Raw genomic sequence first — 72089 nt, 5'->3', positions numbered from 1 at the left:
GAGTTAGGGTGTAAAACAAATCTTCAATATCTCTCTCTCTCTCTCCATCCTCAATAGATATGGAACCAAACCACGAACGCGAATCCACAGTTCCACTTCCAAAGCCAGAACCATCACAACCCACTTCAGAGCTCTCCAAGAACGCGAAGAAGAAGCTAGCTCGGCAAGAACGATGGGAAGCGAAAAAGGCAGATAAGAAAGCGGCGGCGAAGGAGCAAAAGAAGAAGGAAACTGAACGGAAACGGAAGGAATGGGAAGAAAGTATAGCGGGGATAACAGAGGAAGAGAGAGTGAAGGTGATTGAAGCGAGAATGAGTTTACGGAAAGAGAGAATGGAGAAAAGGTTGGAAGAGAAAAATGAAAAGAAAGAGAGGCTTGTTAAAGCCAAAGAATTAGGGCAGAATGTTGTTGTTGATGTTGAATTCTCTCATCTTATGACTCCTCAAGAAATTCGTAGTCTCGTTCAACAGGTGAATTAATCAATTCTTTGGATTGTTTATGGTAAATTATTTTGATTTGAAATGTAGATTACTTTACTAATAGGAGAAATAAGTGATTAATGGTCGGTTTGGATGGACTTATTTGAGTTTATCTCGTTACATAAATATTTGTAAGACTGTTTAGGAGAATTAATGAAGTGACATGTTCATAAGCTATTTTTTGAGGTTATTTTAATTAGTTTGCAGTTTTCAGCTTATTTTCATGAGTTCTTTTAGATGGTTTATGAGAACAAGTTATAGTTTATATGAAAAAAATTTACATTTATTTTATCTTTTGTTATGGAAATAGATTATACATAAGTGTTTATCATGATAAATGCTTATGCTATAAGCTGTAAATTAAGTTGTTTATAAGAACAAGGTCTAAGTTGAGAATGTTGGGTGTGCATTTGAAACTGAGAGCTATGTTGTCAATAGCACACTATAGCGGTGTAGTGTGGCAGCACGGCCTCCACCACTACACCATAGTCCCGCGAAGTGCCATTGAGAGTAGCAGCAATAGTGGCCACTATAAGCGTTTGAAGAGCAGTACTATCATGGCGCAGTCCCGCTACTATAGTGGTTTGGTGGCCGCTATTGCAATTTTCAGGGAAAATTGTCAAAAACCCTAATTTTGAATCTCATTTTTTAACTCTGTAGGGTTTTTTAGTCTTGACGATAACAGACATCCCATTATCCGCTATAGAATTATTTGAGTTCGATGCTACACGCTGCTATCTGAGATTGATAACGTAGACTAAGAGTATAATGATATTAGATATGTATTTGATAACAGAGTCATACAAAGCACAAAGCAGAGGACTTGGTTAACATTTTGCAATTCTAGAGATTATTTTAGAATATTGATAATGTGAACTCCTCCTATGTTGACATGATTTTACAATCTCAGCCAATTGGGATGTTTCTCGTATATTTTTGGTATAAACTGGCAGGGACAAACTCTCTCTCAAGAGTTTGAATATTGTTGTATTAATCGAGAAAACTGATTAAACTGAAAGATATTTGTGTCATTTGATCAAATGCTAGTAGTGAGTTTTGAATGTGTATTGGTAGACGATGGAATGGAACAATATATGTTTAGATAAGACGGCTGATTAAACTGAGAGATTTGTGTCATCTCATCAAGTGCTAATGTGTTATAATTATATTTCTTATTGTGTATTGGTAAATGATGGAATGGAATAATGATGTATGTGTAGATAATGTATTGCTATGCGGTGAATGGAAGATGTGATACCCCTGCACATCTTTGGCTAACTGGCTGCGAAGGAGAGATGGATAATCAATTGAAAAAGATACCAGGATTTGATAAGTGGATCATTGAGAAGGAAAACAAGTCTTATATTGAAGTATTGGCAGATCGTAAGGATGATTTGGTGTATCTAACGGCTGATTCGGAGGATGTTCTTGAAGAGCTTGATTTGAAAAAGATATATATAATTGGTGGATTAGTTGATAGGAATAGGTTCAAGGGGATAACTATGGAGAAAGCACAAGAGCAAGGAATTCGAACAGCTAAACTCCCTATTGGTAATTTCTTGAAGATGTCTAGTTCTCAGGTACTGTTCATGTGAACACATTTAACCCTTTTGTTTTTACTTTAGGCTGTGTTCATTTTAACCTTTGGCTGCTAAAAGTTTGTATTTTGTATCGATGGATTGTGAATTAGTACTTTGTATTGATTGTATATTGGATCATCTGCTGCAGTGGAAATGCTTCCACTGCAGCTGGAAACACAAGTATGTGAAGAGAGAGGATTGGGAGAAAATAGGGAGATTGAGAGAGAATTCTCAAAAGAGAGAGAGAAAAAATGGAGGGGGTCAGAGAGTGATCCTACTATAGAGGATCCTGATTCGTTGGTATGTTCTTTTACATTGCAGAGTCGCAATTGATAATAATAGCAGAGTGAATCACCATTTAGCTGAAATTATTGGGGTTAGACAATTTAATGTATGAAACCTATGAGAAATTACAAAATGATATATGAAATTATAATTTGGTTTATCACATTAGTCTTTTTTGGTCAATCAGTTTAGCTGTACAAAATGTGTCGAAGTGACTAATGTGGTCGAGCATTTTTAATTTCTTGCATCATTTTAGAATTTTGTTGATTTCAAATACCAAACTGACCGACCATTTTGTTGATTTCAAATACCAAACTGACCAACCCTTAATAGATGTAGGACTGAATTGGTGATTCAGTTGTTGACACTGTCTGAAAATAACCAATGTGATTGTGGATTTTCAATTTTATGCATCATTTTGAAATTTTGTGAATTTCAAGTATCAATTGCCCTAGACTAAGTTGGTAATTTACTTGACAACACTGTAAAAAATGGCAATTTCCATTTCTGTGTCTAAGATATTTTATTTCTCATCTGAGCTTTCAGGTTCTTACTGTGAATCAAGTTGTAGAAATACTACTCAAGTTCCTGGAGACAAGGGATTGGAAAACTTCTTTCTTTGCTGTTATCCCTCAGAGGAAAAGATCACAAGCTGATTCAGAAGGAAATGCAGATAATACTGTAGATGAGGACATAGATGAAGATGAAGAGGAAGAGTCTGAACAAAAAGATGATTTACTGACAAGTAAAAAGCAATGTGTTGAGGAGATCCCTTCCAACAAACTTGTTGATGAAGTGTAGAGCGTAGAACTGGAAAGTCAATACATGACACAAGTTTCAAATCATTGCTGTGCGTTCAATTTTCATACCGACATAGAGAATTAGCACAACATTTATGTAAGTTTTATGTTTTTTGGCCAACTTGTGACCGGATTTTCTACGAGGTGTGACCTCCCTTATGATGGAGTTACCCTCTTGGAACGTTGTTCTTTGGCTTTTGGATGATTTACAGTTATGTTATTTGACAATGGTGAACGAAAAATATCCCTTGGTGTGCGCAAGCAAACATGGTACCTATGATATTTAACATTTTGCAGCACAGAAGTGTTTGGCCAGTATGTACCTATTGTTGTGGCAAAGCCACCCATGCATAGTTGTAGTTAAGTTGGTTAAGCACTACTGAGCCTTATAGAGAGGACCATTGTTCGACGATTCCTACCGTTATTTGGTTCTTGTAAAACATATTCTTTGAGAGGGATGAAGAACTTTAAGTTGCAACCTGAATGCTCAAGCGGAAATTAGTTTCACAGCCGACTCAAGCGATAGATATAAACTTGTGGAATATTCTGTAGGAATCTTTTTAGCATGATTTTTGGTCCTTTAATTTTTTTTTTAGATTCAGTTTGATTCCTCAACTCTAAAATAGTTCAATTTAGTCTGTTAACTTATGTATGTTTTATTTGAAGAAGTGTAACTTATGTTGATGTATGTCGGTCGTTTCTATTCGAATTGTTAACCCACATCATCACTTATATCGAACTTGTATCTGATGCGACATATTTCCCCAAAATCAATTCTTTTTCTTCCCAAAAATTTTGAGTTTAAACAAAGTTTTCTGCATCAAATCAATAATGTCAAACTTCTGCATCAAATCAATAATGTCAAACGATAGCAATGTCAAGCCATCGTATCAGCGTCGTTTTCCGGCCCTTCATTTCATTGGTTTCAAATACATTTCTTTGGGGGACAAAAACTCTCATGCATTAGAGAATATAGGTTTAGAGTTTCAAAATGGAATATAAATGGGGCTAAGAATGGTGGCCAAATTTGTCTTTTATTTGGTGTGTATGTTGTACTATTTATAAAGAATGTTGCCCTTCCCCAACACATTTTGCTCGCGCCCTGCAGCCATGCCAAATATACCCCTACGCACCTTAAGTAACGTTGCGCGCCTTAACTCACGCAGCATGAGTTAAGTCATGCAGAGTTACTGTTTTCGTACAAAACCCATCAGTCCAAACTCCAAGCACCATTTTCTTTCCCTCCACCTTCAAAAACTCAAAAAGTGCGAATTTTTGGGTCAAAATCCTCATCCCAAATCATTGCAAATCGTCAGGAAGCAAGTTTCTACGCTCATCAAGCACCAAATATCATGTATTATATCATCAAAACATCTCATTTTGCTGGTTTTTGTGCTTGGTTCGTCTGGTTTTCGTAGGCAGTAGGGCTAGGTGCGCAAGTTAACTTGCGCAAGTGATGAAGGATGTGTGACTTAAGTCACACACCACTGTGCAGTACTGTTATATTGAATTTTTTGCGTCACTTTTGTTCTTGGTTAGCTTGTTCCACAAGTAATTTATTTATTCTTCCTTTGTAATTTTTTTTTTATTCAATAGATATATAGTGAGATGGTTGACAATGTCGCGGGTGATGACGTTGAATCGAAATCGGGCAAAAATGAAGCTTCCGGGGAAGTTTCCGGCAAGGGTTCCAGCGATGTCAAACCAACCGTTAGTTTGAAACCTAAACCGTTTAAAGTCCAAATTCCAATTCAAGCTCGCATTGGTCAAATTGAAGAACCTAAACCGGTACCTATCAGTGTTGTTTGTGAAGCTCGCGACACTGCCTCATTTTTTACAACAAATGCAAGATGGAGAGAGCGAGAAGAGTTACTTGCTTGGGTTCGTCGAGAAGGAGTAACAACCGAATTTGGTGTTTGTATAGATAAATCCGTTTTAAAAAGGTTGTATTTGACGATGCAATGTGAAAGGAGTGGATATACAAGCCACCTAAGACGAGGAAGAAACTGAACCTTGAAGGGATTGGCTCAAGGAAATGTAATTGTCCGTTTAGGTTGAAATGTTTTTTGATAAGGATACAAATGATTGGTGGCTTGCAATGCTTTGTGGAATGCACAACCATGACTTGGAGGAAAAGTTACAAGGACACCTTATTGCGGGTAGACTTAGTGCGGAGGAGAAGAAAAAAGATATCGAAATAGCAAAGAGCTTGACTGTGCCTCAGAATATTCTCACCAATTTGAAGCAAAATAACAAAGAAAGTGTGACAACTATCAAGCAAGTGTACAATGTGCGAACAAGATGGAGGAGCGTTATAACAAAATCTTGAATGGTTTATACCCTCCAAAATATACAATTGGTGTTGCGCCGGTAGATAAGTGGATGACCACTCCGGATATGGGTCACATTATTGCTTCTTGCTACAAAAGAGCCGTTGTTCTATTCACTTTGCCCGAAATGGGTGGTTCATGTGAGACATATTTCCCAATCTGAAGTGCTCCTCCACTTAATCCATATTCCAACAACATGTGTCTTTGCTTGATTCCCGGCCATTATCTTCATGTTATTTTGAAGGAAGATTGTCCGTTACCACCGAGTTGTAAGGAGTGGATGAACAACAAGATTGGTGAGGCGGAGAATTGGCATTTTGCGTTTTTAGATAGACAAGACGCTTACAATGAACTCATGTCCAAGGAGCCAAAGCCGCCAAAGAAACCAACAAATGAGCACAATCCAATTGTTTGTGATAATACTCCCACTCCGCAAAAAAAAAAAAAAAAAGAACAAGAATTTCAAGTGATGGAAGACATGGAAGAAGACGAAAATTTAAGAATGTCATTAGACCTCTTAGTTAGGTTATTAAAGGTTAGGACACTTATAGGTCGGTCGGTGTTCGTCTTATTTTTTTGTGGTATTACACCCCGACGTATTTTTTGGTGGCCGGTTATGTAATTTGGATATTTGTGGCCAATATGTAACTAATATTATATATATTAAATAAAATGAGTTATTTTTTTGGTGGCCGGTTATGTCACACCAATTATTGCTCGCATTTATTTGTCACTAATGATTCAACTATTTATTTTATCTCATTTCTCTCATATTTGTTTTTCATTATATTTTTTTTGAAGTGAAACATGTCTGAAGATGCACAATATCCGGTTAAACTTGAAGTTCGTTATGTAGATGTGAAAAAGAGGGCTTGGTTCACTATAAACCCCACCGACAAGTTGGACGAGTTGAAGGCAAAACTTGACGCCTTCTTTATCCAAATTATCATAGAACACGTGATGTCATAGTAAATGTGTCAGGCGTGGACTTGGGGCAGGATAAGGAAGAAGACTTCTGGAAGACTGTGTATTATCAACAACTTCTCAAAGATGATAGCGACGTTGATTACATGTTTAGGTTAATGGTTGAGAATAACACTTTGTATCTTTTTGTCCGATCCGTTGAAGTGTAATATTAATTTAAGTGTAATAGTGTAATGTTTTCCGAATTTGTGTATGTATTGTTGAATTTTAATGAATTTGTGCTTATGTAATTTAACGATGAATTTGGGTAAAATTGACTGTTTATGTTAGATTATATCATTTTAGAAATTTATGGACAAATTTGTGTAATTTGGATCGTTTACGTGTATTAAGTGTGTTTAAGTGATTACGGGTCATTACTGATGAATTTGTGTAATTCGGACCGTTTGGATCGTTATGTGTGATTATGTGATTGTGAGAAAAACAATGTTTTTGTGTAATTTTGATCGATTGTGTCGTATTATCTGACAATCTTGTTAAACTAGCGTAATTCGGTTCAATTACGAGCGTTTAGGGTTACGGGTCTTTTACGACACAATTTGCATTCAATGCATATCAGTAGATAGAGCGCGAGTTAACTCGCGCATGTGTTAACACTATGTGTGAGTTAACTAACACGGTATGTTTGCGTTAGTTAACTAACGCAAGTGTATATTTGGAAGGGCTGCAGGGCGTGAGCGAAATGTGCAGGATGAAGAGCAGAATTCTTTTATAAATGGGGCTAAAAATAGTGGCCAAATTTGTCTTTCAAAATGGAATAATAAAGTTACTTTTAATATTATATCCTTCACTATTCATTACTTGATCTTTTTTCAAAATTTATCTTTCTCATAGTACGGACAATTCTATAAAATAACAAAAAATTGGTCTTTCCAAAAGAAAATTAATTACTTTTATTAGTAATTTGTGTGAAATGAACAAAATAACTTATAATTTTAGACAAAGTGAGTATATTCATTTTTTTTTTTTTTTGACAAGTATATTCATTTATTATTTTTAAAAGGTGTTATTTTAGCGGTGAAAGTTTTACATTGTAACCTCAAATGATATAGTTTAAATTTCATCTAAGAGTCGTAAAAATGTCAATTAATACACCATCATTAAGAACAGTTTTTCCTTCTATAATTTTAATGACAATAAAGGTATCAAAAAAAATATTATACCAACTTTCATTTTGAAACTGATGCGCTACATTTTAGTTTCTTAAGAAAATATATTATATTTAAATGTTTTAATTCATTATTCCTGTAAAAAAACTGTTTTAATTATTATTACTATGTTTTATTTATTGTCTATTATTCGTGGAACAAATACATTGAACTGAGCTTAATTGCGTGGATGCTGGCTGACTCACTTTCTTTGTAATCATCTTTTTCACATTTTTTACCATTTTAATTAACATGATATTGTTTGACCGGTGAATTAATGAATTAACATGATATTATGATACAACAATTATACACAGCACATAGTATTGTTTACTCAAAAAATAAAAAGCCCATAGTATTTTATATTTGTAAAATTGTTTTTTATTTTGAACCATTAGACTTAGACATTTTTTTAGGGGGATCAGACATTCTTTTTGTGATTTTCATTAAATTAGTATTAATGCAAAGTTTTATAAATAATATAATTATCCACAAGTTTTAAATGTAAACTTTGAAAACTTTTCTACCAACTAAAGAAATGATTTCGTAAAAAAAGAACATTAAAAATATGATAAAAATGATTTACTAATTCGTACCTGAATTTATTGTTTGAGTAAATGTATTCGTACTACAATTGTACCTACCTGAAAGTAAGAAAGAAAAAAAGCACTTTAGATAGTAATTTTCTAAACAAGGGTAGTATTTGTATAGGTGGATATGATAATTGTAATTTGTAGTACTAGCTGTTTTACTTAAAGGTTCATTTTTTTGGTTACATTTACTTATAGGTTCATTGATGGTACAATGTATTTGCAATAAATTTTGATGAACGTAAAAAGGAGTGGTTACTACTTTCATAAATATTCCTTAAATTTTAAAAATGAATATGTATTCTTTGAATGATTATCACAAAAAATGTAACTGCAATTCTATATCTTCTCTATAAAATCCACTGGAATAACCACATTTGTGAATGAGTTACATTGTTTCAATCTTATGAGATTTTGTATCATATTGTAAGATAAAATGAACAAGTATAGCCGATTCAATGATAATAGAGCTTTGGCAACATTTCTTATGGTGTTACTTTTGGTATCATCTGTTGCAATGTTACCATACATTTTGACTCCAGAACCTCCCATTTTCTTATTACTATGGTTATGTAGTATTCCTATTTTTGTGTTCTTGTATTCTGTTTTTCTTGCAATTTATGTTTGGTGAAATCAATGCAGTACAAGGTTTACTCTTTCAATGTTGGTGATTAAGATTTTCATGGATGGAATCAGCAAATAATAGAGGGATTGTAATGTTTTAATTTTATTTACTTTATTTTTTATTTTTAACTTTCTTGTGACATTGTTGGCCTAGAAGATTAGGTAGGTCTCCAAGTGAAAATAAAGATATCATGTAGTAGTCATTGTCTTTGTGAGAGATCTTATGTTTGTTAATTAGTTTATGTAATTTGAGAAAGAAGTTTATCATTTCCTCATTGTTACGTAATTTGTTCTTGGTTCAAGTTCGTTTTTTTTTTTTTTTTACAATTTTTTTAGTTGTTTAGAAATAAAAATACATGAACAAACTTATATATTTACAATTGAATGTCTGGTGGCGCTCTATAGAATTTCAATACTTTGGCTGATATATTGCTATGAAAATTGAAGGGTGAATGTGGTTACTCCAAACGATGCAAAATATTTTGAAGAGGATACAGAAACATTTCGTTCGGAGCTCAAAACCACTGAGATATGATATGTATTAGATGAATGGTTTTTTTGCTTCCTTCCACAAATGCAAAAACTCTTCGGAAGATAAATTTTGAACGATATTATTTTTATTTTTAAAAGTTTCGGAAGATAGTTCCTGAAAAAAGAGCAAATAGGAGGTCAAAAGAGCAAACATCTATGTTTTAAGTTTAACTAATGTTGTATTCAATATGGTTCAAGAAGGGATTGAGATCCCCTGAAAAGTCCATAGTTGATCATCGATTTGAGATTGGTCAATTTACATTATTTTTTCATTAAACTTCTACTAAATGATCTTCGTACAACTAAAATCAAACACAAGACCAACCCAACATATTCAAAGGCATACATAAAACTTTGTATTGATAGGAACAATTTTTAACTTTTAAAAAGTTGAATATATCACTTTTTCACACTTCCCAATAAAAACAAAACAAATTTTGTTGATTGCAAGGTTTGGACCTTGGTTAAAGAAGCCTTTGAGACCCTTAATTTGACCAATTGAATTAGACAAATGTTAGAGATAAATTATATCTTACCGTTGACAGTCACTTGGGTATGGATAGCTAGGGGTGTCCACGGGTTGGATGAACTATTCAACACGTCAACTCAACCAACATATTACCCGACCCAGTTCAAGTATGAGTCTAACTCGGACCAACTCATTCATACCCGAAGTAGTTTGGATCGGGCAACTGGTTTATTTTTCAAACCGGTGAACCAACGAACCCAACCCGTTTTTTTTTTTAATCGGCAAATATTATTAAACGCCATCTCCGCAAGACACAAGGTATGAATGAAACAAGATACAAATGAAATCCAACCCGCTAATTGTAATTTTTTTTTTCATTTGGTATGATACATTTTAAGTGTTAATCTTAAAGTTTTCAAGTAAATTCAAATGTTAACATTTTAAATATACTTTTCTTCAAACTTTTTTTTTTTTTAAATATACTAAAATTTAGTGTAAATAATGTCATTTAAAAAGGTATGTTAATGACCCTTTGACTCAAACCAAACCAACCTGCTCATTGTTGAGTTGGATAGGTTCGGGTTTGACATAAAAAATGCAGGTTTTGCGCCCAATCCAAATCCATTAAACTTAATCAGGTCAAGTAACAGGTTTGATCAGAACCAACTCAACCCAACCCAAGAACACCCATATTGATAGCCTCCTTAGGTGGCTGGCTCACGGACACATGTGTAATACTCATTAATTTTTATAACAATAAATTGATTTAAGTTGTAAGAGATTAGTCACGAGTTTGATCTTTGATTTTTGCAAATAAAGAAAATTTAGTCGAAAGAGGAAAACACACCTTATATATTTTACCTGTTCTGGTTGGAGAATGTTCACCACTAAATAAAGTGGAAACTTTGTACATGTATCTCGTGATAATAATAAAAAAAGGTGTAGACTTTTTTTGCCCAGTGGGCCAACCCTGAATAAGAAAATAATAAAATTGCTCTATAGTTCATTTTAATTGCTCCTAGGCCCGTCAAAATCCCAAATACGTCATTTAGATCGTAATTCTCAAACATCTTTAGGCCTAACTCCCGATCCCTTCAATTTGGGAGATATGACCCGATCCACATAGGTTACATACACAAACAAAACCTATGAGTTTAATTTGTGTTTCAAACACTTTCCTTACTCCAATAATTGAAAGTCAAGCAACTAGGTTCAAAGACTTTGCATTTGTTGTGCCATTTATTCCTAAACCACACAAGTAACTTTTAAATTTTTCAAACACTACACATTTCTTCTCATTTTATAGATTAGGATTTTTGTAGTTGATATATTAAATTGTGAATTTGAATGTAGTTTATCTATTTTTGTATTTGATCAATTTGAAGGTGAATTTTAATGCGAATGTAGTTTAGTGTAACTATTAGTGTAATATGGTATTGAAATGTTAAATTGGAAATTATATGTTAATTTTTTGCTCTATTTGTTTGATGAAATGCTTCAATGAATGATCAATTTTTTTATTGATTTTATTTTATTTTATGTTAGCTATTGTAGATATGGATGTTGATGTTTTTAGAATGAGATTCGATAGGGAGGACTTGCACAACTAGGTATGTAGAGATCATGCGACAAATAATCCTCTCGAAAAGGTTCAACGTAGAAGGGGTATGGATGACACTAAAGTCTCAAATTTTCATATTGCACAGGTTTCAGAGCAGTATGTTGAGTTGCCAGAGCTTCCATCACTACCACAGTACCAATCACCGCCACCAACACCAACAAAGGACAATGATACGAGATTTGGTGGTGGTCCTTATGATATGTCACTACTGTCGAATTCCTGTAAGCACGTTGCAGATCATATATGGGTTAGAGATGTAGGCATATTTGTATATTTGTATTTATGCTTCAATTTCATTTTTTTTTTCTTTCATGGACGTGTAAACCACTCATGTGCATCGATAAACCGTCACAACATTTGGGATGGTTTTGGGATATAGTATATGCTTATGATTTTTCTCCACATATTCATACTCCATTTAGTCAGGTCAATCCATCCCTATGTACGACATTGATAGAGCGATAACATATAGGGTGAGATTACCATCACACTGGATGCCAGTCATTATCAGACATGATCATGTGATGACATATGTTGGTTCTTTGGATGGATAATGTGCGGCAACAAGATGTGTCATCGACACTTGATAGAGTGTGCACATATGCAATTTAGAAGTGTTCAAAACATCCCTATACATTCTTCCCCTGCTATACGAGAGGTAAACGTCTTTCAGATGGACCAAACATTACAAGATTACTTGTTTCATAAACATGCAAGGTCTAATAATGAAGACAAGCTGGCGTACCAATCATGGTGATATTTCCCGATTCTTCAAGGTCTCTCATGCGATGTTATTTCCATCTAATCATCCGGGGTATGCAATGTTACATGTTTTTCTTAGATGTAAGGTAACCTATAATGCCTTAAAAGGTGAAATTCCTTATCTATTACTTCATTTTAAATTGCCTCATTTTTATGATACTAGAGTGTTTGGTTCTCTATATTTGTATCAACTTTGTAATTTGGTATATCTAAGTTTGGAAAGGTGAAGTTAAACTATAAAGAACTTGTCTTAAATAAAACAAACGAAAGAAGAATAAGGAGAGAGAGGATATGTTTATAATGGCTCACCATTCAAAGCTTTGTCAAATGATTTTTTCTCATCATTTTCTTCATAATTTCTTGTACTTCTCCTATAAATGGAAATAAAATAGCGCCATAGAAATAGAATATTAAAATCTCCCATGTTTGAACCATTGCCTGTCCTCAAGCAATTTCTTTAGATAGGCAAAATTAGGAACAACCAGAAATCAAAAATCAAAGAACAGAACACTCGATACAATCGTGAGGCAAAGACAAAACCAAGGGATCACCAACTTCAATTCCAAGTTATAGGTTTAATATCCTCTATTTCAAATAAGTCTCATTAATAGGGCTCTCATATCACAATATCTCTCATTTATGTAGGGTGATTGAAATCATCAAAGACCATGTACTATCATAAGCTTAACTATAAACTAGCACGAATCATATCAAAGGTTGTAATATTACCATGAGTAAATATTGCAATGTGAGATGATAATAGACAAAGAAATGTTTTTCCAAAGGGTTGAAAATTAAAATTTTCTTTCCTTTTCCTTTTCAACCAATTCAGATAATTCAAATTTGTAAGTTTAATCAATGAGAAAATGTGATTAGATAGTATGCTAACTTATAAAACCTAGCAATTCATTTTCCTAACCGTGATTTGAAATCCCTTTATCCACAACATGAACAAGATTAATGGACCATAATCAAAGATGTAAACACAGTTTATCCAAGCAAGTAGAAACTTTTATTGATTCAAATAAAGAAAGATTAAAAAGTAGGAAAAGAAGTAAAAAGATGAAGTGAACCCTTCCATCCTTGAAGGATAAGAATCAGAACTCCAAGGCTTCTCACGTACAGAACCAGGAAAGTCAAAGAAATTGCTGCAACGATTAACAAGAGGAGGAAAAACAAACACTTCCAAGCAATTCATATCAGAAGAAATGCAGGAGCAACCAAGGAAGGAAGAAGCTCTCAAAAAAGAAAGAGACAATAAAGTAACCAGAAGTCACAATTAAGGGGATCGGAAGGAAAAAATGAAGAGTAAGCTCACCCTAAAAAATCCAACGAGCCACAATCGACGACATTTGGATCAATGGTTACAATCTTCCTCGAAATACACAATGATGTCTTTCAACCTCCTTATAATCATTTAAAGCTCTAGAAAATCTGGTCAAATCTAACGAGCGCAATCATCGTCTAGACCACAAAATCATGATACTCTCTTGACGTCGACAACCAACATAAGGGTGTCGTGGATAACTGAACACTTCAAAGTTCTCCCCTCGAGCAACGGGTCAATGACTTAGGAGCTACTGTTCTGTACTGAACTAAAGTTGAATCATCAAGACCCGAAGTCCATTATTCCATCTTAAACACAATAAGGCACCCATATACAATTGCACAATATATGCACCGAGGAAAGAGTCGTGATGAACCAAACAATATTCTCATAGCACATATGAGCCCTTTACATGATCTAACGGTCTCTCAGGCATCTAGACATAAGGGTAGAACCAAAATACTCGCTCCAAGGTCTATAAATAGAGCATTCCACATCGAAATAAGGTACACACTATCATTATGTGAAATATCCTCATATCACATTGAAACTTCACTGAGTTAAGAATGGGAGTGTCTTAATTGCATCCCCATATTAGTGAAGGATAACCATCAACTACCGTGAACCACCACTAAACTTGCTTTGCATATCCTCTGACCGACACTTATGTACTCGGGCAAGAACATATACCATGAGTACACACTCTCATTATGTGAAATATTCTCATATCACATTGAAACTTCACTGAGTAAAGAATGGGAGTGTCTTAATTGCATCCCCATATTAGCGAAGGATGACCATCAACTACCGTGAACCACCACTAAACCTGCTTTGCATATCCTCTGATCGACACTTACGTACTCGGGCAAGAACATATACCATGAAACTAATTTCCTTTCATGTAAACCAAACTTTCTTCTCGTTTTCTAACCGTAATTGCTTAAAACCCTAAATTCTATGAGAATAAACTATTTGTGAATAGTCCTCCCTTGATTCTCACTCAACCTTCATCTTAAATCGTTCCTTATCGAAATGCAATTTCATAGACAACAAACCCACCCACTGTAGTAGTAGTATTTCCCTTTGTAGACTTAATCACCATTCTTTACCCAATTTCTTATTTTTTTCTCTTTTGTTCATTCTCTTTTCCCCTTTTTAAATTTTTGATCTAGACTATTGAGAAGATTTGTTGTTCCAACTGAAGCAAGTTCATTTTCTTTTTTGATGCTCTTGTTTCCACCACACCCTCTGCTACATGTTATATTATATTGAATTCACGATTGAACATGATAGAACCAACCACTCATAATTCTTTATCCCTGATTTCCAATATATACTTGGATTGGATCAAAAATTTGTAAACAACATCTCTTAACTACCACTCATAATTTGTAAACAACATCTCTTATATATTGGCATCAAATTCTTGTTCGACCGACTTCTTGTAAAGAAAGTCTTTTTGATAATGTGGTAGTTAAGCAACATGTTCCGCTGATGTTGTGCCAACAACAATGCAAGTGTATGTGGGAAAAAATATACAAAAGCAACATGTTCCTCACTCCTCAGGCTCAGAGGGATCAGAGGGCCACACTGCAAGCTTTGACACAAAAAAGAGTGAGAGAATGAGGTAATGTGGAGGAAGAAGAGGAACATCAAATTAGCTAAGAGAAGTAGCAAGGAAAGTTGTTGTTGCAACATATGCATGTGTCTAATGACCATCAATCAGACAACATTATCTTCTTAGACGTAGTTGAAGGAGTCGACAAGAAGGGACACATATATGGTTTGGGACCAGAGGCAGGAAAATACAAGCCTTCTACATCCATACCATTTGATAACATCTCACCATCTGAATATGAGCATATGATGACTGTAATTTCTAAAATGTCAGTTGAAAACATGACACTCAAGGAGCAGTTGAAGACTCATGAGGAGTTGATTCGTTCATCAAAGGTGGAGTCACGTCTGCTTCGAGAGCGGTCACATGAGGATTCATGTTTGCTTCGAGAGCAGTTCCAGAAATTTAGGAGTCTTTTTCACAAGGCCATTCAAATCTACCTCCATATCGACCTCATCCTTCAAGTTAGGATCCACCTCCGTGTCCACCTACTTGATTATTTATTATATTATTTTGAGAAATTGATTATAATTTTTAGTTTCAATTATAATGTTATAATACTATATTAGTGATAATTTTAATATATTTTGATGCAAAAGATAAGTAGGGTGATTCTTATGAATGCAACAAAAAAAGTTTTTTCATCAAATATTATTGTGATTTCTACGTAATTTGTTTTCATAAATGTTTTGATATTTGTGATTCATCTTGTCTAATATTACAAAAGTATTGAGAAATTTCCTAAACTTATTTTAATGCAAAAAAAAAGCTATTTGCGACGAAATATGAAAAATCACAATTTTGGTGCCTTAAGTTAGCGTCGGGATTCATGGCGACGCTACACAAATTTCCAGAAATTTAGCGACATGTGTATTTTCTTAGAAATTTGTATTCCCTCAGATATTTGTGACGGATATTTATTGCATTGATAGTTTGTGACGGAAATTAGGGTTTAAATATTCATATTGCGCGTAGCATCGACCTTTTGATACTTGCGACGATCTAATCTCCTTCACAAGTTGTGACGGATAACATTATCCTTGCTAATTATCTTTGACGCCTACTATTGCGACGGTTTTGTAGGTGTCGCTAAATCTGTCAGAAAATCATATGCAACATATATTTGAATTTTGTGACAGAATCCTATCGTCGCTAAAACCAAATTTTCTAACTTTAATATTTTATGTATTAGAAAATTAAGTTATTTTTACCTATTATACCAATAGTTTTATTTTTAGGAAAATATTGAGTTTGGTCAAAAGTCTTTTTTTTTTTTTTAACAGAAAAGCCTTTAGTAGTTTTGTTAGGGTGATATTTAAATTGTTATGGTGAGCTAATTAATTAAATTGGTAGGAACTATGCATAATATATAATATATGTAAGGTCAAGAGTTCAAATATCGGCACCAGTTTGATATTTACATTGTAATATTGTGACTTATATTGATCTTATTATTATGATTTTTATTCTGTATAATTTTATAAGACATATTTTTATTACACATTTAATAATACTAAAAATTACAGAAATGAATTTGCTATCAAACAAAATTATTTACTATTTCTGTAAACAAAAATTATTTAAAAAACATAAGACAGTCGCGACTTATTTGTGCAACTTTGTGTGACAATTGATAACAAGAATAGTATTTTTTTCTTCGGTAAGCAAGAATAGTATTTTTTTATGAAGAAAATAACACTAATAATATTATTTTTTGAAGAATAACAGAGATAATATCGTTTTGTAAGTTTCTTTTCTAGACGAATATTGTTTTGTAAGTTGAATATCTTCTTAAATAAAAACTTATAATAATTAAATTGATTTTTTTAGAGTTATTGTAATTAAATAGATAACTACTAGGTGAGTGTAGATAAATGATTTAATTAAGTATATAAAATAAATGTATAAGACTGTAATTAAATATTGCTTTCATCGTCATAAGTCCTAACTCAACTATGAAAAATGCCAAAAGTGCTAAGTCGCACGACGTAATCTGGGTTCGAATCTTGACGCATTCACTTTTATGTGTATGAATTTTCAATGTCCATTGTCATTTCTTTTTTCGAAAAAAAATATTGCGTATACCTAAAAATATTATCCTATAGTCTGACAAAGGCTAGGAGAGTCAGTGATGGAGATTCGATTATTTCTTGGGTCTACCAACTAAGAATGTGAGATTGAAGGATCTCATAACATGATTAAAATTTCAATTTTTGATTGAATAAAGGAGACTCAAAACCCATGCTCTGCGTTTATAGGTCCACTAATCAAGAGGGGTGATGAGAAGGAAGCACGTTTGTGGGAGAGTTGGACACTAATGACCTTGTCATGGATCATGTCGTAAAGGAGGAAGCTAAGAGCCGGACATGGGGTGCTACGATCCCCTCAACGAGAGAAACTAACACACTATCTACGGAAGTAGTCCAGTAGAGGCTAGAAACTATAGGCCATGTCGTTTGGTCGGTTATAATTTTTACCTATAAATACTATGTTTGTAAATTGTAAAAGGATGCTTTTAACTCTATTTTTTATCTCTTTATCGACATGCTTTTATCTTATATTTTATGTGTTTTGTGGTCTAATATCTCAGAAAATCAAACCAACCTTATCTACCACTCTACTTAATTCTCAATTGTTGACATATTATGTGTACATATTATCGATATTTAATTTATTCATCTATATATAATATCGACTTGTTTTTCTTTAAGGACATCTTATACTTGATTGAGAGTCATATTTTTAATATATTGCATTTATCTTCTTAAAAAAAGTGTATTGATGAGTCTAGAAGTTCTAGCTCAACTGACAAATATCAAAATTGTAAGGTCAGATGTCATAATTTAGGTTTGAACCTGGAATCTCACAGTTGTGTGAGTTTAATTTCAGTGGTTTGACAAAAAAAAAAGTGTATTGATCACTTTTATAGGAGTCTAATTCATTTTTTTTGAGAGGAGTAGTCAAACTCTAATTGTTTTCTCATTATTAAATATAAATATATGTAATAATAAGATAATTTGCCGCTTAAAAAAAGATAATTGTTTTTTTGACTCAATACGATAAATTATAATGGTCAAAAGTAGATTTTAATGAATTCAAAAGTAGATATACATTTAGATTTTTTCAACAAGATAAACATTAGATTTTTATTTATTTCAATTAAACTCAATAGTTCCCATAATCAATATGCAAAATATTGACGCAAAATAAAAAAAAAGAAAGATAAATGACTGCACAAAAGCAATGAATAAGAATATAATATTATTAGGGATGTTCAAATTCAAATCCCTCAAACATAAAACTCCAAACCGATTAAAAAAATAGAAATATTACATGAATCCATCTTTTATTGGACGCATTTAGATGCCGTTTTATGAAAATAGTTTGGATCAGATCAAGTTTTGATTAACTTTTTCAAAATTGAACCAACAACATAAATGAATTTTAATACTTAATTTTTAGGGTTAAATGTTTTTGGTCCCTTTAAACATTCCGACTTATCTTATTAGTCTATGTACCAACAACATTCTAACTTTTAAATCAACTCATGTGTATCATTTAAAATTTTGAATATTTTTTTGCAGTCATTTATAATAAATTATAAAATTCTCTTTTCCAAAAGTTTAATTTTTTTTTTAACAAAGGAAGGATTAAATTTGAATTTTTAAGCTTCTAGTGCTTAAAAATTTCATATTTAATTCATATTTTGTTACAAAATTCTAGTATTTTTTTTGGGAATAAATTTATTCTAATGTTTAGAATAATTATTTTGGGAGAGATTCTTGTAATTTTAGCATTTTTCTCAATACAATAATAAAATGAAACAACTTTCCTATTCAAGATATCAAATATATTATTAAAATACCATTTAAATATTTTTTACTCGTTTTGACATTAATTCCATCGTCAAACCCTAATTTTTTTCATTTATTGAAACACTATTTGTATCCTTTTAAAAATAAGTCCTTATACATTTAATATTGTTTAAAATGCTTCACGCTATGGAAGGTTGTGACTGTTCCGGTTATACCCCTTGATGCTTTTTACCAAACGATGCCATTTCCCAACCCACACCATTTTCACCCCTTCAAACTATATAAATAGGGTATGCCACTATAGCATAATTTACCAATCATTTCATCGTAGTATTACATATTACATATATATTAATCTTGGATTAATTTGCATCTTTTGTGTGGGAAAAATGAAGCAACCAGAAGTATGGGGTATAGGATCTCTTGTGGCGTTCTTGATCATTGTAGCAATACTTGTTTTTGGTCCATTTTTCATGGGACCTGTTTCACCCCCTGGATATCTGTTGTTGTTGGTGTTTCCTGTTGTTATTGCAGCACTTATCATTTTTCTCATAATATGCTCTAAATGATGACTACACAATATCCATGCATGCTTCTTCAACGTCGATGGTGGCCACAAATAATAATACTATGGTACATGATATAATTTCATGTACTTCTTTGTTTTGTTGATTATTAATATTATAATAAGGCATTCGATGTAATAGTTTGTATGTGTGTGTAAGTCTTTGTGTTTTTCTATTATGTTGTTGTGATCAAACATGTGTGTGGTTTTATATTGTGAAGATTATTCTTCATGAAATTAAGCACACACTATGTAAAGCCATTGTTATAAAGTGGTTTTAGTTTAATAAAATATCGTTTCTTCAATTCATTTGTTCGTTCGTTTTCTCTTTATCAATATTATTATTATTATTATTATTATTATTATTATTATTATTATTAGTGAAAAGTATTATTCGTTTATCGATATTGTAGAGTAATATCACCGTTCTCTTGTTCACCACAAAATCATGAATTCGATAGATTTATCTAAGAAAAATGGATTCGATGAAAGAACCTTTTATCCAAATAATTCAGTTTCAGTTTAGGCTTAATTATGCACTCTTCATATCTTTCATTCTGAAGTTATTTTCCAAGTCGATCGAATCAATCATCCATAAAATTATAAAGCAAAATATTCATATTTTTTATAAGCAAAGAAATTTCACTAAACAGAATACAAGGAGTACTCAAACCTAATACAAATCGTCAAGTCATATACAATGATAACATTAAGATGGATTTGTCCACAGCCGGTTAAGTAAGATCATTTTTTCTTTCTTCTCTACATATAACCCAAGACCAAGCCATGAATCTATCATGGCATTTTGATTATTGCAGCAATGCTTGTTTTTGGTTCATTTTTCTTAGGTCGTGTTTCACCCCATATAATTCTGCTGCTTTTGGTTTTTCCCGTTCTTCTGGTAGGGCTTATCATTTTTCTTGACTATATTCTCATGCATGTTTCTTCAACATCGATCATGATCAAAAAAATATTAAAAAGTTTTGCTTTGTGAAAACAATCATCAATCATACACACTTTGCTTTAAAAGTGGTCAAGATGAAAATCAAAACTATCTAACTATCTAACAATCATCAATCATACACGGTTGAAAAACTCTTTACACTCACTGTGTAAATGAGTTGAGTTAAATTATGTTTTAGTGTTAAAAGTTGAAAATATGGTAATCTTTTGATCAAATTCAAAGGAATTCGTAAAATGTGGGAATGGGAGATTGAAGAAAGATAACATTTGAGAATTTTGATTTTAAGCGAAAATTTATTTTGATTTTTGGGTTTTAAGTAGCAATGAGTCTCTAAAAAAAAGTAACAATGAGAACAAATCTATTTGATTCAACTTGTAAATATATTTTGATTCTTTTTGTCAATTTTTATTTTTGGTGAACATTTTTGTTAGAATTTAATTGAGATTTGTAAAATGAAAATATTATAAGAGTGATATAACACACCATCAGTAAATTAGTGGCATAGTGACATCTAATGGAAGCTCTTTTTTTTATTTATTTTTATTTTTATGTCATACTAGTACATTTGAAATACAATTAAAAAATATAGAAAAATAATGATGTTCAATAAAATATTTATCTGGAAAATTTGTAACACATTTGACCATATGGGAGCTTTTTTTTTTTTCTTTCTTTCTCTTTCTTATATATTATTACATTTGAAATAGAATTGCATAATATAGAAAAATAATGATGTTCATTAAATTATTTATATGGAAGATTAATAACATATTTGACCATGAAAGAATGAAAAGATTTTTAATAACACAATTTTCAAGGATTAAAAATTGCTTTATTCTTATTATTATAAATGCGGGATTAAATATTTCACAATTAATCCTCCCATATAATTAATTGTATTTGAATGGAGGCTATTATTCTCCTTTGGATGGTTTGTCATTCATTTGTTTTCTTTTCAATTTGGGAGGATTAATTATTATTGTGGATCTCACAATGTTTTTCTTCCATTCTTCAGGAATTAAAAATTGCTTTATTCTTATTAGAGACTAAATTGGATCTCACAAGGTTTTTCAACAACTAAAATTAATGGTTCTTCACTCTTTTTTATCATATATTATACCATTAGTTTTAAAATGCAGCCATAGAGAAGACGAATTGTTATAGACAAAAAAATAAAGTTACCAAAGTGGAAGGATGTGACCAAATAATAAATTTTTGCTAGATCAGTGTAAAACTGATTTACATTGATAGTGTACGATTAATGTGGTCTGATTTATTTTTCTGAGAGACTATATTTTGAGGTTTATTTTTTTAAGGACTAATATGGGTTCCTTGATTTTTAAGAGAGATAAAATAAGGCTGAGCTCAAAACTGAAATATCTTACACACATTCAATTTAACAAAATAGAAAAATATTTACTTTCAAATGTGATTCATACTAGGGGTGTTCAAAACCGAACCAACCCAATAGAAAAACCGCAAACCGAACCAATCCAAACCGAAACCGCAAAAAACCGCACTTGGTTCGGATGAGTTCGGATGACTTTTAGACTGAACCGCGCGGTTCGGTTCGGTTTGCGGTTTGCATCTCAGCAACCGAACCAAACCAAACCAAACCGCAAAAATACTCAATGTTATTAAACTAAGTAAGTACTGTACTAGCCCAATACCAAAGTGAACCCAAGCCCAAGCCCAAGTTGTTCTTTTTTGGTTCTTAAATATTATTTTGGTACTGTAATGTTATTTTAGATAAATAACTTTTATTGGTATTGTAATGCTATTTTGGAACTTCAAGTTCTTTTTTTGAATAATTAAAATTGTTTGGTACTAGTTGGCAATATTAGAGTTAATGTAAATTTTTTATTTATCTCGCGATTAACCGCATCAACTGAACCAATCCAAACCGCATTGGTTTGGTTTGGATGACTTTTTAAAAATCAACCGAACCAAACCAAACCGCATGTTTTTTTCTCTCGCGGTTTGGATGATTATTATGCTTGAAACCGAACCAAACCGCACCGCGAACACCCCTAATTCATACCGTCAAATAGAAAAATATATGCCAATAAAAATCTAGTCTAGTATTTTTAAGTTACAAAATGTACTTCTGTGGAAATATCATAAATTTTCATTGGTTATCTGTTAAATGTGTATCCCTGTTAAATTCTTTTTCAAAAGGAATTATTTGCAATAAAGTGAAATATAGCATTTGGAATTGCACTTCTTTTTTGAGTCATACCAAGTTAACTCGTATTATTATCAAACAAATTCTCAGCATATATACAATCAAAGGATAATGGAAATAACTACAAGCAGCATAAGCGAAATAAGTTTTGCCAAGACATAAACACTATCATTAGCTTGTCGTATAGTAAACACTCCTTAGATTGTTGTGCATTGTGAATATACATAGAAGAATATTATACAAGCTAAGCCCCAGGTGCTTCACACTTTGCAATTGCATCTTGAAGAGTCATGTGACGCCAACCATTCTAGCCACAACAAAATGACCAAAGTCATCTCTCACACATATTCCAATATACCAGAGCAAGCTTAATGTAGAATTGTGGCACCATGTACATTAGAATGAACATTTAGAATTTGTGTTATACTTTGTCATAATCGTGTATGAATGAGTTCTCTGATTTGAAAAATTTATGGGGACTATGCCACTGGAAACGATAAGTGATGGGAATCTAAAGATCTTATGGACCGTTCATATGGGTAAAAACAAGTCACTTGTTAGTTACGTTAGCACTAAAATTATTATGTCTCTTTTCTATGGTGTATGATAATAATGGATATAAGAAGTGCTAATTAATATAAAATTGAAGGATATGTTTTAAAGACTTTTAATGATTACCATAAGCTCTTATGAGTGGCATATGATTGTAGCATACACTAGATGAAATCATATATATAAGTGTCAAGCGGCCCCACTTGAAACTCATATATTCCATCTAATGCATGCGACAACCATACACCTCCATAAGAGGTTATGATAAGAGTAAATATAAGTTGACACCCTTTTGTTTGTACCACTCTTGTACCATCCTATGTGGTATGGGTATCTTGGTAATTTTACCTCAAAACTACAACCACTCTTTAATCCACTGCTTCTCTCTCATAACCACAATCTGTATCCTCTTCTCTCTCGCAACCTCTTCTTCTCAGACCACCTTCACTCTTTAATCGCCGCTGTTCTCAGACCATCACATCGCCGACTCCGTGCAGTTGTAACCCATCACCGAATCACAACCCCTTCTTCTCCATCTCCACCTTTCCTCCATCTCTACTGGCGACTGGCCTTTTTTTTCTTACAGATCTATGTCTCCGGCGGCCACGAGGTGGTCGGAGAAGAGAAAGAAGGAGAGAGTGTGTACAGAAGGGAGATATTTCAGAGTTTTTGAATGACATGGATTATTCTTGCCTTACTCTCCCTAATTGGTTAAAATCATTTCAACAATCAAAATTCCATCTTTAATTCCAAATGAAATTAGTTTGTGTGTTGAAATTGGATGGGAATACTACAAGATACAACAAGAAAAAATTCTGCAATATCAAAGGAATATTCAAATTCATTGAAAACCATAAGAGGAGCTTTTGGGTCCAATTAGCAAGACCAATGGAGGTGTGAGTGATTCATAAATTCTGCTTCCAAAAATATTGTCAAGGGGAAAAGACTTGATTTGCTTCTCAATGATTTTAGACATTTATTCATGTTAATTTGTTTGAAGACCAAGATTATTTGTGGTTATGGTGCCTATGGACCTGTTGAAGAAGAAGATAGAGGATTGAGAAAGAGAGTCCCCGAAAATTGAAGGAAAAAAATGAATAATACAAACTTTTCTCTCTCCTCTAATTTTCTCTTCCCTCTTGTGTCTCAACCTTTAGATGAATCTAAGAGTTTAGAATTGTACAAGACAAACAACATTGTTTTAAAAGGCATGAGGGGATCATTTCCTAAGAGTGGTACAAAGGTGGTATGCCACCTAAGCATGTCCACCTATCATCACTCTATGATAATAATTAAAAGCCTTGAAAGATTATCCTCATTTTTATATTAATTAACACTTCTCATATCCATTAACATACATCATAGAAAAAAGACAATATAATCATTGTTAACATAACTTAACAAGCGATTTATTTTTACTTATATGAACCTTTTTCATAAGATCTCTGGGTTCCCATCACTTGTTGTTTTACACCAACATAATCTCATTTCCCTAAATTTTCTTCATAGGGGTTTAGTATCCGTATCAGCTAAATTCATAAATATTGACTAATATGTCTCTAAAAGTCTATAAAAATCAACTTGGATTACACAATACATTTATACAAGTATGCTTAGTTGTCTTCTAAATGACATATTCAACAATAAGATAAATCTACTTATAGATTCATTCGTATTGGATTCATATCTAATTAACATCATTGTGTAGATACAACGACTCACTAACTCTAAACAATATCTTATATATTGTCAAATTGATTTCTATATATACTTCATAAGGTCTACTTATATACATACTAAGTGACATTATCTTCACAAAAATATATTTTCATACATGTAGATTTCAATAAATAAAATTCATTAAACATCATTGAATTATTATAATTGAACATATAATCTATAATTTGCTATAACTTTGATTGACTTCAAATTTTTATTCTCATTTTTAGCAGGCATTGACCAAAACCCTACATTAAGAATCATAACTCTCTCATGAACGCGCTATAACAAACCAAAATAGCCATATCAAAAGAGCATAAGCAAAAATTTAACCACATTCAATAAAATCACCGATCTCTATTAATTTATTTTTCTTCAAAATATGAGATATGGAACCTGTTTCAGCGATTATAGAATGAGCCCCCACCATTTGAGATGAACATTATTGGAATCCAAATTAGTGAACTCCATTGACAGCTCTCAATTTCTCTCTATAGTTACCCGACTGAGATAAATTTATTATAAATGAAATGATAAAATCCTTAAGATTGTTGTAAAACAGTGACATAAATTATCTCAAGATAATAATAACATATAAATATGAGCAACTATTAAATATTAAAGAGAATAAACAAGAGAGATATGAAATAGGCTTATCTGTCATTTAATATTGTTGTATAATTAGGTCATCCATACAACTTTGTCAATATCTTTGGCAACTCAAATCAGACCTGATAGTGAATCACCTGGTAGATCTACAAAATGAACAAACTGTAAACTAGTATGAGACACACTGATCACACAGTTTATTGCACCATTCTTAAGAGTTTTCCGCGTAATATACAGTAACCCTCAAGATTTAACAAATCCCTTCCAGGTAAGAACCGATGATATAAAACTACTGGCAAGGAAAAATACATCCAGGAAGATGAAAATGAAGAGTTGTGTATCAGACTCATGAAAATCCGTTAGTGTACGACTTGAAGCATTAAAACAAATTGGGTTTTGTTTATGTTGTGCATGAGGTTTTTTATATTATATGAAAAGAAAAATGATGTGCTAGTGATCATCATGTATATAAAAAAAGGAGCATAACTTTTTATAGGTGTATTTTTGAGATTTTGTTATAAAAACAAATTAAGCACAATTAAAGGATTGCTCGATGGTGATAGATAAGTCATAAAAGCCATGACCAAGTAAAACTAAGCAACACGTGGTAAATAAGTAGTTGAGCAAAAATTGGCTTAGACAAAGTCTATAGTAAAAAATATGACCAAGTAAATTAAAATAACAGCAATAATACTTTGCTAATAAAATAATTTTTCCATATTTCTCACTTAAAAATATGATACACAAAATTTGTAATTTTTTTGAAATATATACAAAAATTACAATAGCTTGTTGAATAGCTAGTTTGAGTCTTTTGATCCTTGCAAGAATGTCTCCACAAGCAAACAAGTCTATTGGTCGAATAATCATGCTGTCAACCGATTCATGTTTGCCATCCCAAACTAGATGTTCCTCTATTGCCAAATACTCATTTTATCATAGCGAACATGGACATTTGATCATCATTAAAACGATACAATTTAGGGAGCAAGTGGTACGAATAGCAAGTTAGTGTTGGTAGTTAAAACTTTGATGTCCAATCTAAGGCAGGAAATACCTTCGAACTCAAAGAACACATGTAAATGAATTTACATTTTTCTTCCTCAAAGAGCACTAGCGGAACTCAAACTTAAAACTATGATGTCTTTTTACCACTAAACAAAACCCTTAAAAAACAACCAATAGTTATCAAGGTTAATTTGGTAAAATTATTATTCCTTTTTCCTTTATATATAAATTCTCCTTAACTTATGTGTAAAAAATGAAAATTTTCATGGTAGAGCGAATTGCTTGTCTTCATTTACTACTAGTCTCGACTTTCTTGCGGAATTACCTGCGAATTTTGGAGAAAAATCGTCAGAAAATCTGTATCCTACGGATTTTGCCAAGGTTCCAGGTAATACATTTGTGGGTATCCTTAGGATTTTGGTATCCGCAGAAAACGTTCGGTTAGTGCTTGGGAAGTTTCCTGCCCGTTAGCACTTTCGTGCGAACATACTCGCAGGTACTTCCGTGGCAAACTACGCAGGTAAATCCACAGGAAATGCTATCAAGAGAACTACAATTTGCATCTAAGTCCGCACGAAATTGATTTATTTACTTAAAAAAATAACGCACTTCAATGCATTCCAGAACATCCCTGAGTAAAACAAAAGAATGTTTAACAATTGAACTAGTCAAACATCAAAATAAAATTGAAAGAAACATTTGTTTTTTTTTATTTGATTTTGCACTCGGGACAAGCTCAGTTCCCCTTTCTTCTTTTGTACGCAAAGCAAGTAAAAGCGTGAGGTGTCCATGAGAATGAATAAAAGCGTGAGGAATGGAAAAGAAGCAAATTTGATCAGAAATTCATGTTATGTGCAACTAGTCTCCCTTTAGTTTCAATTGAAACCAACACTCAACACCACCACCTACATGCATATCAACCTCATCATTCAAAATATTTATTCAACAGTTAATCTAGTTACCGAGAACCAAAATTTGCAGGAGAGGGAATTCAATATCCGCAGGAAAACCTCAGCAAACGTGGTCATTACCTGCGGATGTTCATGCGGTTGAAGGATCTGGAGGAAGGAAACTTGTTCTGAGTAGCAACAACTGCAGCAAAATCCTTAGGAATGCCCGCGGATTATTTTCTGTAGGTAAATCCGCAGGAAAATCGATAAGTATTAGTAGTGACTCACATGACCTATAATTTGTTTATCTCTTCACATAAATGATTATCTTTAATTTGTTGCTGGCCTTAATAAAGCATGCAACTTGGCATCAAAGTTTATCTTCGAAGAGGTCCGTAGAAACCAAGAGTACCCTCGCAAAATAATGAAAACCAAATGCTCGTTTATTTGATGCTACAAAATAATGAAAACCAGACAATTTGCAACGTCATTTATTTTCTTTCTCAATCTCGGCAGCCCATTAATCTATCTATCTCTATGTGGTTAATTAACTTTTTTTTTTCTGAGAGAATGTGGCTAATTAACTTTTTGAAACTTTTTTTTTTGTTGCTACAAATACATATATAGCATCTATCTATCTATCTTTATGTGGCCAATAACTTCAGTTTTGAATATTTTACTTTGAATTGCAGCTAGCCATATGCTATGGCTAATTGATCAAAGAAAAATGTAATGGCTATTAGGCTTGTAGTCAGCCGTAGTTAGCATACTTATAGATCCATCTAGCTATATTGAATGTGATCTGTCTATTTGGCACTCGAATCATATCAAATAAGGAAAACAAGGTGATTATATGTGGCTTACTTTTTAGATTTTTCCATTGATTTGAGAAATATAAAAGTTAATAGTTATGCCTCATAAAACTATAATTTATTATTTGTCAATAAAAAAAAAAAACTATAATTTATAACTCTTGCACCGACTATATAAGAATACCGTTCATTTGTAGGCACAGATGCAACCTAATGGGATTGACTGTGAACATTATGTGATGAAGAATATGCTGGACGTTGTCTGTGCTAGTATTACTAAATCTTGGATGGAGGAATTTCAGTTTTATGATAACTTATATTTGTATACCATATGTATTTTCAACGACATAAAAGTAGGTATTCAATTATTATACAAATTGTAAGTATTCAATTATCCAACAACATTATAAAACTTAGGATTCATCTTGTATGCTTTATTGTTTCAATGTTAAGTGATCTATATTTGTTTCTTCCCTTGTTTATCTGATAATTTCTATGAGGTTTGCTGAACAATTCACTTGTGTATGATTATTTCTTGTCAAGCTATGTTTTTCTGGATTTTTTTGTGTTATGCTGATGGAGCTAGCTGTATTCTTTTTAGTGTTTTTTTTCCTTCTGTCGGCAATTCTACGCTTTCCTGTAGGGTTTTGGGGCATTATGTTTTCGAGCCTTTTGTTGTAGAGCTGATGTTGTTTCAATGCAGTGTGTTGGCAGTTCTGTGTGTTGTTTTTTGGTGTTTGTTTGCAATTAGGATCGATATATGAGGGTTATGTTTCAACTTTAGGGCTTGCAATTTTTAACTGGTTTCAACTTTATGGTTTGCTATTTTAATATTGTTGAGTGCTGTTGTTGTTTCAATGCATTATGGGTTTGAAGGTGTAAAATATATATATATGATATGGACGTACTTTATTGGTAATTAATATAATAGGAATCGTCCATATTATATATCATTTGGCATATGATATGTAATTACGTATGAAGTTAACCGCATACAGAGACATTGGGTGCTTCACGTTCACAAACCTTGAATACTTCCTTTATGGGAACGTTAATGGGTATTTGTTTACACTACTTTTATTTTAATCTTCAAAACTTTTTGTCGATTATTAGTTTTCAAATATTTATATTAATTTCATCGCGGACTAATTACATCAATCTCATGACCATCATATACAATTTTTAAGACATTTGGGGATATGTTGTCCTCGAAACCACGTTGACCTGATTTGCTTCAAAAATTTAGGAATTTTTTAATCTTTAAATCTCTAAATCAGAATGTTTAATATTATTTAGACTATATAATAAATTAAAATATTAAAAAGCATTTTATTAGCTACGTTCATAAACTATATATATATAATGGACGTTAATTTTTTTTAAGAAGCTAAATTGGTCAATCTAAATTGACATCGGGGAACATCTAATCTGAGATCTTGAGATAGAGCACGCTCCAACACCACCAAACCAACCCAAATTAGTTGAACGTTCATAAATTTATTGAAAGTAATGTAAAAGGAATCGTCCGTTGACGATTGCATGCATTGGCCATTGCTCATACATATATGAAATATGGTGGGCTTATAACGCCTACAATTGTCTATGATTATTTTCAAGGGAATATTAAGCTCAACAAAGATTAATCCCAAGATATTAGGGCAAACATGCGAGTTTCGAATTTGACCATATTAGGGCAAATATGGTGTATTCGTTGGAGACAGCGTAGGTGCGAGTGTCGCAAGACTTGGTTTAGGGTTGTAGAAGCGATTTGTTGTAGGAAATGAACATTTAAGATTCTGTTTGTTTTTGCAGCCATTAACCTTATCATTTTGGCACCTAGGGCTTAGATCTCCATTGCAAGGCAAGAAGTTTAAAGTTAAATTTAATCTCTAATATATTATGTTTAGGCACAGGCAGAGTCTTAATATCTTCTTATGTGGCAGTGGCATCCACTATTCCACTTGTTTAATGGGAATAATTTGTGAGATATGTTTGTCTTGTAGAAAGATGTTATTAGTACCTTCATACGTGCTTTTAACTTCTACTTAACTGAGACTTGAAAGTTTCCTTTTATAGGCAAGTTGAATAGTATTGTTGCAACACTTATTTAAATTAGACAAAAGACATCCATACTTTTGAGACTTCTTAAATATTAAGAAAAGACATATTTATTAAGCAAGAGTGGCATTTACGTTGATACAAATTACCTAAAAACAATCGAAGTAAATAAAGAATTAAAAAAAAAACATAAGATAAGAAATATAAAGAAATTACATGATTTTTGGCTGGTTTTTCCATTTTCAATTATAACCTTAAACAATATGACTATAAGAATATAATTATAATGATATTCAAAGAAAAAAAAATTATTATATTTGTTATATATTGGTAGTATAATTGACAAAATCAATATAGTTTGTTATAAAATGAAAGTGCAAAATATATAATATCTATACGGCATATACCAAATTTTTAATCAAATTAATTAAAATAATTGAAATCAAAATTTCATAAAAACTATTGTTCGCAATGCGTCGCATTTGCACAATAGAAAAGACATATTTTCTTATTTTTTTTGGTCAGGTAGCCTAGTAGCTAAAATTCACCTTATAAGATGAATAATAAGTGGGGTGTCCGGGGTTCGAACCCCGACCCTTGCATATAATAATGCATTGTCCATCAACTGAGCTATGCTCACGAAACTAGAAAAGACATATTTATTAAGCAACTTTTGCTACCAATATTCAACAAATGCAGAGGCTTCCATTGATATCACAATTAAGAACAAGATCACCACAAATATATAGATTAGTATTATTATAAAATGGACGTTGTTAATTTATAGGTACATAATTAATTAATATAGTGTAATAGGAACCGTCCATTGGCAATGGCATTCATTGGCCATTGCTCATACATGATATCTTAACGTCTACATGTGAAACCAGCGGGCGTATTAACCCCACAACTGTTCAAGATTATTTTCAAGTCAGCATTGATGTTAACACTTATTCCTATGATATTAGCTTTGAGTGCAGCGCAAACACACACAGCGGCATCTAGATCAACAAGGCCGCTGATGAGGGTACAACAACGATTGTTTCGTGGGTTGAGCACAACTACATTATTCAATACTTTGGCGCAAATGTTCAAGTTTAAAAGGTTACAATTTTGCGGGGGTGTCACCGGAATCGGTGGTGGTGTAGAAGGAGGTGTCCTAGGAATTGACGGTGGTGTGGAAGGAGGTGTCGTAGGTGGGGGTGTCGAAGGTGGAGGTGCGGAAGGAGTTATGATAGGTGGTGATGGAGAAGGAGGTGTCGAAGGTGGTGTCGAAGGTGGTGGTGTGGAAGGAGGTGGTGTCGAAGGAGTTACCACATGTGGTGGTGTTGAAGGAGTATCAACAGGTGGTGGTGTGGAAAGACATGGTGGTGGTGGTGGTCTCCTAGGAGTATGACTGGCAACAAGAGTAGAGACCAAAAGGAGATTAAGGAAGATAATGAAAATGGACCCAACACCCTTTGAACCCATTTTGCAAATAATGCTGATTTTGAGCAAATTGGAGTTGTCTGCAACGGCTGCAAGTCTTGTATGTATTTAACTTAAAAGGACTCAAAGGGAATACAAAAGATAAATATTTCACTTGTGAAGAAGAACAAAAAAATCAATATATATATACGGGCTGTTAATTTACACCCATTTAAAATACTAATGTATAAATTAGCAAGCTACACTCATCTAAATCATTTAGGTGTAAGTTAACAACTTAACTTACACCTACATTAAGAGATATGCGTGAAAAAAGAGAAATGGATATTTTTTGTCCAACTAAAAAGGTGTTGGATACTAAGACAACTTCTATTTTTTAGATGAGTGTGTTGTAGCATTGCCATATATATATATATATATATATATATATATATATAAATTCTACAATTATACTCCAAAGTTAACTAATTTGATGTTGTATTATTTGTCCATTAAAAAAGAAACACGTTTTTATTTTTATAAGCAAAAGGATGATTGCAAGTGGTTTAAAAAAGGTGATTGCAGCCCTCAATGTTATTGAAGTAGAACCGTGGAATGAATCAACAAAATCATTAGGTGTTAGCAACTCCTAGGAGGGAATTCTCTCCTTTGAAAAGCCTTGGGGAAATTTGCTAGACATCTTGATCATTAATCTTTACATTATCTTGGGTTGCCTAATTAAGTTAAGTTTTTTACTTTCAGCAAATGAGAGCATATCTCTATACAAAAAAGATAATTAATTCACTTGTGAAAAAGAACAAAATAACAAACCAATTTTTTCACTTATTTCGGGATAGTAGTAAGACTGCATCTGCATACATGAATAGAAAAAGAATAGAGTGAATAGGCAAAATCCTCCTTAAAATTGTAACTTCCGTTAAGAAATTTTTAACATTTAAGAAATTTCAGTCAATTGTTAGTCAATTACCCCATCGTCAGTCAAAATTTCCCTGACATTTAAGAAATTGTGCTTTAAGAAATTTCAGTCAATCGTAAATTTTTTTTCCTTCAGAATACACCCCTAAGAGGTCATATACAAAAACAAATATTTTTTTTCTTTCAGAAATTTTGGTTTTTGTATGGCCTATTAGAGGGCATAAAATTATTTTACAGATGATAAACCCAAAAATGACCTATATTACAGGGATAAAACACCATTAACCAAGATTTTATTCGGACTTCCTTATATCAATTGAAATGAATGTAATTTTCATTTGGTAAATTGCAATGCTAATTTATGTAGCATCGAAGCTTATTAATCATAGGCGTGTTTGGTGTCTCATATGTCCCAGTATTCGACACCGACAAGATATAGATACATGTGAATAGATTGAATTATATTATTTTTTAAATAATTATCGGTATTCAGATGTTAGTGTCTCTATGTATATGCTGATGCTTTATACATGCTAATACATTTAATACCCATTCATAACCATATTCATTGAGTAACTTGGTGGGCACAAATATACATTTAAATTAGTCAGCTAAGTTAAGGGGCCATATGGCCTTTTTGAATTGCAATGATCATTACATGGCTTAGGTACCGTTTTGCCCGACTTTATTTCAGCTTCTCTACATTTTTAAGGAGAGGATAGACCAAACACGTTATCAATAAAGTACCTTCTAAAAAAAGTACTATTTTTAGAATGCATAAAATTGAATGGAATGAGCTTTGACCAAAAGTTGTTGAATGCTACTTCAAAAAACTACTTCTCGGCAATTTATTTCACAAGCACCTCTCTTCAACTCACATTGACAACCTTTTCTTTATTTTTTAATATTATATTTCAATTTGTTTTTTTTCTTCCATTTAATTTTTTTAAACCGGTCCATTTAATTTTTTTTTTGAAGGAGGGTCCATTTAATTTTTTTTTTATCACTTATATATTATTAAATTTCAATATGTTTGATCATCATAACCTCACAAATATTTTTATTTGCATTCTTCAACCTCGTAAATATATATACACACACAATTAGCGTTTAGTGTATTATTTTATGTATGTCTGTCAGTTTTTTTGTTACGCTAATGCGCATAATTTATTTTTAGTGTTGCATAATGCATATGCTTATTTTTATAAAATTTTGAGTTCAATTAAAAGTACAAGTATAGATGCCTAAATAAATTACACTCATATACATTTCACCTTTATATTTTAACAAACTATGCATATCTTTTTCTTATTCAAAAAAATTAAACATATCTTTTTGAATGACACCAACAATGTAACAAATATAATATCATATAACATAAATTCTTATCTTTTTGAATGACACAAAAAATATGATATTCTTATGACGAAATTTGTTATAGAGTATAATTGAAAAAGAAAAAACCAACTATTTTGATATTATTTATGTTATTATTTGAGCCTCCTAAAATTATTTCTCCTATTCAAATATTTAACAAGTCATTTTTATGATGATACAAATTTGTTTTCCCGTTACAAAAAATAAAGTTCATTGAGTAAATATAGTATTTGTAAAAAAAATATCTTTTATATTTTAATTTTTTTTTCCCTTCAAAAAATATTTTAAACATTTTATTTATTAATTATGTTAATTCATAATAAATTCAAAGTTTTGTGCACGTGAGCTTAGCTTAGTTGAAATGGACAATGCATAAATATATGCAAGGTTCGGGGTTCGAAACCCAAACACCACTAAAAAATAATAAATTCAAAGTTTTATACAATATTTTGTCAAACAACTTTTAACTTAAAAACAACTTTAAAATTAAAAACAAAAAATAAAGAAACCAAACAGTTTTAACTTCTTTCTCAAAGAGCTTTATTTTATCTTTGTTTTAAAGTAGCTTTTAGACTGTAAAAAAACCTGGCCAAACGATCCCTTAATCACATTATTATTTTTTTTGTAACAAAGTCACGTTGATTTAATTTACTGTTGCTTTCAGAAATAAATCTTTCTTTCATCCAGTAGCTACATTTTACCCCCGGCTTCATGTTCATATGTTGCTTTCTCTTTGGTATCTTGCTTTGCAATATGAGCGACCGGAAGATGGTGAAAAGGATCTTTAACGGTAATCACACATAAATGATGGTAAGATACATTACATCTTACTTCCATTATTTTTTCCTTTTTTTAAAGTGAAAAAATAATGTAATTTATATTGGGTTTCAATCTTTTTCTTTTTTTGAAGGGAGTAACAGGGAAAACTAATAGTGAGATGGAAAAATCACTTTATTATGGGGCGAGCAAGTAAACTCTTCTATTATTTCCTTTTCACTAAATCGTATTATAAGTGAAGTGAAATGAGAGAATGATAGAAATTAATGATTTCAAAAGGGATTTACGAATGAATCTAGAAACTAAAACACTTGGGAACTTATCTAAACCATTGTTGATTTGGTTTCTTAATTACGGATGTAGTTCGAGATTTTTAATGATACACTATTATTAGAGCAGACAAATGGAGGGAATCCAAGAAGATATGCTCAACTAAAGATAAGGAGTTGAGTCTGTGCATATGGCAAAGTTGATTGGACCTCAAGACAATATAAACGATATAGTTAATTCGCTTAGGATCATTTTAAATACTCTAGAGAAATTGTTCTAATCTTAAAAATTGGATCGTAAAGGGTCAAATTGAGTCGCTAAACCTCGTTAATTTAGCCACGGTTAAACCCTGACAAATTTGAAAGCCATGCGCTGTGTGTATCTGCTCACATTCACATAGGTTCATAGTTGACCCTGAAACCACGTTGACCTGATTTGCTTCAAGAATTTAGGAATTTTTTAATCTTTAAATCTCTAAATCAGAATATTTAATATTATTTAGACTATATAATAAATTAAAATATTAAAAAGCATTTTATTAGCTACGTTCATAAACTATATATAATGGACGTTATTTTTTTTTAAGAATCTAAATTGACATCGGGGAGCATCTAATTTGAGACCTTGAGATAGAGCATGCTCCAACACCATAAAACCAACCCAAGTTAGTTGGACGTTCATAAATTTATTAAAAGTAATGTAAATGGAATCGTCCGTTGGCGATTGCATGCATTGGCCATTGCTCATACATATATGAAATATGGTGGGCTTGTCACGCCTACAATTGTCTATGATTATTTTCAAGGGAATATTAAGGTCAACAAAGATTAATCCCAAGATATTAGGGCAAACATGCAAGTTTCGAATTTGACCATATTAGGGCAAATATGGTGTATTCGTTGGAGACAACGTAGGTGCGAGTGTCGCAAGATTTGGTTTAGGGTTGTAGAAGCGATTTGTTGTAGGAAATGAACATTTAAGATTCTGTTTGTTTTTGCAGCCATTAACCTTATCATTTTGGCACCTAGGGCTTAGATCTCCATTGCAAGGCAAGAAGTTTAAAGTTAAATTTAATCTCTAATATATTATGTTTAGGCTCAGGCAGAGTCTTAATATCTTCTTATGTGGCAGTGGCATCCACTATTCCACTTGTTTAATGGGAATAATTTGTGAGATATGTTTGTCTTGTAGAAAGATGTTATTAGTACCTTCATACGTGCTTTTAATTTCTACTTAACTGAGACTTGAAAGTTTCCTTTTATAGGCAAGTTGAATAGTATTGTTGCAACACTTGTTTAAATTAGACAAAAGACATCCATACTTCTGAGACTTCTTAAATATTAAGAAAAGACATATTTATTCAGCAAGAGTGGCATTTACGTTGATACAAATTACTTAAAAACATTCGAAGTAAATAAAGAATTAAAAAAAAAAACATAAGATAAGAAATATAAAGAAATTACATGATTTTTCGCTGGTTTTTCCATTTTCAATTATAACTATAAACAATATGACTATAAGAATGTTATTATGTTAGATATTCAAAAAAAATATTATATTTGTTATATATTGGTAGTATAATTGAAAAAATTAATATAGTTTGTTATAAAATAAAAGTGCAAAATATATAATATCTATACGGCATATACCAAATTTTTAATCAAATTAAAATAATTGAAATCAAAATTTCATAAAAACTATTGTTCGCAATTCGTCGCATTTGCACAATAGAAAAGACATTATTTTTTTTTGTGAGGTAGGCTAGTGTCTAGAATTCACCTTATAAGATGAATAAGTGGGGTGTCCGGGGTTCGAACCCCGACCCCTGCATATAATAATGCATTGTCCATCAACTGAGCTATGGTCACGAGACTAGAAAAGACATATTTATTAAGCAACTTTTGCTACCAATATTCAACAAATGCAGAGGTTTCCATTGATATCACAATTAAGAACAAGATCACCACAAATATATATATATAGATTAGTATTATTATAAAATGGACGTTATTAATTTATAGGTACATAATTAATTAATATAGTGTAATAGGAACCGTCCATTGGCAATGGCATTCATTGGCCATTGCTCATACATGATATCTTAACGTCTACATGTGAAACCAGCGGGCGTATTAACCCCACAACTGTTCAAGATTATTTTCAAGTCAGCATTGATGTTAACACTTATTCCTATGATATTAGCTTTGAGTGCAGCGCAAACACACACAGCGGCATCTAGATCAACAAGGCCGCTGATGAGGGTACAACAACGATTGTTTCGTGGGTTGAGCCCAACTACATTATTCAATACTTTGGCGCAAATGTTCAAGTTTAAAAGGTTACAATTTTGCGGGGGTGTCACCGGAATCGGTGGTGGTGTAGAAGGAGGTGTCCTAGGAATTGACGGTGGTGTGGAAGGAGGTGTCGTAGGTGGGGGTGTCGAAGGTGGAGGTGCGGAAGGAGTTATGATAGGTGGTGATGGAGAAGGAGGTGTCGAAGGTGGTGGTGTGGAAGGAGGTGGTGTCGAAGGAGTTACCACAGGTGGTGGTGTTGAAGGAGTATCAACAGGTGGTGGTGTGGAAAGACATGGTGGTGGTGGTGGTCTCCTAGGAGTATGACTGGCAACAAGAGTAGAGACCAAAAGGAGATTAAGGAAGATAATGAAAATGGACCCAACACCCTTTGAACCCATTTTGCAAATAATGCTGATTTTTTTTTTCCAACAATGAATTGCTTGTGGTTGATGAGTGAATCTGACGAGGTAAGGTGCACTATTTATAGGCAAAATGACTTTCTTTTATAGTGGGATTTTTATTCTTTTTGAGTAGGGTACCATTTTTTTTTTGTGTGAATGGATTTCTTGAATTGAAGTAATTAGGCAATTAATTAATTCCTAACTAACTATCTATATATATCTATCAATTCATTTTGCCTAATTAAGTTAAGATTTTTTGACTTTTTGAGCAAATTGGAGTTGTCTGCAACGGCTGCAAGTCTTGTATGTATTTAACTTAAAAGGACTCAAAGGGAATACAAAAGATAAATATTTCTTTTGTGAAGAAGAACAAAAAAATCAATATATATATAGGGGCTGTTAATTTACACCCATTTAAAATACTAATGTATAAATTAGTAAGCTACACTCATCTAAATCATTTAGGTGTAAGTTAACAACTTAACTTACACCTACATTAAGAGATATGCGTGAAAAAAGAGAAATGGATATTTTTTGTCCAACTAAAAAGGTGTTGGATACTAAGACAACTTCTATTTTTTAGATGAGTGTGTTGTAGCATTGCCATATATATATATATGATACTAATTAAGCTGAATGCGAGTATATAAATTCTACAATTATACTCCAAAGTTAACTAATTTGATGTTGTATTATTTGTCCATTAAAAAAGAAACACGTTTTTATTTTTATAAGCAAAAGGATGATTGCAAGTGGTTTAAAAAAGGTGATTGCAGCCCTCAATGTTATTGAAGTAGATCCGTGGAATGAATCAACAAAATCATTAGGTGTTAGCAACTCCTAGGAGGGAATTCTCTCCTTTGAAAAGCCTTGGGGAAATTTGCTAGACATCTTGATCATTAATCTTTACATTATCTTGGGTTGCCTAATTAAGTTAAGTTTTTTACTTTCAGCAAATGAGAGCATATCTCTATACAAAAAAGATAATTAATTCACTTGTGAAAAAGAACAAAATAACAAACCAATTTTTTCACTTATTTCGGGATAGTAGTAAGGCTGCATCTGCATACATGAATAGAAAAAGAATAGAGTGAATAGGCAAAATCCTCCTTAAAATTGTAACTTCCGTTAAGAAATTTTTAACATTTAAGAAATTTCAGTCAATTGTTAGTCAATTACCCCATCGTCAGTCAAAATTTCCCTGACATTTAAGAAATTGTGCTTTAAGAAATTTCAGTCAATCGTAAATTTTTTTTCCTTCAGAATACACCCCTAAGAGGTCATATACAAAAACAAATATTTTTTTTCTTTCAGAAATTTTGGTTTTTGTATGGCCTATTAGAGGGCATAAAATTATTTTACAGATGATAAACCCAAAAATGACCTATATTACAGGGATAAAACACCATTAATCAAGATTTTATTCGGACTTCCTTATATCAATTGAAATGAATGTAATTTTCATTTGGTAAATTGCAATGCTAATTTATGTAGCATCGAAGCTTATTAATCATAGGCGTGTTTGGTGTCTCATATGTCCCAGTATTCGACACCGACAAGATATAGATACATGTGAATAGATTGAATTATATTATTTTTTAAATAATTATCGGTATTCAGATGTTAGTGTCTCTATGTATATGCTGATGCTTTATACATGCTAATACATTTAATACCCATTCATAACCATATTCATTGAGTAACTTGGTGGGCACAAATATACATTTAAATTAGTCAGCTAAGTTAAGGGGCCATATGGCCTTTTTGAATTGCAATGATCATTACATGGCTTAGGTACCGTTTTGCCCGACTTTATTTCAGCTTCTCTACATTTTTAAGGAGAGGTTAGACCAAACACGTTATCAATAAAGTACCTTCTAAAAAAAGTACTATTTTTAGAATGCATAAAATTGAATGGAATGAGCTTTGACCAAAAGTTGTTGAATGCTACTTCAAAAAACTACTTCTCGGCAATTTATTTCACAAGCACCTCTCTTCAACTCACATTGACAACCTTTTCTTTATTTTTTAATATTATATTTCAATTTGTTTTTTTTCTTCCATTTAATTTTTTTAAACCGGTCCATTTAATTTTTTTTTTGAAGGAGGGTCCATTTAATTTTTTTTATCACTTATATATTATTAAATTTCAATATGTTTGATCATCATAACCTCACAAATATTTTTATTTGCATTCTTCAACCTCGTAAATATATATACACACACAATTAGCGTTTAGTGTATTATTTTATGTATGTCTGTCAGTTTTTTTGTTACGCTAATGCGCATAATTTATTTTTAGTGTTGCATAATGCATATGCTTATTTTTATAAAATTTTGAGTTCAATTAAAAGTACAAGTATAGATGCCTAAATAAATTACACTCATATACATTTCACCTTTATATTGTAACAAACTATGCATATCTTTTTCTTATTCAAAAAAATTAAACATATCTTTTTGAATGACACCAACAATGTAACAAATATAATATCATATAACATAAATTCTTTTCTTTTTGAATGACACAAAAAATATGATATTCTTATGACGAAATTTGTTATAGAGTATAATTGAAAAAGAAAAAACCAACTATTTTGATATTATTTATGTTATTATTTGAGCCTCCTAAAATTATTTCTCCTATTCAAATATTTAACAAGTCATTTTTATGATGATACAAATTTGTTTTCCTTTTACAAAAAATAAAGTTCATTGAGTAAATATAGTATTTGTAAAAAAAATATCTTTTATATTTTAAATTTTTTTTCCCTTCAAAAAATATTTTAAACATTTTATTTATTAATTATGTTAATTCATAATAAATTCAAAGTTTTGTGCACGTGAGCTTAGCTTAGTTGAAATGGACAATGCATAAATATATGCAAGGTTCGGGGTTCGAAACCCAAACACCACTAAAAAATAATAAATTCAAAGTTTTATACAATATTTTGTCAAACAACTTTTAACTTAAAAACAACTTTAAAATTAAAAACAAAAAATAAAGAAACCAAACAGTTTTAACTTCTTTCTCAAAGAGCTTTATTTTATCTTTGTTTTAAAGTAGCTTTTAGACTGTAAAAAAACCTGGCCAAACGATCCCTTAATCACATTATTATTTTTTTTGTAACAAAGTCACGTTGATTTAATTTACTGTTGCTTTCAGAAATAAAACTTTCTTTCATCCAGTAGCTACATTTTTCCCCCGGCTTCATGTTCATATGTTGCTTTCTCTTTGGTATCTTGCTTTGCAATATGAGCGACCGGAAGATGGTGAAAAGGATCTTTAACGGTAATCACACATAAATGATGGTAAGATACAATACATCTTACTTCCATTATTTTTTCCTTTTTTTAAAGTGAAAAAATAATGTAATTTATATTGGGTTTCAATCTTTTTCTTTTTTTGAAGGGAGTAACAGGGAAAACTAATAGTGAGATGGAAAAATCACTTTATTATGGGGCGAGCAAGTAAACTCTTCTATTATTTCCTTTTCACTAAATCGTATTATAAGTGAAGTGAAATGAGAGAATGATAGAAATTAATGATTTCAAAAGGGATTTACGAATGAATCTAGAAATTAAAACACTTGGGAACTTATCTAAACCATTGTTGATTTGGTTTCTTAATTACGGATGTAGTTCGAGATTTTTAATGATACACTATTATTAGAGCAGACAAATGGAGGGAATCCAAGAAGATATGCTCAACTAAAGATAAGGAGTTGAGTCTGTGCATATGGCAAAGTTGATTGGACCTCAAGACAATATAAACGATATAGTTAATTCGCTTAGGATCATTTTAAATACTCTAGAGAAATTGTTCTAATCTTAAAAATTGGATCGTAAAGGGTCAAATTGAGTCGCTAAACCTCGTTAATTTAGCCACGGTTAAACCCTGACAAATTTGAAAGCCATGCGCTGTGTGTATCTGCTCACATTCACATAGGTTCATAGTTGACCCTGAAACCACGTTGACCTGATTTGCTTCAAGAATTTAGGAATTTTTTAATCTTTAAATCTCTAAATCAGAATATTTAATATTATTTAGACTATATAATAAATTAAAATATTAAAAAGCATTTTATTAGCTACGTTCATAAACTATATATAATGGACGTTATTTTTTTTTAAGAATCTAAATTGACATCGGGGAGCATCTAATTTGAGACCTTGAGATAGAGCATGCTCCAACACCATAAAACCAACCCAAGTTAGTTGGACGTTCATAAATTTATTAAAAGTAATGTAAATGGAATCGTCCGTTGGCGATTGCATGCATTGGCCATTGCTCATACATATATGAAATATGGTGGGCTTGTCACGCCTACAATTGTCTATGATTATTTTCAAGGGAATATTAAGGTCAACAAAGATTAATCCCAAGATATTAGGGCAAACATGCAAGTTTCGAATTTGACCATATTAGGGCAAATATGGTGTATTCGTTGGAGACAACGTAGGTGCGAGTGTCGCAAGATTTGGTTTAGGGTTGTAGAAGCGATTTGTTGTAGGAAATGAACATTTAAGATTCTGTTTGTTTTTGCAGCCATTAACCTTATCATTTTGGCACCTAGGGCTTAGATCTCCATTGCAAGGCAAGAAGTTTAAAGTTAAATTTAATCTCTAATATATTATGTTTAGGCTCAGGCAGAGTCTTAATATCTTCTTATGTGGCAGTGGCATCCACTATTCCACTTGTTTAATGGGAATAATTTGTGAGATATGTTTGTCTTGTAGAAAGATGTTATTAGTACCTTCATACGTGCTTTTAATTTCTACTTAACTGAGACTTGAAAGTTTCCTTTTATAGGCAAGTTGAATAGTATTGTTGCAACACTTGTTTAAATTAGACAAAAGACATCCATACTTCTGAGACTTCTTAAATATTAAGAAAAGACATATTTATTCAGCAAGAGTGGCATTTACGTTGATACAAATTACTTAAAAACATTCGAAGTAAATAAAGAATTAAAAAAAAAACATAAGATAAGAAATATAAAGAAATTACATGATTTTTCGCTGGTTTTTCCATTTTCAATTATAACTATAAACAATATGACTATAAGAATGTTATTATGTTAGATATTCAAAAAAAATATTATATTTGTTATATATTGGTAGTATAATTGAAAAAATTAATATAGTTTGTTATAAAATAAAAGTGCAAAATATATAATATCTATACGGCATATACCAAATTTTTAATCAAATTAAAATAATTGAAATCAAAATTTCATAAAAACTATTGTTCGCAATTCGTCGCATTTGCACAATAGAAAAGACATTATTTTTTTTTGTGAGGTAGGCTAGTGTCTAGAATTCACCTTATAAGATGAATAAGTGGGGTGTCCGGGGTTCGAACCCCGACCCCTGCATATAATAATGCATTGTCCATCAACTGAGCTATGGTCACGAGACTAGAAAAGACATATTTATTAAGCAACTTTTGCTACCAATATTCAACAAATGCAGAGGTTTCCATTGATATCACAATTAAGAACAAGATCACCACAAATATATATATATAGATTAGTATTATTATAAAATGGACGTTATTAATTTATAGGTACATAATTAATTAATATAGTGTAATAGGAACCGTCCATTGGCAATGGCATTCATTGGCCATTGCTCATACATGATATCTTAACGTCTACATGTGAAACCAGCGGGCGTATTAACCCCACAACTGTTCAAGATTATTTTCAAGTCAGCATTGATGTTAACACTTATTCCTATGATATTAGCTTTGAGTGCAGCGCAAACACACACAGCGGCATCTAGATCAACAAGGCCGCTGATGAGGGTACAACAACGATTGTTTCGTGGGTTGAGCACAACTACATTATTCAATACTTTGGCGCAAATGTTCAAGTTTAAAAGGTTACAATTTTGCGGGGGTGTCACCGGAATCGGTGGTGGTGTAGAAGGAGGTGTCCTAGGAATTGACGGTGGTGTGGAAGGAGGTGTCGTAGGTGGGGGTGTCGAAGGTGGAGGTGCGGAAGGAGTTATGATAGGTGGTGATGGAGAAGGAGGTGTCGAAGGTGGTGGTGTGGAAGGAGGTGGTGTCGAAGGAGTTACCACAGGTGGTGGTGTTGAAGGAGTATCAACAGGTGGTGGTGTGGAAAGACATGGTGGTGGTGGTGGTCTCCTAGGAGTATGACTGGCAACAAGAGTAGAGACCAAAAGGAGATTAAGGAAGATAATGAAAATGGACCCAACACCCTTTGAACCCATTTTGCAAATAATGCTGATTTTTTTTTTTCCAACAATGAATTGCTTGTGGTTGATGAGTGAATCTGACGAGGTAAGGTGCACTATTTATAGGCAAAATGACTTTCTTTTATAGTGGGATTTTTATTCTTTTTGAGTAGGGTACCATTTTTTTTTGTGTGAATGGATTTCTTGAATTGAAGTAATTAGGCAATTAATTAATTCCTAACTAACTATCTATATCTATCTATCAATTCATTTTGCCTAATTAAGTTAAGATTTTTTGACTTTTTGAGCAAATTGGAGTTGTCTGCAACGGCTGCAAGTCTTGTATGTATTTAACTTAAAAGGACTCAAAGGGAATACAAAAGATAAATATTTCTTTTGTGAAGAAGAACAAAAAAATCAATATATATATAGGGGCTGTTAATTTACACCCATTTAAAATACTAATGTATAAATTAGTAAGCTACACTCATCTAAATCATTTAGGTGTAAGTTAACAACTTAACTTACACCTACATTAAGAGATATGCGTGAAAAAAGAGAAATGGATATTTTTTGTCCAACTAAAAAGGTGTTGGATACTAAGACAACTTCTATTTTTTAGATGAGTGTGTTGTAGCATTGCCATATATATATATATGATACTAATTAAGCTGAATGCGAGTATATAAATTCTACAATTATACTCCAAAGTTAACTAATTTGATGTTGTATTATTTGTCCATTAAAAAAGAAACACGTTTTTATTTTTATAAGCAAAAGGATGATTGCAAGTGGTTTAAAAAAGGTGATTGCAGCCCTCAATGTTATTGAAGTAGATCCGTGGAATGAATCAACAAAATCATTAGGTGTTAGCAACTCCTAGGAGGGAATTCTCTCCTTTGAAAAGCCTTGGGGAAATTTGCTAGACATCTTGATCATTAATCTTTACATTATCTTGGGTTGCCTAATTAAGTTAAGTTTTTTACTTTCAGCAAATGAGAGCATATCTCTATACAAAAAAGATAATTAATTCACTTGTGAAAAAGAACAAAATAACAAACCAATTTTTTCACTTATTTCGGGATAGTAGTAAGGCTGCATCTGCATACATGAATAGAAAAAGAATAGAGTGAATAGGCAAAATCCTCCTTAAAATTGTAACTTCCGTTAAGAAATTTTTAACATTTAAGAAATTTCAGTCAATTGTTAGTCAATTACCCCATCGTCAGTCAAAATTTCCCTGACATTTAAGAAATTGTGCTTTAAGAAATTTCAGTCAATCGTAAATTTTTTTTCCTTCAGAATACACCCCTAAGAGGTCATATACAAAAACAAATATTTTTTTTCTTTCAGAAATTTTGGTTTTTGTATGGCCTATTAGAGGGCATAAAATTATTTTACAGATGATAAACCCAAAAATGACCTATATTACAGGGATAAAACACCATTAATCAAGATTTTATTCGGACTTCCTTATATCAATTGAAATGAATGTAATTTTCATTTGGTAAATTGCAATGCTAATTTATGTAGCATCGAAGCTTATTAATCATAGGCGTGTTTGGTGTCTCATATGTCCCAGTATTCGACACCGACAAGATATAGATACATGTGAATAGATTGAATTATATTATTTTTTAAATAATTATCGGTATTCAGATGTTAGTGTCTCTATGTATATGCTGATGCTTTATACATGCTAATACATTTAATACCCATTCATAACCATATTCATTGAGTAACTTGGTGGGCACAAATATACATTTAAATTAGTCAGCTAAGTTAAGGGGCCATATGGCCTTTTTGAATTGCAATGATCATTACATGGCTTAGGTACCGTTTTGCCCGACTTTATTTCAGCTTCTCTACATTTTTAAGGAGAGGATAGACCAAACACGTTATCAATAAAGTACCTTCTAAAAAAAGTACTATTTTTAGAATGCATAAAATTGAATGGAATGAGCTTTGACCAAAAGTTGTTGAATGCTACTTCAAAAAACTACTTCTCGGCAATTTATTTCACAAGCACCTCTCTTCAACTCACATTGACAACCTTTTCTTTATTTTTTAATATTATATTTCAATTTGTTTTTTTTCTTCCATTTAATTTTTTTAAACCGGTCCATTTAATTTTTTTTTGAAGGAGGGTCCATTTAATTTTTTTTTTATCACTTATATATTATTAAATTTCAATATGTTTGATCATCATAACCTCACAAATATTTTTATTTGCATTCTTCAACCTCGTAAATATATATACACACACAATTAGCGTTTAGTGTATTATTTTATGTATGTCTGTCAGTTTTTTTGTTACGCTAATGCGCATAATTTATTTTTAGTGTTGCATAATGCATATGCTTATTTTTATAAAATTTTGAGTTCAATTAAAAGTACAAGTATAGATGCCTAAATAAATTACACTCATATACATTTCACCTTTATATTTTAACAAACTATGCATATCTTTTTCTTATTCAAAAAAATTAAACATATCTTTTTGAATGACACCAACAATGTAACAAATATAATATCATATAACATAAATTCTTATCTTTTTGAATGACACAAAAAATATGATATTCTTATGACGAAATTTGTTATAGAGTATAATTGAAAAAGAAAAAACCAACTATTTTGATATTATTTATGTTATTATTTGAGCCTCCTAAAATTATTTCTCCTATTCAAATATTTAACAAGTCATTTTTATGATGATACAAATTTGTTTTCCCGTTACAAAAAATAAAGTTCATTGAGTAAATATAGTATTTGTAAAAAAAATATCTTTTATATTTTAATTTTTTTTTCCCTTCAAAAAATATTTTAAACATTTTATTTATTAATTATGTTAATTCATAATAAATTCAAAGTTTTGTGCACGTGAGCTTAGCTTAGTTGAAATGGACAATGCATAAATATATGCAAGGTTCGGGGTTCGAAACCCAAACACCACTAAAAAATAATAAATTCAAAGTTTTATACAATATTTTGTCAAACAACTTTTAACTTAAAAACAACTTTAAAATTAAAAACAAAAAATAAAGAAACCAAACAGTTTTAACTTCTTTCTCAAAGAGCTTTATTTTATCTTTGTTTTAAAGTAGCTTTTAGACTGTAAAAAAACCTGGCCAAACGATCCCTTAATCACATTATTATTTTTTTTGTAACAAAGTCACGTTGATTTAATTTACTGTTGCTTTCAGAAATAAATCTTTCTTTCATCCAGTAGCTACATTTTACCCCCGGCTTCATGTTCATATGTTGCTTTCTCTTTGGTATCTTGCTTTGCAATATGAGCGACCGGAAGATGGTGAAAAGGATCTTTAACGGTAATCACACATAAATGATGGTAAGATACATTACATCTTACTTCCATTATTTTTTCCTTTTTTTAAAGTGAAAAAATAATGTAATTTATATTGGGTTTCAATCTTTTTCTTTTTTTGAAGGGAGTAACAGGGAAAACTAATAGTGAGATGGAAAAATCACTTTATTATGGGGCGAGCAAGTAAACTCTTCTATTATTTCCTTTTCACTAAATCGTATTATAAGTGAAGTGAAATGAGAGAATGATAGAAATTAATGATTTCAAAAGGGATTTACGAATGAATCTAGAAACTAAAACACTTGGGAACTTATCTAAACCATTGTTGATTTGGTTTCTTAATTACGGATGTAGTTCGAGATTTTTAATGATACACTATTATTAGAGCAGACAAATGGAGGGAATCCAAGAAGATATGCTCAACTAAAGATAAGGAGTTGAGTCTGTGCATATGGCAAAGTTGATTGGACCTCAAGACAATATAAACGATATAGTTAATTCGCTTAGGATCATTTTAAATACTCTAGAGAAATTGTTCTAATCTTAAAAATTGGATCGTAAAGGGTCAAATTGAGTCGCTAAACCTCGTTAATTTAGCCACGGTTAAACCCTGACAAATTTGAAAGCCATGCGCTGTGTGTATCTGCTCACATTCACATAGGTTCATAGTTGACCCTGAAACCACGTTGACCTGATTTGCTTCAAGAATTTAGGAATTTTTTAATCTTTAAATCTCTAAATCAGAATATTTAATATTATTTAGACTATATAATAAATTAAAATATTAAAAAGCATTTTATTAGCTACGTTCATAAACTATATATAATGGACGTTATTTTTTTTTAAGAATCTAAATTGACATCGGGGAGCATCTAATTTGAGACCTTGAGATAGAGCATGCTCCAACACCATAAAACCAACCCAAGTTAGTTGGACGTTCATAAATTTATTAAAAGTAATGTAAATGGAATCGTCCGTTGGCGATTGCATGCATTGGCCATTGCTCATACATATATGAAATATGGTGGGCTTGTCACGCCTACAATTGTCTATGATTATTTTCAAGGGAATATTAAGGTCAACAAAGATTAATCCCAAGATATTAGGGCAAACATGCAAGTTTCGAATTTGACCATATTAGGGCAAATATGGTGTATTCGTTGGAGACAACGTAGGTGCGAGTGTCGCAAGATTTGGTTTAGGGTTGTAGAAGCGATTTGTTGTAGGAAATGAACATTTAAGATTCTGTTTGTTTTTGCAGCCATTAACCTTATCATTTTGGCACCTAGGGCTTAGATCTCCATTGCAAGGCAAGAAGTTTAAAGTTAAATTTAATCTCTAATATATTATGTTTAGGCTCAGGCAGAGTCTTAATATCTTCTTATGTGGCAGTGGCATCCACTATTCCACTTGTTTAATGGGAATAATTTGTGAGATATGTTTGTCTTGTAGAAAGATGTTATTAGTACCTTCATACGTGCTTTTAATTTCTACTTAACTGAGACTTGAAAGTTTCCTTTTATAGGCAAGTTGAATAGTATTGTTGCAACACTTGTTTAAATTAGACAAAAGACATCCATACTTCTGAGACTTCTTAAATATTAAGAAAAGACATATTTATTCAGCAAGAGTGGCATTTACGTTGATACAAATTACTTAAAAACATTCGAAGTAAATAAAGAATTAAAAAAAAAAACATAAGATAAGAAATATAAAGAAATTACATGATTTTTCGCTGGTTTTTCCATTTTCAATTATAACTATAAACAATATGACTATAAGAATGTTATTATGTTAGATATTCAAAAAAAATATTATATTTGTTATATATTGGTAGTATAATTGAAAAAATTAATATAGTTTGTTATAAAATAAAAGTGCAAAATATATAATATCTATACGGCATATACCAAATTTTTAATCAAATTAAAATAATTGAAATCAAAATTTCATAAAAACTATTGTTCGCAATTCGTCGCATTTGCACAATAGAAAAGACATTATTTTTTTTTGTGAGGTAGGCTAGTGTCTAGAATTCACCTTATAAGATGAATAAGTGGGGTGTCCGGGGTTCGAACCCCGACCCCTGCATATAATAATGCATTGTCCATCAACTGAGCTATGGTCACGAGACTAGAAAAGACATATTTATTAAGCAACTTTTGCTACCAATATTCAACAAATGCAGAGGTTTCCATTGATATCACAATTAAGAACAAGATCACCACAAATATATATATATAGATTAGTATTATTATAAAATGGACGTTATTAATTTATAGGTACATAATTAATTAATATAGTGTAATAGGAACCGTCCATTGGCAATGGCATTCATTGGCCATTGCTCATACATGATATCTTAACGTCTACATGTGAAACCAGCGGGCGTATTAACCCCACAACTGTTCAAGATTATTTTCAAGTCAGCATTGATGTTAACACTTATTCCTATGATATTAGCTTTGAGTGCAGCGCAAACACACACAGCGGCATCTAGATCAACAAGGCCGCTGATGAGGGTACAACAACGATTGTTTCGTGGGTTGAGCCCAACTACATTATTCAATACTTTGGCGCAAATGTTCAAGTTTAAAAGGTTACAATTTTGCGGGGGTGTCACCGGAATCGGTGGTGGTGTAGAAGGAGGTGTCCTAGGAATTGACGGTGGTGTGGAAGGAGGTGTCGTAGGTGGGGGTGTCGAAGGTGGAGGTGCGGAAGGAGTTATGATAGGTGGTGATGGAGAAGGAGGTGTCGAAGGTGGTGGTGTGGAAGGAGGTGGTGTCGAAGGAGTTACCACAGGTGGTGGTGTTGAAGGAGTATCAACAGGTGGTGGTGTGGAAAGACATGGTGGTGGTGGTGGTCTCCTAGGAGTATGACTGGCAACAAGAGTAGAGACCAAAAGGAGATTAAGGAAGATAATGAAAATGGACCCAACACCCTTTGAACCCATTTTGCAAATAATGCTGATTTTTTTTTTTCCAACAATGAATTGCTTGTGGTTGATGAGTGAATCTGACGAGGTAAGGTGCACTATTTATAGGCAAAATGACTTTCTTTTATAGTGGGATTTTTATTCTTTTTGAGTAGGGTACCATTTTTTTTTTGTGTGAATGGATTTCTTGAATTGAAGTAATTAGGCAATTAATTAATTCCTAACTAACTATCTATATCTATCTATCAATTCATTTTGCCTAATTAAGTTAAGATTTTTTGACTTTTTGAGCAAACTAGACTCTAACCCGTGCATTTTTATAGAATTTCGTATGTAAATAGTATATTGATTATACATTCAATACTATGTTATGAAACGACGGTAAAAAGCAACAAAAAAATTGCAAAACTTACAACAATTTAAACTATTAATAGGAGAAACAAAGAGGCCGGCAAAATTATAGAAAAAGTGAAGTTTCTAATGATAAAATTATCATCTAGATTAGTCAAATTATCTACAATTTTAAAGATGCAACTTTAATATCGTATAACGTAGTAAGCGTACACCAAAAAAAATTAAAAAGAACTACTATCAATAAAGGTACCGCTAATAATAAAAAAATAACTGCTATGAGCGAGGAAACCACTAATGCGGTTGGGGCTTTAAAAAAAAATGTTTTAGCCATGTATTTCATTTTTGGAAGCAGCAATGTTTCAACAAAAATAGAAATGACATAGTGGTTATAGTTGTAAAGTGTAAGCATAGGATACATGGTTTGAATCCTTGCAATTTTTTTTCTTTCATAAAAGTTACTCAGATCCACCAAAAAAGGCAGGATTAATTAGGGCAAACTTATCAGAACTGTTTGACATTTATATATACTAGACTTTTGACCCGTGCGACCAAATGAAATATAAACGAATAAGTTATAGCATAATGAATGTATAGTAACCAATAAAAGTAGCATGATAAAGTTTAAGTTAGCCATAATTTAAAATAATGATAACAAATCGATAAGGCATAGTCTAGTTATTGTTAACGTTTTACATTTATCATCATATGTTACGAAATATTTCATGGTAAACGACATTTGATAAGGAGAACACTCTTCATTCTTCTATATCCATATCAGATGCACCACTTAGAAGTATAACATTTTGATCTTAATACTAAAAATTCTGATTGTCTCCTATTAATTGTGACGCCGTCAATTCCATCACGTTTATTAATTACATTAATACTCATTCTGCATCTCATAAGTAAACATAAGAGTCACCTTAGACAATAAGAATTTGGTGAATAAGAATTAATGTCATAATAAACTGTCAATTTGAATCTACTTTGCACTCTTTCATTAGTGTGACAGCATTTGCTAGTCGCATAGTAGTACTGAACACGTTAGATATTATCATGCAAATGGCTTTTTATCCATTGATAAGTGTCGGAAGAACTTTGTTCTAATTATGTATCTTATATGCTTCTCATATTAGTTGGTGATTAATAGATCAATCGAATATCCATTTGTTTATATATTATTGTTTCAACACTATCAGGGCCGGCCAAAAGCAAGAGCATCTAGGCCCATGACTCAGGGCCTCCAAATTTGGGGGACCCAATTTATTATTATTATTATTTTTTATGCATATAAGGCCTTAAAATGTTACATATATTTGTTTAGCGCATAAAATTTTAGAATTGTTGCGATGATCCAATGGTTGAAATCCCAGGAATTACTTTTTTCTTATTATGTTTTAATTTTTTTTTCCAGCATAAGAAAACCAAGTGTTAAACCAGCAATAAAGCATAACTGCATAAGTGTTCCTCCCAGCAAATTCTTGCAATTAAAATAAATGATAATGTTTTGAATTTTTTGTGCGTTTTTTTTATTGGAGGGGTCAATTTTTAAGATTGCATCGGGGCCTCCGGATTGGTTAAGACGGCCCTGCACAATATGCATTTTTAACTGTATAAAGTTCTAATCCTTAAAAATATTGTATCAAGTTACAACCCTTATAATTATACGGTACAGATGAAAAGTGAGATTGATTGGCTTTATATCACACTAAGTCAAAATTCATTAGTGTATTTGATGAAATATAAAGGAATGCCTTTTCTTTTTAACATCATCCCTTACCAAACTAACTTATAATACAGTATTTACTATTAATTTGCAGCTTATAACAATGAAAACTGGATCTGTAGCAACAATTGTAAATCAATTATAACACAAACGAAATCATGAGGATTGATAAAATACTTAGTTTGGATTACAAAACCATCAACATAAAGGCATTAGATGATAGCTAAAAGTACTTGCAACCAAAATAAAAACAATCCAACAACATTGAATCAAGTTGCAATTTGAACAGATGCAAAATGCCAACTGGATCAAAATTGCACAAATGCAAATTACACGGAACCAATCTCAATTTCGTTTGACGGACTCAATCTTCACACGGACAGTTTAGATCGTAATAGGATCCAATGGAGCTGTAAAAACATGAAGAAAAAAATGTTATTTTAAAGTCTGAATGAACACGCAGAATAAGCATCGAACATAAATAGATTACTAACCTTTCAAGGAATGCAACACCAACATGGTTTCAACATCAAGTTCAACAATTAGAGGTTTGATGATACGTTGATAGAATTCATTATAGCCGTATGTAAACTGAAAACAAAGGAGGGTGTCAACGCACGTGTATACATATAGTGGAATGGAGAGTTTGAATCATAGTTATATGTGTAGATAGAGGATGATGATTGGGTAGTTTGAATCTCATATTCATTGCATAAATGTATATCAAAGGTCATGATAAATGCTTGGGTGTTTAATGGTTAGTTGTGAGTGATAGAAGTCAACATTCTTGTAATTATTGTTGTAGTTATTTGTATTTATTATCGTCATTATTTGTATTTGTTCTCATTCATGTTCGCATTAAATGATAGCAAGGGATGAAAAACTTGGACTGTTTAGGGCTAAATGCTAGCTGGACCCGTAGGGAGTTGTTATGGGATCTACGGCTGAGACGTATGAGTTTGTTGACTGACTTGATTAGCATTAACTACGTATTCAATTGCATTAAAAGTGTGTTATTCGTTTTCAATTGGCATTAACTAAGTTATATGAGAAAAAATGAGGAGTTTGAAAATAGAGTTTGAATCAACGGCTGAGATTAGATTAACAATAAATATATGTTTAGGAGGGAAAAATGTCAGGGATTACGGCAAATTAGGGTGAATTAGAACAAACATGTTCGCTTCTATATGATATTTACGGCTGAGAGTTTGAATCAACGGGTGTGATCAAGTGTGAAAATAAAGTTTGAACGGGTGAGATTAGATTAGTGATTAGTGTAGATGGTTGTTGACCGATTTGATTAGCATTTATTACGTCTTCAATTGCATTAAATAAGTTATATGAGAGAACATTTTCAGAGTTTGAATCAACAGGTGTGATCAAGTGTGAAAATAGAGTTTGAACGGGTGAGATTAGATTAGCAATTAGTGCAGGGGGTTGTTGACCGATTTGATTAACATTTATTACGTCTTCAATTGCATTAACTAAGTTATATGAGAGAACATTTTCAGAGTTTGAATCAACGGGTGTGATCAAGTGTGAAAATAAAGTTTGAAATAGAGTTATATATATTGGGGCTGCTAATTTACACCCACTTAAAAATACTAAGGTGTAAATTAGCAAACTTATATCCACTTGATTATATCCACTCAATTTTAAGGTGTATCATTAAGGTGTATGTTAGCAACTTGTATCCACTTGATTATATATATACACTCATTTTTATAAATTTTATCAAATTGTTTACACCCACCTCACTAATTTACATCCACTTTCATCATTCTAAAATATTGTTTTCTTATAAGTTTGTCCTTATTACATGCTTTGTACCTTAAGTATGTCACTTTACTTTTTTGTGCTTTTTTTCAAGGATCTTGCTTCTTTTTTCTTTCTTTAAAAAGAGCAACAAAAAATTCATTAAATACTTAATTTGATAATTAATACTATGATTAGTTCCCCCGAAAAAAAATACTATGGTTAGTGTATTTTAAACGTCATAGTAACGTTGTTTTTTTTTTTTCGTGAGCATAGTTCAGTTGGTAGGACAATGCATTATTATATGTAGGTGTCGGGGTTCGAATTCTGGACACCCCACTTATTCATCTTATAAGATGAATTCTAACCATTAAGTTACCTGACAAAAAAAGTAACGTTGTTTTTTCCTCTGGTAGGGTGTTTTTTTTTGGCAGTAATGGAATTATGGAAAGAGAAGAAAAAAAAATTAGGAAACCACTTTGATTCAAGGAAACGGCGGCTTGCCTAATTAAGTTATAAGTTTTTGACTTTGAGCAAATTATAGCCATCTCTATGCAAAAAGAATAATAATAATGTTATTGATTTTATTTTTATATGCAAAATGTATAAATGAAGTATATTAAAAAAATGTTATTGACAATATTTTTATGGTTTAAATGTGTCATTGATCCCTGCACTTTCATCAGATTTTGGTATTGATCCCTGCATTTTTTTTGTTTGGCATTGGTCCCTACACTTTATAAAAATATTGGTATTGGTCCATCTATTAATAGAAAACAATACAAGAAGTATTACTCCCACGTTTTGGGAAGTAGTACAATGGTACAAACCCCATCCACCAAAATTGAAAATTGGAATTCAAATGTACCACTTATCTAATCAAACAGACAGACTATTCATAAAAAAGACATAGGGCACCCGAGTGCTTTCCCAAAAATCATTGCCAAGGAATATTTTTGATGACGTCTACAACCTCACAATATACAATACCTTTTCTGAAAAAATGAGATCACATAGTTCTAACTCTTCCAAATTTGAAAAAATGGCCTTCCGACTCTACCGCATCCGAGCACCATTGGCAACAACCAACCAGACTCACACCACCCCCAACAAGCATACCATTTGGCTATGTCTGCTCTCGTGGGAAGCCTTCAACGTAGCACCTGTCAAAGGAAAAATTTAACCTTTGAGGGCGCGTAACTCTCCAAAAGTCTACCTAGCTATGAGCTTTCCTCTTTCGCCCCCCACTAATGAAGTAAAAGAATATTTATTGGGGATGAAATCATACACCAAATCAACCGAAAAATAACTCCCGAATTGGATGCACATATCCAACGATCTTCCCCTTGCCCATGTTGATCCGATCGAATGACCTCCATCAAATTTGAAAGAATTCCCTCTTCCTTCGAAAACAATGCTCTTCGCCACCGAAGCTTCCAAATCCAAGTAACATTTACCCATCCACCCATTTCGCTTACCTTTGCATTCTTGGACAATGAAATCAAGAATAGCCTAGAAATATTAACTCTAAGTGGTATATCAACCCCGCATGTGCCATTCCAAAATCAAGAATTTTCCCCATTACAAACCCTTTTCCGCAACAAAAAAATGAACCCAATCAAATGCAGGTTCTCATATAGCTTCCACGGAACATACATCCCTCCACTAAACTGTTTCTTGGGACAGACGACTATAAGAATATATATATATTTGGACTTTCTGAAACCAACCTTCCATATCATGTGACCAATACTACCCTCCATTTTGAAGCACCCTCCGTTTAAATCCTTTATCTCCATTTGGCTAGAAGTACCAAGTTATAGAGTATAAGGTCTTTCACCCATAAACCCCGTCCTCTTCTGGCTTAAAAATCTCCTCCCATTTTACCCAAGGAAAAATAGTGGTAGCAGATGATGATTGAATTTGGCAAGTGCATCAAACCGTTTCAGCGAGGCAACTGCCAATACTTGTTAAAACAAAAAATAAAAACATGTAGTAGTTGGCGTCAATGTTTGGTAGAACGAGGAATAAAAGAATATGATTTGTATTGCAAGGATAAGATAGGGACGTCTCATGTGAGAAATGTCCAAAGGGTACAACATGTAACATGTAGTAGTTGGTCTTTTAATATTATAGGACAACTACAAGTTGGGGCTAAGGGTACAAAATTTTGCATAGTGAAATTAGCGGCCAAGTTCAATCAAGGGTTAGCAGCCGCTAGAGTTCTCACTCCATCTAATATTCTCCATAGATGAGCATGAGTGCTAGTAGATAGTGATTTAGAGTTATGATTACTTTGGTGATACTTGTTGCTCACCTCTTTCCTTGTTGGGCTGTAATATTTTATTAATTCATCTTTATATATCAATTTAGTTTTTCATGTTCTCATTTATATTTCATTTCATCTTCATGTTTGTGGTTAAGCTCATCATTAGTTAAACCCCTTTTTTTGACTTAGACATGACAAGGTTATGATATTCTTCGGTTATGATTTAAAGAGTTATAGCTTCGTGTTTCTTTCAAACAAACATTTTTAACTCAAAATGCTTGAAAGTTAAACTTGATCACTTTTATTTTATTTTCTTGCAAACAAGTTTACTGCTGGAAAGTTATAGGAAGCTATAGCTTCCATGTTCCTATGGGATCAATATCATTTTATACTATAACTTGGATAATGTATACTTGCACATAGTCAACCCTATAAATCTTTAAAGTATTATGGGAGACACCACCTACGTAAGGTTATTAAAGTGGGGCTTTACTCTCTCTGGGGTAATTAAAACATGAAAAAATTGTGATAATAAAATTGTTATCTAAAGGCTCCAACTTCATCCTTGAAACTCATATGTACATTACACACCCTTTCTTACCTTAACAGTTCTACAAAAGGATAGCCCTATATCGTCTACTTTACTAAGGGGAAATAATAAAATTTATAATGCAATGTTCGAAAAAGATGACCACGGACAGCGACTCAGGCATTTTCAACACTGCTTTTAACACACAGGGCGCACAACACCCTTTTCCAACGCATTTTTACCTTTTCTTCATCTTTTAGTGTCTCCTTCCTTAAAACTTGTCTTGGGACTTGGAATAGAATTTCTCCAACTTGTAATGTCTTCAGAGACCTCTTGAATCTACATTCATTGTCTTTCCAATTCTTCATGAGGTACTTTGTTTTGCCGGGTACATGATTTTGCAATGAAATACATAAAAAAAAAACTCCTAAGAATTGCTTGGTTGAAGAAAAACTATAACTACAAGACTCAATATAAAAATATTACAAAATGTCCTTTAAACCATACACAATTGTTCTAAAACTCCTTTAATTTAGGTCAAATCATAACTAAAATGACTGAAAATAAGGTAAGATGATATGTCATCAACAACCCTTAATGTTGTGGAAGTAGAACACACTATAGTGGACGAATCAACAAAACCCATGGTGCTAGCAACTCCCCAACAGGGAAACGAATTATCTCAATTGTAAGGCAATAATGTGCGCATGTTGACCATTATTCTCTACATTATCAATGGTAAAAATCTACTATTAATCTTGGCTATTGAAAATGTTGTTATCTATTGTACAGATCTCCATGTTATTTTCTCAGGGGTTTTTCAATAGAGAGAATAGTATTGATCCCCCTAGAACATAAATTCTACAAAAGTTTATTCAAGTGAAAACTAGCTCTTTAGATAGAGTAATAGTTGCGTAACACTTACCTATAATAATATTAAAGGAAAAATTCATCGCATAGTATAAAAATATATTATTATAGGTAAGTGTTAAAAATATATTGTTGTGATTTTGTGGATTTTTTTTTTACAAATGGCTCATTCTGTTAAAAATGTCCCAAATTAGATTGTGATACTGACAAATGTCTAAACTTATTATGCTGCTATGTCAATAACGTAAAAGATTGGTACAAATAGTGTGACTAAACTGATATATTCGAACATGAAAGAACCATAATTAAATAAGCTAAAGAACTATAGAATGTAGGAATTGATGGTGGGCTAGAAGGGGTCTTAGGTGGGGGTCTGAAAGGAGTCATCTTAGGTGGCGGTGGAGAAGGAGGTGTAGTAGGAATTGATGGTGGTGTCATTGGAGTTGATGGTGGAGTATACGGTGTCGTAGGTGGGGGTGGTGAAGGTTGATGACAATCCGTTATATCACATTTTTAGAGTCTTTTTAATTAAGTTTTTAGTCTATTTTATTAGTTTAGTATTTCACTTATAGTCATTTTAAATAAATTATGGTTTTATTTATTAATTGAGTCAATTAATTTATTTCATTATTATTATTATATTTAGTGGTCATGAGCAAAGAAAGAAAACTTAATTGTGCTTCTATGAATTTTATTGATGTGTCACTTGCCTTTAAATTATGGGTTTGGCTAAACTACACTTTTCGCCCCCTATGTTTCAAAATATTGCAATTTTGGCCCCCTATTAAAAAATGACAATTTTGGCCCCTTTCATCCAAAAATTGCTGAGAAGACGCCACGTGTCCCAAAAAAGGGGCCATAATCGTAACTTTTTGTAAAGATAAGGGGTCAAAAAGCATATTTCCCTTATGTTAGCAGGTCAAAAGAGCATATTTCCCTAAACATAGTGGGTCACTTTTGCCATTTTTTTAATAGGGGGTCAAAATTGCAACATTTTAAAACATAGGGGGCGAAAAATGTAGTTTATCCTATGGGTTTATGTGAATAAGCAAACAAGGAGGTGCAGCCACAAAGAAGGGGCAATGAATAATTATAGGAAGAATTGGGCTTTGGCAAAGGAGATCTAACCTGTAAACAAGAAAATAGAACTAAGTTTGCTACTTGGCTTATAAAAGGAAAAACGGAAGCAGAGGAGCGAGGATCACGTTTTGGGAACCAGGGGTATCACTGTTTCGGCACAACACAGTATGGAATAAGAAGCAGTGGCATACTTTTGGATTTTTTTTGGGTTTTTTTAGAGAAAGTTGCATTTCTAGAGAGAGACACAAAGCAAAGCAAGATGTTAGGAGTAGATTCTTATCAAGATTTGTTGAGATATCATGAATCTAGGCATGAAATCTTCATATTTTCTTCATCCTTTGCAAAGCTATCATAGACATATGTAAGTATATCTACCATTGTGGGTTTTGAGGTATTCAAACAAGCCATTATGTAAACTTTTGATCATTTAATATATGGTTATAGCTTATTTATTCAATATTGTTGTTATTCTTGTATTTAATGCTTTATTGAGATTCAATATGATATTAACAAATACTTTTGGATCTAAGAAATAGAATAACAATCTATCTTAAGTTATCACTCTAGACATAGATGTCAATATTTGATAATCACTTTTAATCCAAGACTTAATGCTTTTGGGTCATTTAATCGGTTGGGAAATCGTCGATTAAACGATTCAATCGACTTTGTGATTGTTTAAATGTTTGGGAAATCGACATTTAAACAATTCCTTAGAAATAACGATATCATTTGGACACGAATGATATTGCCGAGTGATTGTGATAATATCGTTTAAAAAGCTAGAATCCGTTATTTGATCGATAGATTGCAGTTGTTACGCTTGGTTGATGTCTTTGACCCCAAGCGAAATAATTCTATCTCTTATCGTTTTACTTTTATGTCGAATAGAAAAATAGTTTTACACAAATAAACATTTTAAATCCATACACTTAGAACAATATTGATTGTTGAATGACTTGAATATCACACTAGTCCTGTAACCCCCTCTTTAATTATTTGATTATTTTAAATGAGTTTAGAATATACTTATATGATTTGTATGATTTATATGATTTATTTTGATGAGTGGTATTTTGTTATATTATATGTTGATATTTATTAGTATAATATATATATGATTTGTTATAGAAATATATATGATTTGTTGTAGAAATATATGTCATTTGCTATAGAAATATAAATGATTTGTTATAGAAATATATATGATTTGTTGTAGAAATATATGTCATTTGCTATGGAAATATAAATGATTTGTTATAGAAATATATATAATTTGTTGTAGAAAATATATGTTATTTAGTATGGAAATATATATATGTTATAGAGATACATTTGTTATTTATTATTGTTATAGAAATATTTTATAATATATATATATATATATATATTAGAATAGAATATTAAGATTTGGATATAAGAGAAAAATAAGTAGGTTAAGGATTTTTATAAAAGGGGAGAGCTAGAGTATTTTGCAACACAATCTGAAATATTTTGGTATGCAATCTAATATATTTTAGTGCATGCTTTGAAATATATTTTGATACTTAATAATATATTTCTGTACTGAATAATGTATTTTTGTACTTAATATAATATATTTTAGTACTCAATTGAGATATTTAAGTACTAGATCTAATAGGTGCATTACTTGTTTCCAAAGTTTCTCACTTATTAGTTGTAAACTATCCCTATAAATAGAGAACTCACAGTGCATTTTACACACCGAAATTCACAGTTGATGCTTCCTGTGCTTTTATTCTCTTCTCCCTCTTTTGACTTGTGTTGACGAGTCTTGCTTCTTTTTCTACTCCTTTCCGTCCCTTCGGAATTAAAAGTGTTCTTAAGACTATAATCCCCCTTCGGTTTGATATCCTTTTAGAGAAGAGAAAGCGGTAGAGTCCTTCGTCGTTCAATCCAAGGTAAGGGTGGGACTAACATTCAATAATCTTAAGTCATTGATTCTGAAAATTGGATTTAATATGTTGTAAGTTTTAGTTTTGAGAATTTGGGAATTAGGGTTAAAATTGATTATTTGATGATTTTCTAAAATAATATTTTGGGTCAAGTTTTATATGATTTTGAGTCTCTTTTGATGTATATAAATGTTTAGATAAACTTTGGGATCAAATTTGGGCATAGGGAAGTTAAAATTGAGATTTTGGGGGTGAAAATTGGGTTTTTCCCGAGTTGCTATCTGACAGCATGTCCTGTTTCATGTTCTTGCGTCTTTTCACACGTTTCTGTTTTGAGTTAGCCTTTGGTGTAAACATGAAAGTTGTTGATAATTGTGTTAGCTTTCAAGTGGCGTTGGTTTGACTTTAAAATGATTTTTGGTTTAGGAGTTATGATGAAAATACTCCAAGTAGGTCTTAGTGAAATTTTATGAAAATTCAGCATAATTGTTTCTAAGTTAATCCAAAACTTATGGAATAATTCCAAACCTCAAAACTAGAAGAACTAGGAGTTTAATTAAGGGGTTTAACAGTATTTAACATGTGTTGTGATGAATCTAATTTGGTCGGACGTGAATATCTTTGTTGAATAATTTGAGATACATATATTATGTGAATATTGTATGATATAGAAATAATGTTGTTCATGATTGATGATTTATTATATGAATGTATATGTTGATGAATATGATTTGATTGTTGATGGTAATGTAATATATTTGTATATGCATTATGTGAATTATATAAGATGTTTAAGGTTGTTGATTATCATTGGATGTTGTTATATCTTGAGATGTTTATGTGCTGCCTATGTTGCTGTTGTTGGTTATGTGAAATATTTATATGCCTTATGTGGAAAATGTACGATGTTTAAATTGTTGTTGATTACGATTTGAGCTTTGTCCTCACCACGATGCCTTAAAAGTATATTAATACTATGATGTTGGGGGCTCATGCCCTGTATTGGTACCACATGCATATAAGAGGTCTAAGTTGCATAGTCGAGTTGGAGTCGCATTTGTCGAGTCAAAGTCGTTGTTGATGAATTATCATCCATGAGTTGTTAAGTTGTTGATGAATTATCATCTATGAGTTGTTGAGTTTTCTTCTACCCATGTGTTGTTAAAGAAGTACCTATGAAGTTTATATGATGTTTATGATGTGAATTATATGATGTTGACCAAGATGTTGCCATGTTGTCTATGATATTGATTATGATATTGTTATGTTGTTATGATGTTGTTTATGATACTGATTATTATGTTATGTTATTATTAAGATAATGATTATGTTGTATTAGATATGATTATTATTATTAAGTGAATATTATGTTATGTTGTTATAAGATGATGAATATGTTGTTGTTATAAGATGATGAATAGTTGTTGATATATTATTATAAGATGCTGATTATATTGTGTGGTCTAAGTTATTATGAGATGATAATTATATTGTGTTGTTTAAGTTATTAGTGATGATGATTACATGATGTTATCTATGAGTTGTTTAATGTACTTGATGATGGTTATGTTAAGTTGATAAGTTGTCTTTTATTCATGAATTGATAATGAGATGCTTGGTGGAGAAATCTTATTACGAATGTGGTTATGTTGTATATGAATTATGATTATGATGTGATGATCTATGTTGGTTATGATTTAGTTATTATGTGTTATATGATGATGTTTATAATGTGATGAATATGAAGTATTAAAGTTTTTTTTGAATTTTAAAGATAAATAGTTATTTATTCAGTTTATGATTTTAAGAAAAGAATGTGACATTCCGTTTACGTGGAAAACTCCGATTATTTTTATGAAATTTTTATGTTGGGAAAACGTGGTGTTACAAGTCCCTGCGGAAACGATCCTATTATACTTACGTGTAAAGAGTTTTATGACATGTAATAATCTTACATCAAAGGTGGTGGACTGGAAGGAGCTATAATAGGAGCGGGTCCAGAAGGAGCTATCACATGTGGTAGTATGGAAGGAGGTGTTGAAGGTAGTGGTTTCAAAGGATCAACCATGGGAGGTGCTGTTGAAGGAGCTATTATAGTTGGTGGGGTGGAAGGAGGTGTCGAAAGTGGTGGTGTGGAAGGATCAACCATGGGTCGTGGTGTCAAAGGAGCTACCATAATTGGTGGTGCGGAAGGAGGTCGTGTGGAAGGATCAACCACAGGTGGTGGTGTCGAAGGAGCAACCATAGTTGGTGGGGTGGAAGGAGGTGTCGAAGTTGGTGGTGTGGAAGGATCAACCATGGGTGGTTGTGTCGTAGGAGCAACCATAGTTGGTGGTGTGGAAAGGGGTGTTGAAGATGGTGGTGTGGAAGGATCAACCACGGGTGGTGGTGTTGAAGGAGCTACCATAATTGGTGGTGTGGAAGGAGGTGTTGAAGGATCAACTGTAACACCCTATTTATATTAAAGCGATAAAACACGCGAATAATGCATATATACAAGAAATAGACGCTACGTCGTCATACAAAATCCAAAACAACGTGCATGTATAAAAATCTCAACATAAATGTCATGATATCAAAAATACATCAACATAAATGTTTTCCAAGTCCCGACAAAAGGGTAAATCTCCAACATGAATAAATCCAAACAGATAATCTAGAAAAACATAAACAGACGCCTAGATCAGAGCATATCCTAGACCCTACGAAACTGATACCGGAGATAGCTCCCGATATCCAACCAAGCATCAATTAACTCACCGGAGCAACTAATCAGGTACAACGTCTACCTATCCATACAGACAGGCAGGCGGTCAAAACCAGTGGGGGTAAGTATTACATCAATCATAATCCACATAAACAGTTAATTCAATACGTACATTTACATAACATTTCAAAATAATACAATCAAGTATTCACCAAGCACATCTATCAACAATTCACATCATTCACATTCTCATCACAACTTCAACAATTACCATTCACATGCAACATATCAACTCATGTTAATTATGCAATGCGTCTAACACCGACAACTACATGCATGTGGTACCAAACACAACAACGTCTAGGCCGTTACCCCATGATGCCAACCGCACATCATTTGTAATAGTACGTACACCTCCTCTTACGCAAAACTATGTAAAAGTACACCTCCTTTTACATTTCACATATGACAATGATGCATGGACATAGCAAAGACCAAATAATGCAACTTCACAACTTACAACAACACAATGTAAAAGTACACATCCACACAATGCGTCTAACACAATGTACAACTTCAACAACAATTGCATTATCAAGCATTCACATCCACACAACCAACATGTCATTATTCATTGAAGAGTCACCACCAATTATCACAATTCATCAACACACATTCATTAATCAACTACTTCATATAGTTTCACCAATCCAATTGTCTCATATTCCAAGTAAGAGAACATACAACATCTTATGATAAATATCATATCAACATATCACAATTCATTCATACATCTTCATTTAGTCATATGAAGCTAGCTACAAAAGATCATAAGATAATCTACTTAAAGGAATCATTCCGATAAAACCGTATCAAGTGGCAAACGGCCAACATCGATAACTCTCAAAGTAAGGTATCAATACAAAGTTTGAAAATTCACAAACAATAGCTTAAGCCACTTACAAACTATTAGACGTTAGTTCAAAGAATAGCTTAAGCCCGTACGATAAAACCCAAGTTAACCTTTTACCACATTCCCACCCGAAATCTAAGTATAACATGATTAAGATGTTCGACCAACTTTACAAGTCTTACCTAAGTCTATATGAGCTGTAGGTTTAACTTGTAATCTCATTTAATTCATAAAAGTTCATTTCAACGGTAGTTGTGTCGCAGGATCATCCATGGGTGGTTGTGTCGCAGGAGCAACCATAGTTGCTGGTGTGGAAGGTGGTGGTGTCAAAGGTTCAGCCACGGGTGGTGGTGCCAAAGGAGCTACCATAAATGATGGTGTGCAAGGAAGTGTTGAAGGATCAACCATGGGTGGTGGTGTCGATGGAGCAACTATAGTTGGTGGCGTGGATGGAGGTGTCGAAGTTGGTGTTGTGGAAGGAGCAACCATGGGTGGTGGCGTCGCAGGAGCAACCATAGTTGGTGGTGTGGAAGGAGGTGTCGAAGGTGGTGGTGTGAAAGGATCAACCACAGGTGGTTGTGTCGAAGGAGATACCATAATTGGTGGTGTGGAAGGGGGTGTTGAAGGAGCATGAACGGGTGGTGGTAGGGAAGGACATGTCACTTGTAGTGGTGGTGGTGGTGGTCTCTTAGGAGCTGGTTTGGCAAAGACAAGAGTAGATACAAAAATGAGATTAAGGAAGAGAATGAAAATGGATCCAACACCCCTTAAACCCATTTAACAAATAATGTTGAAAATTTTTGATTTCAACAATTAATTGTTTGTGGTTGATGAGTGAATAATAGAGGTAAGGTGCAATATTTATAGGTGGGATTTTTTTTTTGGTAAGGTTCCTTATTATTTTACTTGGTCATTTTTTTTTTCTTTCTAAATGGATCTCATGAGTTGATGAACTAATTAGGCAATTAATCAAGGCTTAATTGCAGTTTTGGCCCCTTATGTTTTAAAAAGTTGCGATTTTGATCCTCTAACTAAATAAACTACAAAACCGCCCCCTAAGTATTGACTTTTTTGCAGTTTTGACCCCATACCAATTTTGACAAAGTCAATGCACACATGGACGCCACTTGTGTATTTATTTATTATTTATTTTTAATTTTTTTTAATTAAAAAAAAGAAAAAAAATATTTTTTTTTATATATTTTTTAATTAAAAAATAAAATAATTATATATTTTTTTAATAATTAAAATATATATAAAAAATAAATAAATACAAATGTGGCGTCCACATCAATTTTGACTAGGTCAAAATTGGCATGGGGGCCAAAACTGCAAAAAAAAAAATAAAAAAAATACTTAGTGGGCGGTTTTGTATTTATTTAATTAGGGGACCAAAACTGCAACTAAGCCATTAATTAATTCATAACTAACTATCAATTCATTTTGCCTAATTAAATTCTGAGGTTTTGACTTTTTGAGTAAATTGGAGCTGTGTCTGCACGTTGGAACTTTTGTATGTGGTTTACTTGAAGGGACTCAAAGGCAATACATAAGATAATTATTTCACTTGTATACTAGTTAAGCCGCATGCAAGTATAGAAATAGTAAAAGGATACTCCAAACTTAACCAATTTGATGTTGTATTGTTTGTCCTTTAAAAATAAACCATATTCTTGTTTTTATAAGCAAAAATTAAAAAGAAACTAAGGATATTCAGGTGATTCAAAAAGGTGATTGCAGCCCTAAAATAATGTGGAAGTAGATCCGATGGAATGAATCAACAAAATCATTAGGTGTTGGCAACTCTTAGGAGCATTAACGTCTTTAGATTATCCTTTGTCAAAATGTTGCCAAATTAAGTAATAAGTTTTTGACTTTGAGCAAATTAGAGCAATGTCTATGGTGGCTAGGCTACAATTCTTATATGACAAACTTGAAGGAAATAAATGACAATACAAAAGTAGAAGAAAAAAAAAACAAACCAAGTTTTTTTTTCTATTTTTGGCATACTAGTTAAGCTAGGCATGCAAGATTAGAAGTAAGAGCATACTCTCGACCAATACAATGAAATTACATAATAATAAGATCCCCATAACCGAAATACATAATCATATCGACTTTACAAAAGTAATTTTTTTCAATCATATCGACCAATTCATAGGCTAGACTTATATTAATTTTTTTTTGTCTCACCACCGTTAAAATATTGGTTCGTTGTTAGACTTATATTCATGCTTGTGTCATTAAAAAAAAGAATTTTGATTATATTTTTTGTTATTATGTTCGTGTCATTGAAATAGATAAACATAGTTGGTTTGGTTTGTTATAACTTGAAAGCAACAAAAATTTATATTTTTAGTTTTAATAAAAATTAAAATTTCATAAAAAAAACATTGTTCATATTTTCAAACTATACCACAATAAAAAGAGCGGAAAGACGAACACGTTCAAGATAATGGAAAATAGTACAAGAGTATACTCCTGCGGAATACCCACCAACCAAAAGAAAAAATTGGAATTCAAATCCACCACTTATCTCATCAAATAATCCATTAGATTTACAAATCACTTCATAAAAAAGACATGGGGCACGCAAGTGCTTCCCCAAAACCATTGGCAAGAAATATTTTTGATCACATATACAACCTCCAAAACTGTCAATACTTTATAAGAACAAATGAGATAATTTTGCGCCTTCCAAATTGACCACATAGTTGTATGCCAAATCAATGACAATCCCCTTGAGACCTTCTTGTGACGGACAAAACAGCAACAACTTTTCAAGAGAGAAAAAAATTTCCGGTTGCAACATTAAAACACCAAGCCACCGGAAGATTTCATACCAAACTTTACTTGCAAACCCGCAAGTGACATAGTCTTCTGATTCTGCCGCATCCAAGCACCTTTGGAAACCGAACTCTCGACGTAGCAACTGCCAAGGAAAACATATAACCTTTGAGGGTGTGTAACTCTCCCAAAATCTTCCTAGGAGCTTTCTCTTTCGTCCCCTACTGATGAAGTCAAAGAATATTTATTGGAGAGGATTTGATGCACCAAATTTACCGAAATTACCTTCTGAATTGGACGAACATATCCAATGTTCGCCTTGCGAAAGATGAACTAGTTGAATGACCTCCATCTAATTTTAAAGCATTTTCTCTTTCAATAAAAACAATGCTCTTCCCCGCCAAAGCTTCCAAATCTAAGTATCATCCAAACATTTCACCTACCAACGTGTTTTTGGACAATGAAATCAAGAATAGCCTAGAAAAATTATGTCTAAGTGGTGTATCATCCACCCAAGAGTCATTCCAAAATGAAGAAATTTCCCTATCACCAACTATTTTCCGCAACAAAAAAAATGAACTAAATCAAATTTGGGTTCTCTGATAGCTCCAGCAGAACTTACATCCCTCCACCATAAATTGATGCCTGGGACCAGCCGACTATAAGAATATACATTTGGACTTTCTCAAACCACCCTTCCATACCTTACAACCAATACTTTTCTCCATTTTCAATCACCCTCCATTAGAAGCCTCCACCTCTATTTGGCAAGAAATGTCAAGTTAGAGTCTAAGTTCTTTCACCCTTATATCCCCTCTCCTCCTTTAAGTTCTTTTAGTTAACTTCCAACATAGCTGTCATTTTGTGGACAAAAAATTACAAATGGTTCATTCTGTTAAAATTGTCCCAAATTAGATTGTGATATTGACAAATTTATAACCTTATTCTTCCATGTCAATAAGGTAAAAGATAAAGATGTGTTAACATGGTACAAATATTGTGACTAAAATGATCTATCTAAAAATGAAAGAAACATAGTTAAATAACTTAAAGAACTCCAAAATGTAAGTTGTCTAAATTATATGCTTCTCCATATAGGATTCAAACAAGGGAAAATGATAGATCATCGTAATCTTATAAGATCACTCCTAACCTTAAAACATAGACATATTGTCGTACATCCCAAGTCCAAACTAGGGTTGAAAAATTGTATTTATATTATATTATAATGGATGAACCAGAACAAATATCAATAAGTTTATTTACAATCTACTAAAAGTTTTTGAAAAAATTCAATCTCATCCAATCCATCCATTATCATCTTTTCGACATATGGATGTTCTTGCAAACAATAAAATTATATTAAAATTGTGATTTTCGTTATTTTCAAATTAAATTTATCTCTTTATGATTAATTTTAATAAATGTTGTTAAAAGTGATGCAGGCAACTGACAGCAAACATTGGAAGAAAATTATTGGCTGCCTACTGAGGATGCATGGCAACCATGGTTCCAGCCTGATAAGTGCCAAATTTATATAGCGTTCAGTATATATACAAAAGATTTGATAATTACAAGTCTCAATGGCCTGATAAATTTTCCAAATAGATAATGAAATCAAGAAAAAAAGAAAAAAATGGGGGGTGGGGGGGGATTTGAATTGTGATGTATTTAGATAAAATAGATTAAAGCAAACTAAAATTATGACAATAATATTAAAAAGTAGGTTGTAAATTAAAACAAACTAAAATTAGTTCAATCTATAACTAGCATCCACGAACATGGTTTAATATAAAATTGATTTAAATATGTCTTTAGTCCTTGCACTTTCATCAGATTTTGGCATTGGTCCCTACACTTTTTTTTGTTTGGAATTGGTCCCTGCACTTTGTAAAAATATTGGTATTGCTCCCTCTATTAATTTTATGTTAAAAAAAAAACACAAAACTATTGGTATTGGTCCCTGCACTTTGTAAAAAATATTGGTATTGATCTCTACACTTTGTAAAAATATGACAATAATAGATAAAAGTAAACTAAAATTATGACAATAATATTAAGAAGTAGGTTGTAAATTAAAACAAACTAAAATTAGTGCAGGGACCAATGCCAATATTTATACAAAGTGCAGGGACCAATGCCAAACAAAAAAAAAGTGCAGGGACCAATGCCAAAATCTGATGAAAGTGCAGGGACCAATGACACATTTAAACCTATAAAATTATGACTAATTTGGCATTCATGACATGTTATTCAATTGTATTTGATTGTTTGGTTAAACTTATATTCAAATTCATACGGCTTGCTCCAAATTATAGGTAATTGATATAATTTCAATCGTTTCTCTATAAAAAAAAAACAAATTGGCAATAGTGTAGTAGATAATTGATACTCCCAGCTGAATGCATATCAAGGTTTGTTAACCTAACCTTATGTTATTTTGCCCTAATTTTGTGTTGATTGGATCGAGAAATTAGGTTAACTTTGTGAATTTTTTTGATGTTAGGTTATGTGAAACAAGGTTATAATGATGATGGGAAAACTGTGTTGTATTTGATATTTGAGTATATGGATACTTATCTTAAGAAGTTCATTAGAAGTTTTTGTCAAACTAGTGAAAATATCTCATCTACAGTCATCAAAACACTTTTTTGTCGTGTCTGTGTTTGTGTTTAATAGGTTTTGATTGTGTTTCCTTTGGTTCAGGCTTGGGTTCATTGGCGGCATTATGTGTGGCACTAGAGGCTGCCCTGTTGTTTTTTTTGGAAAAAGTTAAATTAACCCACCTAAATTAGCATCAGAGATAATCGAACCTGAGATCTTGAAGATGAGCACATCCAAATCCCAAGTCAATACCACTAGGTCAACCCAAATAAATTGGTTGCCCTGCTGTTGTTAATGGTTCTACTTTTGTGGATGTTGTCCGGCAGGGGTGGCAGTCTTTTGGGGTGAAGGAACTTGATTTAGGAAACAAATGGGCTTTTGAAGGTGAGAAGATCATCCATGGGAAGGGTGGCACCCTTTTGGATAAAACTAAAACAATGATATGTCCCTTATTTTTCTTACATAATTGTTCTTCTAGACAAACTGGATTGTGGTTCAAATATGGATAATCTCATGTATATAAGCTCAACTCATGTTACAATATGATGATGAATCTCATGTATAACTTCATATTTGATTAATATTGTATGATCACACTTAATTATGATGCAATACTTGTTTTTGATTTCTTGTGGTGTGTTCTATTAAAGTTTTTTTTTTTTTTTTTGGGTATCTGGGGTTTGAAACATAAACCTTACATATATTATATATTGTCCTTGAAATCTGAAATAAGCTCACGGGACCTATTAAAATTGCTTATAAATTGATGGGTAGTGCTTTAATATATAAATTTATTAGAAAAACACATGCTACAAATTAGCTACGAATTGGCTTTAAATTTGCTACGATTGGCTACAATTTTAATAGCATGAAATCACATAATTCCTTGTAGTGTATGTCAATAACATAAAAGATAGTGACGATACGATACAAATAAGGCTTAAATGCACTTTTGGCCTCTTATGTTTGCCGTTGTAGTAATTTTGGCCCCCTAACAAAAAAAATGCAATTTTAACCCCCTAATTTTGTCATGTTTAGGAAAATATGCTCTTCTGACCCCTTATCTTTGCAAAAATGTTGTGATTTTGACCCCTTTTTTGGGACACACGGCGGCTTCTCAACATAGTTGCAAAAATTAGGGGGCCAAAATTGCTACGACGGCAAACATAGGGGATCAAAAATGCATTTAAGCCTACAAATAATGTAACTAAACTGATATATCCCAACATGAAAGAAGCATAATTAAAGAACTATAGAATGTAATTTGTCTCTAAATTATATGCTTCTCCATATAGGGTTCAAACATGAAAAAATGATAGATCATCTTAATAGTATGAGATCACTCTTAACCTTAAAACTAGACATATTGTCATACATCCCAAGTCCAAACTAGGGGTGAAAATGGATTTATTCTATATTACAATGGATGAATCCAAACAATCAATAAGTTTATTTTCAATCCATTCCATCCATTATCATATGTTTCTATTTTCACAATCAATATATAATTATTACCCACTAACTATTTAACACTTAACAATATATATTCCATCACAATTAATCAAACTACCAATTAACACATATTCCCTAACAATCTATCATTTCAATAACACACTATTACTAGAGAGTGTAGCTACACATTTGTATAGCAACAACCATTATTTGTTTACAGTCTACGACTTCTTAAGCATGATAATTGAAGATAACATTCAATAGTTTTCTTTGGGCTATATTTTCCGAAACCTTCCAAGTTCCAACTATAACGATCCATGAGCTTGCTCATATTCTGACATCATCACTGCAATCATCAACACACATGCCTTCACTTCCTTATTCTCTACTCTAGAGTTCTCACTTTCTTCCCATGTATTCACATTAGATTATGCCTTACCACTACGCTGGATGCAAATGCTTGAAATATTGATGTAAATGTTAATATATATAATATATCATTTAGGTAAAAATTTGAATATATACCTAATAGAAATTAAAATTTTGGAACTTTAGGGAGGTCATGGCCTCCCCCTTGTCATAACCCTAGCTCCGCCATTGCTTAGATAACCTTATCATTTTATCTGTTTCTGCAATAGCGAAAATTGTATACCACGTAAATGCATAAAGACGCCTATTTAGTGATGTAGCGGATTAGGCAAATGTATCGAACCGTTACCAAGGAATAAAGTGATGTAGAGTATCGTATCCACATGGATTGTCGTTTTGTCCAACCAATTTGCGTTACTTATTTTTAGTTAACGAGCAAGTATTTTATTTGTTTTTAGTTAACAAGCACGTTTACAATTCGTGTTGCTTATTTTCAGATAAGTG

At 32.2% G+C, this 72089-nt stretch overlaps 4 protein-coding genes across 4 annotated transcripts; 3 read left to right on the top strand and 1 right to left on the bottom strand.

The window, feature by feature from the left end:
- The first annotated feature begins 8 nt into the window (after positions 1-8).
- Positions 9-3832, top strand: LOC11407996 (tRNA (guanine(9)-N1)-methyltransferase). The gene is made up of 3 exons (XM_003594254.4): positions 9-470; positions 1700-2059; positions 2891-3832. Exons 1-3 carry the CDS (start codon positions 60-62, stop codon positions 3143-3145), a joined length of 1026 nt encoding a protein of 341 aa, XP_003594302.1. The 5' UTR covers positions 9-59; the 3' UTR covers positions 3146-3832.
- Positions 3833-31010: 27178 nt separating this feature from the next.
- On the bottom strand, positions 31011-50345 carry LOC11412084 (pEARLI1-like lipid transfer protein 2). Its single transcript, XM_039830381.1, has 3 exons — positions 50219-50345; positions 31645-31741; positions 31011-31590 (listed from the first exon to the last, which is right to left on the bottom strand). Exons 1-3 carry the CDS (start codon positions 50270-50272, stop codon positions 31193-31195), a joined length of 549 nt encoding a protein of 182 aa, XP_039686315.1. The 5' UTR covers positions 50273-50345; the 3' UTR covers positions 31011-31192.
- A 7095-nt stretch (positions 50346-57440) lies between these two features.
- Positions 57441-63218, top strand: LOC112419326 (ctenidin-1-like). Its single transcript, XM_024776905.1, has 3 exons — positions 57441-57455; positions 58086-58242; positions 62716-63218. Exons 1-3 carry the CDS (start codon positions 57441-57443, stop codon positions 63216-63218), a joined length of 675 nt encoding a protein of 224 aa, XP_024632673.1.
- Positions 63219-64644: 1426 nt separating this feature from the next.
- On the top strand, positions 64645-65007 carry LOC112419325 (glycine-rich cell wall structural protein-like). Its single transcript, XM_024776904.1, has one exon. It carries the CDS (start codon positions 64645-64647, stop codon positions 65005-65007), a length of 363 nt encoding a protein of 120 aa, XP_024632672.1.
- Positions 65008-72089: the final 7082 nt, after the last annotated feature.

This window comes from Medicago truncatula, chromosome 2 (genome assembly GCF_003473485.1).
Source record: "Medicago truncatula cultivar Jemalong A17 chromosome 2, MtrunA17r5.0-ANR, whole genome shotgun sequence".
Lineage (NCBI taxonomy): Eukaryota > Viridiplantae > Streptophyta > Magnoliopsida > Fabales > Fabaceae > Medicago > Medicago truncatula.
This window is presented reverse-complemented; position numbering and strand designations above follow the sequence as displayed.

Coding starts and splice junctions, on each gene's coding strand:
- LOC11407996 (XM_003594254.4), top strand. CDS start 60: ATGGAACCAAACCACGAACGCGAATCCACAGTTCCACTTCCAAAGCCA. Junction 471..1,699: donor TTCGTAGTCTCGTTCAACAG/GTGAATTAATCA, acceptor ATGTATGTGTAG/ATAATGTATTGCTATGCGGT. Junction 2,060..2,890: donor TGAAGATGTCTAGTTCTCAG/GTACTGTTCATG, acceptor CTGAGCTTTCAG/GTTCTTACTGTGAATCAAGT.
- LOC11412084 (XM_039830381.1), bottom strand. CDS start 50,272: ATGGGTTCAAAGGGTGTTGGGTCCATTTTCATTATCTTCCTTAATCTC. Junction 31,742..50,218: donor TCTTCCTTAATCTCCTTTTG/GTCTCTACTCTT, acceptor AATCTCCTTTTG/GTCTCTACTCTTGTTGCCAG. Junction 31,591..31,644: donor TACTCCTTCAACACCACCAC/ATGTGGTAACTC, acceptor CTTCGACACCAC/CTTCGACACCTCCTTCTCCA.
- LOC112419326 (XM_024776905.1), top strand. Junction 58,243..62,715: donor CGTAGGTGGGGGTGGTGAAG/GTTGATGACAAT, acceptor CTTACATCAAAG/GTGGTGGACTGGAAGGAGCT.
- LOC112419325 (XM_024776904.1), top strand. CDS start 64,645: ATGGGTGGTTGTGTCGCAGGAGCAACCATAGTTGCTGGTGTGGAAGGT.